Raw genomic sequence first — 72,089 nt, forward strand, 5'->3', positions numbered from 1 at the left:
TCCTGGAAGATCGGGATTTGAAACTTTGTTATCATGAGGGAGAAACAAGCAAGTATAAGAACTTTGGAAATAATAAAAATATGAACAAAAAATAAACATGATAGAAAAAAAAAGCAAAACATCAACAAACAGAAAAAAGCTTAATTTTTTTTTCCAGTATAAGGTCATTTAAAGTCCCTATTAAGTTTATGAATCACAAATGTGCGCATTTAGGAAATATAAAACATTTCAGAGTAAGTTTGTTTTGTTTTTTTTTTCAAAATTATTATATATATAAATTAACACAAAATGAATTTTTAATAAATAGATCCAATTAACAACTTTAGATCGCAACATCTCACAAGAGAACTGTAACACGGCATTCAATGTAAAATCGACAAACAACTTACCTATTTTAATTTGCTATTTTAATACATTAAATAAGCGAACCTATTTTAAAAACAGATAAATTAGTCACCATCAAAAATACATGCAATAAATTTAATAACAAAACTTATCACGGTTTCGGTTTTTAATAATGTCGCAATCGCGATAGAGACGAAACGAATCATTCACGCCAAAACAGTTCCGAAAAGAGACGCGTCATTACTAGACTCCACTTGTGGCGCTAGTAGCTGGTGTAGTCTTAGTCTTTGTGGAATTTCCTATACTTAACATGGGAATCAAAGACTCACACACTTTAATTTCTTATTTTAAGTAATATTCGAGCTGATTATTTTAAGGTGTATTCTACCAAAAGTATGTCTTTTCTTAAAATGCACTATAAAGATTTAATTTTTTCCGACAATGAAAGAAATTGAAGGAATTGTTAATTAAATTCGAGTCTACAAAACTAGATGTCGGGTTTCGATCCCCACCGGAGACTGGGAGCATATATTTCGCTCTTTATCTTTTAAAACATTATAAACTCTTAAATCAACTATTAAACACTTATTTTACATTTAGTTTTTTATTTCAGATTTGCTGAATTATGTATTTAAATACATGGTTTTAGTTTAAATTTTTCCTTAAAAAAAGTATAATTTTTTTTTAAAATTAAATATTTTTATACGCTTATAATTTAGTACCTATGATGCATTTCAGCTTCGCATAAACAACTCTATTGTCTAATTTTTAATTTAATAAGATGAAAAAAAATTTTATTCCAGTTTGCTTTTCGTTATAAAAAATTTAGAAGTAAAGCTTTACTAAAATGTTTTTATTTAAGAAATTTTTAATTTTGGCAAAATCTGTCCTAATAAATTGAAGCAAAATATCAATTTCTAAACTTGTAATGACATGGAATTTATACAATTTTTTAAGTTAAAAACGGAATTGATAAAATTAAAATTGCATTCAATTTTTTATATTTAAAATTACTTAAATTTTCGAAGCAAATTACGCTTACATACATTTATATCAAACTAAAAATAAATTTTACCTATAAGCACACATATATGAAGTAAATCTTTATTTTTACATTGTTTAGCAATGATTTGTTTAACATAGCATTAAAGTTAATATGTAAACTCAAAAATATTTTAGAATTTATAAAAAATTGAAGGTGTGAATTGAAGGAAGATTGAATATTTTAATAAAAACAAANAAACTTAGGAATTTAAATTCAGTTTCAATGAAATGGGCGGCCCAGTACCATTTGATCCACGGACCGGTACCGGTCCGCGGACCGGGGGTTGGGGACCACTGCTCTATACTAATAATACTTCGGGAAGAAATTAGTTACAAGTATCACGGTGATTTAAATTAGCAAACTATTATCTTCAAATTTTAATAGCAACTTCTTTTTGGTTTTAATTAGATCAGCAAATTTTTGATTGGCAAAAAACTAACCCAATTAGAAAAAAATACTTTTCTATCTATACACAAAGAGACTTTTCAAAAAAAGAAATGTTAGAAAAATTGAATAAGATAGTTGCATTAAGGTAAACCTGAAGTAAAATCTAGCCTTAAACTTTGAATTTAGATGGCGTTGAGAATCACACTCCGCCTGAGGCAAAGATCTAGTTCAAAATGAAAAGTAAAAAAAAAAAATATTTCAGATTAATGAGGATTTTTATTTGGTTATTAAATTATGTGTTACCGTAACAGCCCATTAGGTACAGGATTCCTCCTTATTCAGAGGCAGATCAAGACAAATTCGGGCCCAAGGCCCACCTAATTTTCTGGGCCCCTTACAAAATATTTTGAAATTAAATTACTGAAGAGTAGTCCTAATAATGAAAAAGAATCTATTGAACTGAAGAGAAACATTCTAAGAAATTTTGAAAACAGGCAACTGAAGATTATTTTTCTAAGATAAAGTTTACATATCTACAAATTAAAGCAAAATATAAAACAACAAAACAATGTTATGTCAAAATAGAAATAGTTTGGCGACCACAAACAACTGAAATCAGTGATTTTTGCTAAAAGTCACTGGTTAGCTGAATTATTTTTTTATTGCAAGCTGTAATTATTTCTTATTTAGTCCTTAAACCAACACATAGCTAGCCCACCTTTCATTAGACGTTTTACTAATTTTTGAGGCCCCTCAGAAATTGTGGGCCCTAAGCCCACGCCTATTGGTCCTAGGCTATAATTAGGCCCTGTCCTTATTGATGATCCAAAGATAATACTGAAGTATGAACAAAAAACACTTTAGATAAGGGAGCATATAGGTATTAATAACCCTGTACCATACTCCCCACAAAAATATGCAAAAGACAATACTATAAGAAAAATAAAAAAAATAGAAACAAAAAACTTTTTTGTAGGATCACTTTTTTGAAAATCCCATAACGAATAATTACATAGGTGTTTAAAATTTGCTCTTAACAGTTTTCCATGCTTAAAATTTGCTCAGAAACAGTTTTCCATGCCCATTGAAAAAAGTTCACTAGAACTGCCTTAAACAATGTTGAAATACTTTTGATTAATTTATAAAAACAAATAAGACACATGATTTTTATAAAATTTTTGAGTGAATCAAGAATTCATACACTATTTATATGGGTACACAAGTCTTTTACTCAATTTTAAAAATCGGATCTTGATGCCAAAATAAAGAAAGAAAAATTATCACAGTAAAATAAAAATGGCAGACAATATTTAAATTGAATATATCATCTAGCATTATTAAAAAAATAAATAAAAGAAATTACTTGTCACTATAATAGCCAAAGCTATTTTGCAGTCCACCAGATATTTTTTGATAACAAAAGAACTATTTATAGATCTAAGAATACACCATTTATCTACTGAAGTGCATTGCACCTGCAAAATTCTACTGTTACCTCAACGTCTGATGAGATGCGTTAGATTTTTGACAATCTTTAATTGTAGAAATGATTATATTATCCTCAAAACATTGGTGGGCAAAAATAAATGTGGTGGTTACCATCCTCAAAAACCAATATTCAGCTAAATAGGACCACCAAGCCTGCCCAACGTCCCAAGTTAGGAATTGGTATCTTTTCATATGCGACAGCGAGGAGATTCTGACCCATGTTCCGTCAACCACAGAGGATATTTTACTTCAGCAATGTAGTCAGTACGAGTCGCGAACAGTATTCGTATCAACCTTCCACAGTTGAGATTTGAACCTGGGACACGAAGGTTAACTCTCTATCACCTGAGCCACCGCGACTCCTAAATGATGTAATTCAAAATAAAAAAAAATAGCTTTTTCATTTCAAACACTCAGTATCGCCTCACTTTATTGATGCATTTTATTTTTTTTTAACATTGTCGTTGAACTGCCGACCCCATTTTTTGAGTTTATTGCTACCAATGTTCAATTCCATAGCTTTGTAATTTTGAACCCATTCCAGAAGACAGTGGAAGTCCTGGATGAAGAATTGGGAGAAATTAACCTTCAAGGATGGATGTAACCCACATTTATTGCGACCCACATTTATTGCGATTTTATACCACCCGAACCCCCAATGTTTAGCCTGACAACGATAGGACTCGTCTAGGATAGGACTACACCAGGATTCGTCTACCACGGAGGATGTCTTAGGTCAGTACTGTGATCGGTGTGAGTCGGGTGCGGAATTTGTATTGCACAGCTATCGCTGGGATTCACCTCATTGGGTACGTGTTCTATCTCCAGGGAGGCACGTGCTCTATCTCCTGAGAGACCACGGCTCAACTTATTGATGTATGTATTGTATCTAATAAGTATTTTAGTTGGAAATCAGATTTAAATGGTATCTTTCTTGTTTAGCCGCTTTTTAACTAACACCCTCTAACATTGAAATACCAAAATGATTGAGAAGAAAATTCGACTAACGAGAAAGAGTTTTTGTAATTCAGATGAAGCTAATTTTATATTTATATGCTTATACTGTGTTCTTATATTTAAAAAAAAATATTGAATTTATCAGCTGTAGCTTTTTTTTTTCTTCTTTATTTTCATGATTAAATTTTTAATTGTATTCCTTAAGAAAAAAATTTCAAATTCTGTATTATTTTTAAAGATAAAATTTTCATAAGAAATGTTTCGCATGAAATAAAAACCAGTTTAGTATAAGTTATAAAAAAGTTGCTCAAAGTTAGATAGTTTAACAAGCTGATAATTTCTTCATATTCTAAAATTTTTAATTGAATAATTTCCATTTTGAAAATTACATATTTTAAAAATTTTATAGTTTATTAACTTAAGTTACTTTGAAAGTGATGCTCTTTGTATTCCTATATTTTCTTTAAATAAAAAGTATAATAAGCATTTAAAAAAATAGATGTAATATTGAATAGTGGATTATACTATTAAAATGAAAATTAATATCCAACAACGTATTATATTAATGCATTACCGTAATGTATTAAGACATTTCTAACACGTCTTCAAAATCATAATTGAAAAAAAGAAATATATATATATATATATAACTTCTCAAAATAATAGATTATTTATGCACATCAAAGATCCTGAAGACAATAAAAATGCTAGCTAAATGGTTAATTTATTTAAACTATTAATTTAAAAAGTGGTCTGCATCAATGCAATTGGTTGATAACAGTTTTTTTTTTATTATTATTTTTATTTTTTATTTTAACTCATTTAAAAAAATATTTTATTGAAGTGAGGAAAGACAACTTTTTTAATTGGTTATAATTAAATTTTTCGTTTGCTTGTGGTCTTTTTATTAAAGTCATTTTAAAATATTTACGTTTAGACCCTCTCGGTGCTGCGGTTATACCGAGACAAACAACTATCGTTTTTTTCCAGTCAACAAATTATGTAAACAAAATATAAATAAACAAAATTGATAAATTTTGTTCGTTAATCTCCTTCTCTAGCTATTTGTGAATATACAATAAAATTAAAGTTCAATAGAAGCATATTGTGTGTTATACAGTAATCGCTCTATCAGTATATCACTTATATACAAAACTGACTATCTGATGTTTATTTTCACGAAAGAGAAATCAAAATGAAGTAACATGTATTGGTTCAATTATAAAATTAATTTATTATCAATTCAAAACAGTATAGTTAACATATTAAATGTATTTGAATGAATATTTTTGAACATTATAGGAACAATTTTGATTGATTTTAATAAATAAAAGAACACTGTAAAATAAAATTTTAAACGCTATGTTTTTCAAGTCTGTGACAAAAAAAAAACCAAAAAAAAAGAAGAACGAATTCAATTTTGTCACATCTAAAACAAAAAACGTTGATCGCATCACTTTCTAAAGACGGAAATGGGGGGAAAAGTCTGTCTCCAACATTTTCCGTTTTAGGTGTGACAAAAACAGAATTATATTTTCCTTTTTAATTTGCCTAAAAAACGGTAGTTCCTAAAATTTTTATTTCATATTATTTTATTTTTTATAGTTACGGAGTTGTTTATTTTTAGAAGGATCGAAATTGTGATTGCCAGTAGTTTCTACTTCGAAAAGGCGAATTTATAGGCGAAAAGGATACGAATTTCTGTTAATCGAAAAAAATTTCTAGTGCTAAAATGACAATAAACTTTGCTTACAATGATCCGGAAGCAATCGTAGCTTGTTTCGTCTATAGAATATGGTTGAAATTAGAACACTTCGGCTAATTAGAAAGTGATCAAGATATCTATTGGTAATGAACTCTGATAAAATGGTAATAAACTCTGTTGAGGTCAGCAAACGACTTGTATTGTCAATGAATGTGGAGCTCCGGTAGATATTTGAGTACTCTAGCTAGTCGGAAAGTAACAGAAATTTTGATCGCAAGTTACCATCAACACTCTCAGAGAAAAAAAGAAAAGAGTTTGTTATTTTTATTGATTATTTATTCCGTTACTATTCTGTATTGAGCTCTTGTATGCTTTTGTATTCTCTATAAAAATTCTTTAAAAATTCATAATTTTTTTACATGATTATCTACTTGAAAACCACAATAAAAATATTTTTTTCACTTAATTTTTAGCAAAAATTTAAAAAGTATATTAGTATATAGAAAAGTATATTACAGAACAACAGGAAAGTTTGAATATAAAATAATGTTTTATTTTATAGAATTAAAGTGAAAAATATAACTTGTTGGTCAGGAAATTTTTTAAAAAATAAAACATCAGAATTGTCAAAACTATTTTAGTTTGGCTCTAAGATCATAAAACATGTGGTTAGCGTGGAAAACTCTTCTGAGAGTTAAATGAAAAATTTGGATTCCCATTATAGATCTTTTGCAAAAACGCATTTAATTTGTCAGTTTATAAATTTATTTTTGATGATAAATTTATTTATCATACTTTAATTTTGTTTAAGAAAAGCATATAGTGTTTTTTAGTTAAATTTGGATCCCCATTATAGATCTTCTGCAAAAACGCATTTAATTTGTCAGTTTATAAATTTATTTTTAATGATAAATTTATTCATCATACTTTAATTTTGTTTAAGAAAAGCATATAGTGTTTTTTATTTGTTTTGAAATTCTTAATTACATTTAAGAAGTAATTTTTTGAGTGCTTAGGGCCTCTAAGATTTTTAATCCGGTCCTTTCGATAGGAATTATAAAAACATACAAGCAGAATAACCTCACGAAGTTATTCAAAATTTTTATAACGCATGTGTAAAGTTAGATTTTATATTTTGCAAGAATTATTATTATTTATTTATTTTTTTTTAAATTTTTTATTTTATTATTTTTTTTAATTTAATTAATTTACTTATTTATTGTAAAAAAGTTTATTTTGAAAGTGTCTTTGTTTTCTCCTATTTTTAAATAAGAAAGCAAATATAGAAATGTACAAATGATTCTTTATTTCAGTACATCCTGTTTTTAGAATCATTTTCTTATTTATCAAAATTTTATTTTTATCTTATGCTTCATGGTAAAGACATCAGAATCGGATATTTAATAAAGCAACTTTTTTTTTTTAAATAAACTCGTTAAATAAAAGCAACTTTTTTTTAAAAAATAAACTCGTTAAATAAAAGCAACTAGTTTTTTTTTCTGCTCGTTGCATTTCGGAAAAAATTATATTTTGTTCCATTTCTCTTGATATAAAAAAAAAGTAAAAATATTTTAACGAGATGTGAGTCTTTTAAAAAGGAAGTTTTATTTAAGACACTCTTTGAGGGAAAAAAACGAGAAACTCTTATGTCCCATATATCTTACTAGATGGCAGCATCATTAGATATAGTCATTATTTCAAACTTAGATGCGTTTTCAAACCGAAAATGGGTAGTGCCTCTTTCTGCTCTCCTCTTTGAATCAATAATTTCAATTGTTGGATTGATATAATGACTCATCATTAGAGAGCTGTTCTCACTGTATCTGATTCTATCAATGCAAATATCTCAGGTGCGTACTTAATGCATAAACCTCACCATTTAGGGGGGCAAATCTCATCGCGTAACGCATCTGCAGACTCCCAAGATGAGTGTAATTTTTTCATAAATTTTATTAATTTACCTATTTATGATTCACATGCAATGGTGAATTGTGTGCTCAACAGAAAGAATATCTTTTAGTTTATACCAAATATAAGAACAAAGTTAGAGAAGGGCATCACGAACATCCGTATTACGCCGAAATTTGAAACTGCTACCTCAGTATTACAGAGAGCAGAAAGATATTACTTCTCTCCCACATAAGCTCCTTATAAATAAAGGTCGACTATATTCCCCTTAAATTAAAGGGTGTCTCTGTGTTTTAAATTTTTAAATATATTTATTTTTTGAGAATTTGGGATTGAAAATTTAGAGACGGTAATAAATCTGTCCGATCACAGACAGGACAAGAAACTTCACATCTTTGCGCTCCCCAAAGATATGCCAATAGTGAGATAAAGCACTTGGCTAAGGTAAACCTGAAAGAGGGTAATTTCTTGAAATTTTGTTGCCACCGGGAAGATAGGACCTTCACTTCCTTCTACTCTTATGCGAATATCTACGTCACTACCACAAAAGTAAGTTAAACCTAAGAATTGCCTTTTTGTTGCCACCAGAAAGAAAAGATTTTCACTTCTTCTTACGGGCTCCTTATATCTACGACAGTAGTGTAACCAGTGTGAATATTGGAACGCGACCCATATCAACGAAACAACACTTGATTGCACCTATTAGCAATAAAACAATAACAGCACAAGAATTACGCAGTAAAGTGTATTCCTCCGCGCAATTTCTTCAACAGGGTTACTTTTTCGATAATACTTTGGTGAGAAATAAATTCTAGGCAAGCATTTCAAGCGCTTTTGCTCAGCCGGCTGTACGTGGAGATATAAATTTTCAGGAATACAAACACAAACAGTCCGATTCATTGCAAGATTTGATGATATTCTTTGGTTAGCTAATTAAAAAAAAATCGTTTAATTTATAAATAATTGTAAGTATATCTAGTTTTTTTGTATAATTTTAATGATCTGGACGTTGTTTCAGAAATTTTATTTCCCAAAAACCAGTTAGCAGAGCTCCACTATTTTTGTTGACTAAAAATGTTAAAAGCTGTAAATATTTGCTTGGATTATAATCAAGTATAAAATGTGTAGAATCTTAAACGCTTTTAAAGTAGTCGATATTTTATTAAAAGGTAGAAGAAATACATGATTTAAAAACTAGTTTTAAAATTATACTGTTTGTTTTTATTCAAAATTTTCTTGTGGCAAATAATTAAATGATAATGTGTTTAATTTTTATTCAGTCAATCATTCATAATTGGTAGATGCAATATGAAATTATGTTTTTAATTTGAGGTGATATTATTACCCGATTATCGAAATATTTGCCTCAATTATAACCAACTGTAAAATGTGTGGAATATTAAACGCTTTTAAAGTAGTTGATATTTTATTAAAAGGTAAAAGAAATAAATGATTTAAATACTAGTTTTAAAATTCTACTGTTTGTTTTTATTACAATTTTTCTTGTGGCAAATAAATAAATAATTAAATGTTACTGTGTTTCATTTTTATTCAGTCAATCATTCATAATTGGTAGATGTAACCTAAAATTATATTTTTAATTTGAGGGAACATCGATACCTGTTCCGGCCAACTACAATCTTTTTGTGCTTTAAAAATATAGAAGGAAAAATTTATTTTGTTTCTCCTAGTTATACTTTTCCCCTCTCTGTGATATTTATTTAAGTTTCTCAACTGCCATTGCTGGATTGTAATCAAGACTTATCTGGAAGTTTTCCCCAATATGAAGTTATAGTCTAAAATTAATATGTTGAACTGATAATGTTAACAAGGAGTACATTTTAGATCTTAGGTGGCAAATCAAATTAGTCTAAATACAGCAGTAACAAGAGGAAGACAATTGTCATTTGGGTCCGAAATAAGGGGTCATTAGTCATTATTTGCTCAAAAATATTTAAATTTGATACATAAAAAATTTCATAATTGTAGAAAACTACAGCTGTTATTTTTGAAACCTAACTTTTAAAGTACCTTTGCTTCCACAATTTAGCTCCTACCTGAGTTATACAAGGAACTTAAAGTTACGAGTATTATGTCACATGCAATTAGTATTGGTGGTTATTCAGACCGGAAATTGCGATATTTGAACTTTAGCTATCACTTTATTGAAACGTTTAATTCTAGACGATTCCATCATTATTTCATGACATTTGATGCTAGTTTTTCTGAAATTATTTACCTCTCTGTTTTAAAGGAAAGTTATTGTCGCAGTCGCCTCTATTTTAGAAAATTTCCATGCTTCTCACTCTCCTAACGCAAAAACTCTTCAATAATAAAAATTTGAATGTTTACATACATTTACAGAAAGGTTTTAGGACCATTCTAATATGAAACTGTTATTAATGTCAGGGTTGGGTTTTNATGGTTTAAACTGTCAAAAACTGTCACATGTCAAAAACCTGCCAACCCTGATTAATGTATCATTTGACTTTTGAATTATTTAATGTTAAATTTAATTTTCCTTTTTGTACCTAGTAGTAGTTCAGTTTTACAAAAAAAAAAGCCTTATTTAGACTATTTTTTCGGAATCATGTATTCTTTCTGAAGATATCGTGTCCCATTCTATTCAAATTTCGAACTGAATTTGCTAATTAAATTGCAAAATTTGTTGTTTTTTGATTGCCATATAGTCTATTGTTACAGAACAAAAGAATTATTTTAATTTGTTGGCTCAATGTTAATATATAAATAAATATCAAGACAGGGTTCCCAAGGTACTTGAAAGTCATTGAATTTTGATGAAAAATGTAGAGGTCCCGAACAGTCCTTGAATCCGTTAAGGTCCTTGAAAAGTTTTTGATTTTCTCAGAATAATTTTCGCAAAAAAATATTATTATAATATATTTCCTATGAAAAAAGCACAAAATAAACTTCAAGCAGAAATGGTTGGAATCCCGATCACCAACCCTCTTTTTCTCGTTACTGATAGGAATTTTGTTGGAACTGTACAAAGAAAAGCTGAATCACCAAAGTCATACTTTGTTAAAGAAGGCAAACAAAAACTTCAACGGAACAGGAAACATTTGATTCCAGGATCAAAAATCAAAAGATCTACAAATTCCAGAATAACAGAAGGAGCTTACCAGAAGTAATAGATCCACATCCTGCAGTCTTAACTCAGAGGAAGAATTTATCTCCGAAAACTGTTGTGACTCGCTCTGGGAGAACTATGAGAGCTCTGAATAGACTAAATCTTTAAAAGGGGAGATGTGGCATCAGCTATGCGAACTGTAACTTTGTGTTAACTGTTTATGTTAGTTCCGGTTTCTGTATCTCGTCAAGTTGTTATTAAATGTGTTCGTTCGTGATATTAGATCATGCTCATCTATTTAATTATTAGTTAAAATACATAACCACACATAAAGTGCATCTAATGTCATTATTCATATAATTCTTGTGAAGGAATCAATAAATGCTTCATTAAAATGTTTCCAGATAGTGTCATAGCAAGGCAATTTTCATGTGTTGCCACAAAATGTTCCTTCATGTGCTGTTTTGAATTGGGCCCCTATTTCAAAAATTGTGCTCTCAGATGTTTAGATGAATCTGACTACTACACTGTCCTTTTTGTTTTTTTATTACAAATCATTAATTTCCCACCTAAAAAACAAAGCATAATTAATCTTTTCTTTTTTTAAATTTATTTTAACCGGAAGTAACCAAGACAGAGGGTGCCAGTTAAGAGGTCGCACTGAGGTAGGTCCCCAGTGGGCCAGTCCATCCCTGATTAGTGGCAATTATAATTTTTTTGTGGTAGGTTAGATTTCATAGAAAAAAAATTTTTTGATGTGGATACTTTTTTTTTTAAATGAAAATTATTCTTACCAGCCAAGTTCATTATAATTTCAAATAAAAAATTACATAATGAGAAATGCCCATTTATATCCAATGGATTGATCAAACTAAAACATTAGTTTTGATTTATTATTTAAGTGGGAATGATATTTTTTAAAAACTTTTCTGGTGGTGTTATTGTTTGATCATTTTCATTAAATTTTTTTAGTTTATTAAATTAAGTTTTTATGCAGCAAATCATTATTTTTTGTGACTGCAGTGTTAACAACTCTCCTTTCAAAGAAAGTCGAATTGAGCATTTTCAGCGTATCTTCAGTTTGGTAGAACAATTAAATTTTTTGTCATAAGTTTGCAAAGAATTAGAAAAGTTTAATTTATTTAACCACTTCCCTTTATAAACCAATTTTCTTGTTTCTCTAATTTTTTTCTTTTTCATTTAGTCAACTGTTAATTTCATCAACTCTTACAAAATGTTCTGTGGTAGGGATGCTAAAAAAGTTAAAATTATTAAAAACAGTCTCTGTCATGCTAGAGAATTGGAATTCTCACAGGTAAATGGAAAAATAAAACAAAACAAAAAATTATAGGACACATCACAACTCAAAATTTTGCCTGAATTAGGTCATTAAATATTATTTTTAAATTGGGTATGCTAGATTTAGTTTAAAGCTTACAAAAGGGAACTTTTCACTTTTTAATACTTTTATTCCTTACATATGAGCTTTAAAAACTTTCATATACTAATAATGACACTTGATATAATTATATAAAAATAATACTTTTTAAAGTGATTTAAAAAAAGAATTATATTAAAATGAAATATTTCACCATTGTTGTAAGTATTTTTAACTTGTATAAGATTAACAACCTGAAAGTGTACTGCTAATTAATACATAATGCACTATCACAGGAGATAAAAATTAAAAATATGTAAAATTTTAAGGAAATTTCTGATCGCAAGCTTCAATTTATTTGTTGTATATAAATTGTTTATTTTTTTAATATATCCAGTTACATTTGAATAAATGTTTAGTTACCTTTGGGCTCAACGGCCCTTAATAGAAAATTAGATTGATATAATTTTTAAAAAAACACAACACAGTAAGCCAGTTATGCATTGCAATATAAGGACTCTTTTTTTTTTTTTCCACCCTCAGTGTTTTTAGTTATAATTCTTTTTCACAATGTTAATTTTGACTTCTGAAATGTTCATAATATTTTTAACAATGAATCTAATTGAGATAAATCAGATATAGCTAATATGTCTTATATATTATAGCAAGACTAAAAGTTATTTAATAAAACTAAGTAATATATATATAACTAAAAAATTGTTTAAATAAAAATTTTAAAACTATTTTTGTTGTGTTGCGAATTTCAGAAGAGGAGAGATGGGCTACCCTCCCTGCATTTTAGTTCTTTTTCCATATATATTTAATCTAATTTTATTTTATCAATTGGAGAAACAATTTTAATAATGAAAAATGGAAACAGCAGAAAAATTTTGAATGAGCTTGTCACTTTACAGAAAAACACTGATAGGTAAAAACTTTATAAAAAAAGTTTTAATTGCATTATAAAACTACAATAAAAAGCAAAAAGTTCTGTTGATGTGAAATAAAACTAAAGACTTGACTATTCCCTTTTGTTTGTTTATTTTAATGGATTTCAGAAGAGGGGAGTTGGGCGCCCCTTTATTTTAGTTCTTTTTCCATGTATATTTAATCTAATTTTATTTTATAAATTGGAGAAACAATTTTAACAAAGAAAAATATAAACAGGACAAAAAATTATGAATGAGCTTGTCACTACACGGAAAAACGCTGATAAATAACATAACTTTTTCAAAAGTTTTAATTGCATCTCAAAATTACAGTAAAAAGCAAAAAGTTGTGTTGATGTAAAATAAAACCTAGGACTTAACTATTCCCTCTTGCTTGTCCTTTGTATATTTTGATAGCAGCTACAATTCCTCTCAGTATATTTGAAAAAACGTCTCCCCCTTCTCTAGAGGATAATCCTCTTGTTTGGTTATGAATCAAGGTCAGGATTTAACGCTTCTGAGAAATAGCTACTCTAGCAGGCTTAGTCTTTCTACATCTTTTTTTTTTTCCAGAGTGAGAGAAATGAATACAGCGCCCCCGGATAATAAAATCAGCCGCTTTATAAAATCAAATCGGTAAGATCCAAATTGGTACAATATTAATACATGTTAAAAACATCCTTTAATAAAATCAATGCCGCCGCATTTAAAATCAAAATTTTGACTACATAATAAATCAAAGGTGCAATATTTCAGGTTTTTTTGCTCTAATTTATAAAATTTTATTTTTTCGAAGTTTAAAGATTTTTTTAGAAGAAGCAACAGTTACTCACAAACCTGTGAAACAGGTGTGGTTAGCACTTTCCTGCAATATACATAGTGTAAGAGTTAAGGAAAAATGTGGGTGGCAAGCGGCGAGTTCATAGAAATCAATTTATCAATGTTAATTCCTTGACTTTAAGGAAGTTTGGAGAAACCTATCTCACTCAACAGGGGATCGAATTCTTATCTTACTTTTTATTGAATGAACCGTAGAAGGGAGAGAAGTTTCTTTTGTTATCTATCTTAACAGAGAACATGAATAGATTTCAAAAAACTGTCTGTGCGCATGTTCCATATTATTTAAGCCGTTTGAGTAAATTATAGTTAGAGCAAATATCATTTTTAAGTACGTTCGGTGTTAAATTTTATCTGCATGCCGAAAAGGAAGGTATTGAGTCTTAAAGATAAATTCGAAGTGTTGCAAAACTATGATAAGCTTCCTAAATGTAGTCAACGTGAAACTTCAATGGAGATGGGGCTCATAACTGTTTCAAAGAAATGATCAGCAATGAAGAAAATGAAATGGACGAGAATTTTTCACGTTACGTAGCTATTGACGATAACCTGCAAACATCTGGAGAAAAATCTGATTCTAAAATTGTTACAGACATCGAAAATTGCAAAGTTATTTCCCATCAAGAAATGGAGGAATCAGACTCAGAAAATGAAATAAACTCATCAGTGCCATCTTCAATGGAAGTCAGAAAAGCACTTAATGTATTGCGGCAAGCTTTAGAACAAAGAGGAGGAATATCAAAAACTAAAAAAACTTCTATAAAACTCTCAAATGATGTTGAAAAGTTAAGTTTAAATACTGCAACTCAAGCAACCATTGATCGGCTTTTTGCAAAACTTTTGTAAATTTAATCTTATGTAGGGCTTTACTTTATTAAAATAATTAAATTAGTTAAAATAAAGCAATAATGTGGTCATTATTTCAGCTTTTAAAGTGTGTGCATTTAGAATATATCGTAATTGATTATTTTTTTTTCAAATGTTGAATCGCCTCTTAATAAAATCAAAAGAGCATAAAACGAAAGTGATTTTAATAAACGACGGGCACTGTACACATTTTCTTAGGAGAGACTATTATTCTTTTGAAAATGCTGTTTAAATAAACATATAGTTTTTAATTATCATGTTTATCAGTGCAGGCAGAAAATTTTCAACACATTTTTAAAGTTCGATTGCTAGTTACTTGAATATTTGTTCACTGGAAAAAATTACTCAAATTCCAAAAAAGAATATGAAACAAACAATTGTAAAGGCGTGTGACTTTTTTATAAACTACGGAATTGACTGACTGAAGAAGTTTTTGCAAAATGAACTAAGGAAATTTAAAAATATCCATTCTGATATTTTGTTTCAGAATTTTCCTAACTTTAGCAATTCTCCTTGAGTGGCATATATATGTAACATAAAATGCTTCAATTAATCTTTTTATGTTATTCCTTTTCTTAATTTATTATTCAAAACGAAACGCTTTCTCACACTTTTAAATTCACATTTATATATATTTACATTTTAATCTATTTTTGGTTCAAGTATACATTAATAAAAAGTAAGACATTTTTGCTCTTTGTGGGAATCACTCGACCTATTTAATGAACCAATTACAATTACTAAGTTTTCCCTTATTCCCTAAAATGAAACATTTTGCAGGTTTACTTTGCGAGATTTTCCCTAGCTTTTATTGAGGAGCGCAACGATTTTGTTTCCACTTTTTTAAACGTTCTCTGTCTAATAATTGATAAATAAATTTTGTACCCTCCTTCCCTGCTCAAGACCCTTTTTTAACCTTCCATTCAGCAACGCCATTATATATATGTTGTGTGTGTATATCAATATATATATTTATATATACAGTCAAACCTGTTTATCTCTAATCTCACTGGAAAGACAAAAGATTTGAAATAAAGAGGTTTCGAGTTATACGGGTACTTTAAAAAAATTTAATTTATTTGAGAAATTCTATTAAAAGTGCTTTTATTGTTTTTACTAGAAAAATATAGGCATTTCTGTAAATTAAATATACGGCATACATCTATTGACATAACATTTTTTAACATACATTTAACACTGAAAATAATTTTTTGAAGATTTTTGACATATAACCTTATTTGTTTCAATTATTCTTTTAAGGCTATAAAGAGTATAAATTCCTCATAGCCAACATTTTCCTGGGATTCAAGAATAGTTTATAAAAATTCTACAGCTTTTTCTACCTCTTTTGCATTCACTTTTGGTTCATCAATATGATCTTCAGCTTCTTCATCTGATATTCCTTTGACATTATCTATGATTTCCACTTCTGTCAATGTTCCACATGTTGCCCGGCAGTTGTCCACTTTTAAAAATCTTCAAAATTAATGTTAACATTAAATCCAGATTTTATTGCATTCCATTCTGGCAAATCTGGCTCTGCATTTTCAGCGTCAATAGTTTCTTCTTCTTTACTGATGCCTTCACCATCTTGTTCATCATCTTCACAGCTATTCTTAAAACCATTTTGGATAGTTCTTGGAGAAACATTTCTCCAGGCAAACGTTAATTCTGATGTCATTTACAAGTTTTCGTACCAACTGTTTTCTATAGTTCACTTTAAAGCTTTTAATTATCCTTTGGTTGCAATTTTGGGGTGAAAATGAATTTCTATTATTATCTTTCTTATCTATGTTGAAAAGCTAACCCCTGGTGGTCACTACTCATTGACGAATAACGCCTGACTGACTGCCAGAATCATTGTATTCCTTTCTAGTTAAGGAAGTGCAGGGATAGTGATTGAAATTCCAAGAAACACCCCCAACTTGTTCATCCCTACTTCCTGTGGGCTCTCTAAATTCATCTCTGTCAGCAAGTTCTACTGATAAAGTTTCAACATTTGTGCTCTATTATTAGAAATTCAAGAAACGGAGGTTTTGAAAAACAAAAATTTCAACCTAAATATGAAAATACATTGATTTTAGACAGCGTATGTAGGGAATTTTAGATTTTGAGATAAACAGGTTCAACTGTATATGTATTGTATATATATATATCTATTGTGTATATATGTGTTGTATATATATAATAATATAATGAAGACAAAAAAAATAAAAGAAAAGCAATTAACTAAGAATAATAATAATGAGTTTTATTTACTGCGCATAAGCTGCAGATATATGGAACTCATAAAATAACTTAAAAATATTGAAAAAAAACAAGGAAAAATATGTAAAGATTTTTTAAAGGAGAAGAAAAAAATGTTTTTAAAAACTATTCACAAATTAAAAAAAGGAAAAGATATAATCGCTCACATGATTATATCCGTAAAAAAAAATAGTGTATTGATGTAGAAAAAACAAAACGTATCAATGCAATAATGTGAGGGGCACCGTAAAATAAAATAAAAATAGTATTTATTAAACAAAAATGTAAAATAAAAAATGCAAAATAAAACAATCAAGCAAAAAAAAATTTTTTTTTTTTAAAATGCAGAATTAAACTCAAAGCAATATATAAAGCGAATACCAAAATCAAATGTACGTACACTTACAGGCATTTTTCAGAAATGATTGAAAATGATTTTCTGGAAAATGACCCAGAGGGTGTGGCTGCAAGACTAAGTCCCACAGGATACCTCCGTTTACGAAGAGGTCAAAAATATGTCATGTGTACGTTAGCATAGTTTTCGTCTAGAAAAGTTAAGGAATCCATGTTTTATCTATTGATTAAATGTAATGCTGAGGCTCTTTTTCTTAGTCTTACGCATTCAATTGCTCTGGGGGTAAAAAGAGTGTAGGAAATAATAGGCAATTTTAATGAAATGAAAAGAAAAGAAACCATGTAACGGTTTTCGAATTCTATGCTTATGTGTTAGGCAGATGTAGAGGAACATAGATTATTCTGCTCTCAATTCAAGGTTGTGGTATAAAAATATTACAGATTATATTAATGATTTTTATTTATTGAAAAAGGAGTAAATAAGAAAATAATTCTGTTTTTAGATGTTTGAAATATTTTATGCACATTTCAGCATGGCAAATAGAATTAAAAGAATTTGTAGTAATGTTTATTTATCAAGAAACAGATAGACGAACTCTTTCAAAATTTATAAAAAATCGTTCAGCTAATTGTATATAATTTAAAATTTATTTGTTAACTAAATTTTATTTTTACCATATGCAAATTCAATTCGGGCGAATCCATGACTAAAAATCTTCTAATATTTAATAAAGATTTTTAAAAAAAAAAAATTTTTTTTTTCATTAAATGTTAATTTCTTTAAATTCAACCTTATTCATATTCAAATTTTATAATTTAAATTCAACCTTATTAGATTTTATATTTTATAACTGCCGTCGAACAGCTGACCCAATTTTGGATTTACGACTATTAATGTTCAACTCTGTTGCCTTGCAATTTTTAACCCAATCCTGAAAACAAGGAAACTCCTGGATCTAGTATTGGGAGAAATTTGCCTTTGTGTTCTATGATGCAACTAACCCGCATTTGCATTACATTGATAGCAAAGCCTCCCATGGTTAGCCCAATGGGAAGAGGACTTCATCTCATGATTTGTCTACAACTGAAGATATTTTTAAGGCAGCACTGTGATCGGTGTGAGTCTGGCAAGGATTTTGGATCAACCAGCCATCGCTGGGATTTGGATCCGGCTCACCTCATTGAAAGGCGAATGCTCTATCCCCTTGGCCACCACGGCTCTAACCTTATTAATTATAAAATTTGAATTATCCATTTTAATATTATTACCTTGCCCACATCCAGATTCTGGAAAATCCCAGGTAACTAACAAATCAAACACGCTTCCGTATTTCAATAAGAATACACGGCTAGTTGATTCCCTTCAATCTCTATTTACGCTTCTCTTGTCATACTTTGTAATCTGGGAAACTTGTTACAAGAACATTTTCAATCATTTTTGAAAAACGTTTGTAAGTGTCAATGTATTAATACATTTGAATTCACTACTTGCCATATATAATACATTTTGAGTTTTATTCTGTATTTTCTTGAATTTTTATTTTCTATTTTTGCTCGATTGTTTTATTTTGCATTTTTTGCTTCCTAAGCTCTATTTTCGTTACATTTTTCGGTACTCCTTACATTATTGTATTGATACGTTTTGCTTTGGCTATATTAATACAGTATAGTAGAGAACCATTTATCCGGTATCCAGATAACCGGGAAACCAGAAAACCGGGGGAAATTTTGCTCGATTTTCCCGCCATTGTAAACTAGAACGAAAAAAGCGGAAATAGAAGAAGTTGAGAAGAGGAAAATGTAAGGAAGGGAGAAAATTTTTTCCCCGTTTACCCAGAGAAACGTCATTTCCTCTGTGACCTTGAAGGCAGGGAAGGGAGGAATGTTGTATTTTTTTTCTTTAGGCCGTCAATCAAACTCAAGGGTGTGGCATGCTGATTTTGTTTTCTGCTTGATTTACGAGGGGGGTGGGGAAAATGCATTGCATGCATATCAGTGAACAGAAAAAGAAAAGAGAAAAATATATTTATTTGACATCGACTAATAAAAATAAAATCTTTTTCTTTTGAATAAATTCTCATTCTTTGGAAGTGCGGTATCAATTGCAAGTTTTTCTTGGTGTGGAATCACATCTGCTGTAATTAAAAATTTTGTTTTTATCAACAAAAAAAATAAAATAAAAGGAGAATTGTTTATTAATTTAAACATTGGATTATTTTATGAAGCAGATTACAGTTTTGTTTTTCTGATTCCGCTACGTTTGATTTTTTTTCTTTTCGCGATAAATTTCGCACTCAATAAATTAATTCTTTTTATTCATAAATTTTATCATTAGGTTTTTTTTTCTTTTTTTTGAATTCCGTTGATCTTACCTTGTTCCGGGTTTTAATATTTATGCTAGTGCCTTTTTTAACTATCGTTTCGGTTCGATAATTTTCAAGTGTTTTTATTTAGATTAATAAGTTTTCCTTTTATTTCATCGTTTCTCCCCGTATAATTAAGTATGAAATATATTATGTTATTTAATCATTGGTTTTGTTTACATTATTTAATTTAGGAATTGTAATTATTTTTAGAAAATAAATATGAGAATTTTGTATTTTTTAAACTTGATTTTCTTGTCTAAACTTTCAATTTTTTTTATTCTTTTAAATGTTATATTTCTACCATTTTTTTCCTTCTTTTTAAAGTTAGGAGTACCTTTCTTTTTTCTCTTACTTTATGCATTACACTTTTTCCTTGTACTTCGGGTTCGATAAAACATCGATTAACGATACTTTTTGGTCGATCCAGAAAACCAGGAAATTCAGATATCCGGGATAGTGATGGTCCCGAGCATCCCGGATAATTGGTTCTCTACTGTATTAGAAAGTACTATTTTTTCGGATTTATGAAGTTCAAGACTACAGCATGCTTGGTAGCTAAACACGGGGGGTTTCGTGTTCGGCTGACCACCTGACCGGAACATCTGCTCCTGCACCACAGAGCCCAAGGTCAAGAAAACTGAGATGGGCACAGTAGACCTTGGCCCTCTGTGGCTGTTGCGTCACTGAGTTTAGTTTCAAGACTACAGAGTTGAACATTGATATTTGTAAACTCAGAGTTGCTGGTATAAAATAAAAATATTTTCTGAGCAAAATGGTTTTGCCCACTCTCCATAGTATTAGATATCGAAATATGCAATATTAAAAACTATTTTTTAAAATTTCTAGACCCAAAAACTCTCTTATGTTAAAAAAAGATGTGGGAAATAGTGTACAATAGTTTTAAATTCTTTGATAACATTGAATCTTTTATTTAATGGCTGTCAAAAAAGTGAATACGGGGCCCATGGCAGATAAGTAACCAACAAAAGGTATATCCATTTGAAGTATGTGACAATATTGCTGAAAATAACATATTATTTTTTCTTTTGTATGTAGGAAAATAGTTTATCTGATGGTTATCCATAGATATTTGCTTTAATAACTTCATGATTTAAGATTGGAAAAAGAAAATACGGTGAAATGATGTTCTCTTTTTATATTGATATCAGACATAAATAAAAACTTCCAATTTGTCCTTTTTCTGTGAAACTTTTGTTAATTTAGGTAACAGAAAAATACATTTTCCTCGAAATTTTTTGCTGCTATAGTTGAAAGCTAATAATTTTTAACTTGTTACAAACAAAGAAGTTTTGTATCTTAAATATTAGTATTTTAAAGAATCTTAATATCGGACTTATACTTTTTATATTGGACTCTCGTTATATCTAGCTTTTACTGTATTTAAAATTTGTAAAAAGACAAGATCAAATTTTGATTTAAAGAATAAATATTTGGGTCTATGGAGAGTGAAATACTAAACTAATTGTATATGTTTCAAAAATTTCCAGGAGAAATTATGATCTTTAATTCCTTGCTTTTTCTTTATTTTTATTCTAATTGAGTATTTTTAATTTAATATGTTTTAAAATATATTTAGTATAATTATTAATCCTTAGTTCATTAATAAAAAAGAAAGGGGAATAGACATAGCAATGTACACTTACAATTTACCAAAAAATAAGTAAATAACAAAAGTCTGAATAAAATTAAATTTATTGTAAGAATTAAGATACTTTATTTTACTACTGATGATAACTTATACAGATAATTTGTTGCTTTCGATACTAAAACCTGTAGTTTTGCAATTTTTAACTGAACTTGGAATACAAGGATTAATTCGCTTTCAATTAGGACAAATTCACTTTCTTAGACATGGTGCGTAGCTTTTTTAAAAAGTGCTTATTTTTTATTTTCCTTTTTTAAAAGACCTTAAAGGTGTTTTTTTTCATTGAGTGTTTTTAAAAAGTGCTTAATTTTCCCTTTTTGAAAGTGAGATGTTTTTTCTTTGCCATGTGAATTTTCACCACTTATTATTCTAAAGCATGCTTTTCACATTGTTTTACTTAACATTTTCACAATCCATTTCAGTGTACCATTGTTCCGTAGCATATGAAAGCGTCAATCATTTTACAGATTGGGTGAAATACTTGAGAGTCCACGTGTGCGTACAGTGAGCTGGGTTCTGTGAGATTATTGCACTCTCATGTGCAACTAACTCTTCAGCATTTTACATGATATTTATTCTCAATTTCAGGCTTCATTTTCCACCCTCTGGAATCTCTTGATCATTTTTTAATGGCTAATATAATCAAAAAAAGAGTTAATCAAAAACTAGTTATTTTATCATGATCATGTAAAGTCTTTGAAAATTATTTTGCATTTTGTTAATGTGTATAGTGTTTAGAAATATTTTTTGAGTACTTATAAGGTGCTTATTTTTTGTTGCAAGATTTGGCTACACACCCTGCAAGAGAATATTAGAATTGAAACAAGCTCATATTTGCTTTCCCCCCTGAGGGGGTTTACCTTCTTTAGGTAAATACAGGGAGTCACGCCCCGGGGTACCCTAGTGATCTATCCTCCCTTCCGTTTCNACTAGTACTATTTTATCAATTATAATTGTGTTAGAATTAAATTTTGTATGCACTTAGGTTTTTAAATGGATTTACCGTATTGTTTGGCGCAGCATGTCCTCATCTGGACCTTGCGCCACTAAACCCTACATTCAATTCAATTCAATTCATATTTGCTTTCCATTAGTAGAAAAAAAACATGAAAATATTGCTAACGCATTACATGATCCCTCTACCATGGAAAGTGTACGCCGGAACTGTTGTCAGTGTAAATTGAAAGCAGTATACAAATTAACATAGGAATTCAAACCCAAATTTCATTAATGGGAAGTGAAAGTTAAATCGTTTATCGTATAAGGCATATTAGCTCTGGAATATTTATTATTAAAGTTTTAAAAAACAATATAAAAATTTTAATGCAATATTATAACGTACTACATGCTGATCAGAGTAGTTGCTGAGCAGTTCTACCATTCCTTCATCTGACAATTTTAACCCCTTCTCTGTCAGATTTCTTTTTTAATTTCCTACTAAAAAAAGGCATTTTTTTAATTGCTGAAAGTTAATACAGTACAGAACCCGTTATCCGGAAATCGGAAAACCAAAAAACCGGAACAAAATTCAATAAATTTCCCTGCCATTTTTTTAAAAAAAAAAAATTTTTTTTTTCCTCTTAAGATTTTAGGATTTTTCTTTCTTTTTTGAAAGATGTTTACCTTACCATCATTTTATAAATAATTATTAGTGTATTACTTCATTGGTTTTTCTTTTTTAAGATTATTTCCAAATACTTTTATTTTTTGTTGGGTTTAGCAATAAAAAAAAAACAGCTTTTTGTAGCGATTCAGAAAACCGGAAAAATCAGTTATACGGAATAGTGATGGTCCCGATCGTTCCGGATAATCGGTTCCCTACTGTATATAAATATTTTCGTCAGCAAGCAGTTTTTTGCTTGACCTATTGGTAGTGAAATATGATACCAGTTTTCTCAGCAATGCACTAAAGTTTTATCTTAAAAAAATACACTCTGTGATAACATATTAATTAACTCAATTGCTTTAAGGTGTTTCAGATAAATATCTGCATTAACTAATTATTAAAATTAGGTAAAGAAATATTTTGGGAAATAATTTTTCAACCTTATACATCACAACTATTTTGACATGCAACAGTAACACTAATGAAAGCAAAATTACAGAAAGTACAAAATGATTTTGATTTTAATTCAAGGTGGGAAATCTCACTGCATAAATTGTGAAGTAAGTGGGACTAGTTGTATCATTTCTAAGCAATATTCAAAAATAATCACGAGATTTAAAAAGACTTGTAAACAGCAATAAGTTAAATTTCAATGATGCATTTTTTCTCTTTGTCGCATGGCATGCAACGTCTACCATACAGGCACAAAAACGTTGATCATATGAGATGCAATGCCGACAGAGAACTGGTTAAAGAAGCTGAGTTTATGATAATACGAATAAATAAAATTTGGCATATAAAATAAATTCTTATTTTTGCAAGTTTTATTAAAAACATTTTCTCGACTAGAAGATGAACTTTTCCAACAAAAGCAGAAATTACAATTGTGATTTCTATGCACATGAATATTTTTAAGAAAAAGATGTATTTATAATTAAATAAGTGGAAAAACTATTGGCGATCGAAATGGGCTGCAGGTGGCATAGAGCAGAACTCTCTACCTGTGGCAACACTTCACATTATTTTTATTAAATAAAAGGGAACGATATTAAGAAAAGGGAAAATATCGTAGTACCTTCCTATACTACTGAAAAGAGGAGGAGAGGGACTACTGGTGCCGCCCTTGGAATTATTTCAGGGCTGGTTTTAACTGGGCAGTGGTTCACGAGAAACTTTTTAAAAAAACGTTACAAAACAGGGCCAACTTGAAAGGTTATAACTCGCAATCATTCCCAGGCAAACCATTAACATACATTTATTTGTAAAACTTTTTTACAAGTACAAAAACTTTTTTGTCAGTGGTAGTTTGCTCTAACAGGTTTTGCTACAGCAATATCTCTTTATATCATTATTCTTATTAAAATTTTACCTTAGAATTTAAACTAATTTTATAGAAACTAGCTTATTTAATTTTTAGTTGTTAGCTGCTGCCTTAAGAAAACTTTCTAAAATATCTGACAAACTTCAGTTAGCTTATTGTATCAAACAAATATCTTGTGGATATTAATTTGAAAAATATTTTTGTATTTTGCTTAAAAAATAATTAAATTTCAAGTTTTAAAGTCTAAGAAAGGTACATAAGAGTTCATGCATTGGTAATGTATTTGTACAGAGCATATTATGTATAGGTCATTTTCTCAATTTGTTAACTTTTGCATCTTCAAACAATATTTTTTATTGAAATATTTATTTCCTTATTTAATTGTATGTTTTGCTTAAAAAACTCAGAAGAAGTAAAAAAAAAAAAAAAATGCTCCAGGCTCATTTTCTTTTGAAAATATATTTTTAAGCAAGTAAAATATATAGGTAAAATGTTGTTATTTTCTCATGTCCCCAGCACACATTTCTGAATTCTCTAAGTAATTTACTATATTATGAAAGAGTTACAGAGACAAATGCTTACATCTTCTGATATAGTATGCCTGTCTATTGGAATATGTATCATCAATATTCATAGAATAATTTGCATATTTTATTCTACACATCATTTTGTATATGTCCCTAACTTTCCTGTGATTGCCATCCTAAGTTCAAAAAGTGCCAGTAAGACCCTATAGATGGGTCTAGTTGAATAAAGGCTTCACAGAATAGTAAAATTTGATTGCAGTGCCATTTCTTTAAGGGTCAATAAGCTTAATTTCAACTTTAAAAAATCTATGTGTGACTTTTTGAATGTAATTACTGTCCACCTAATTTTCTTCCAAGAAATAGTAAGATAGTAAAAAAAAATTTATTGTACAAAGGGTGCTAACTTTTTGTAAAATATGGATCGTTTAATTAAAGAAATGAAATAGTTTTTTTTATCTATTTATCAAAAACTATTGTTTTGTAATTACTGTCCCTACTTGAAATGCACTTAAAGGAACAGTGATTGCCTAAGACCTATAACTTTTTTTTATCAAAAACTTTTAATGTGTCTGATTTATTTGGTTATGTTATCACAGTATTATTATGTTATTATTGGAGATATCTTATATTTCTTTCTTGTCATTGTATATTTTTAAATAATATTTTAAAAGATATTTTCCATGCAATATGCATCATTCTGTTTAAAATTGTTTATGGAAAAGAAAGAAAAACAATTGTTGTTAACTGCTGTAGCACAATTTATCAGCTTATAAAAATTTTTATGCATTTATAAATTCATTCTCTGATTCGATCATTCAGTAAAATGCCTTTCAATGACTAGCCGACAAATTCACTGTTATTGATTTCTGACCCCAGGTTAATACAACTTTCACTTATCCACTTGTAATAAAACTCACTAATCCACTTGTTTATGACATACATACTATATTTAAAATGACTATTTTAAAAAAAAAAAAGTAGAAATAGCCTCCTATAAAATACATTTACAAAAGAATGGATGATTTTCATAGTAATGGAAAAATATTAAATAATTATTGCTATCAAGTAATTTTTAAGGAAGATTAGATATTCTCTACTAAGACTAATATAGGTTTATAACATATATATAAAAATAAATAAAAGCTTGCGTGCAACGTAAATTACAACAATAATAAACTTTTACATTAATCAGATCCTGCTATGACCACATATTACCTTTGTTGAGAAGAATTAGTCTTACTTTAGTTTCCCAGAAAATCTTTAATAACTATTTTAAATTTATATCAATGAACAAAATATATAACATTTTAGGAATGAATCCATGTTTCTCATTTTTCACATAAAATTTACTAAAACCTTGGTAACTATCTAAGCTTTACTTATTACCTTGGATATTAACCTTACTTCTAAATAGCTCCCTCAAAGAATGCACTGAAATTTGGATAAAAAACCTAAAATTGCATTTTGAATTTTTGAAACGAAATAGGGTATTTTCTACATTAAATATTATAGTTTATATCAACAAATTCACATATTAAAGAAGCATGTGACACACTGGTTCAAACGCACAGCATGCAGAATAAGAAGGGGAAAAAATTAATCACTTTAAATTTTAATTTATTGATTGGATTTTAATGTATACTCAAGATTTTAAGAACTCAATCTTAATTCTTTGAGGGGATTACCTCATATGCTAATTAGTTAGTTCAGACAAAACAAGACACAAAAACATGTGTGTCTAAATAAACATACCTTATGATTCCTGACCCCCAAAATATAGGGAGTAGCTGCAATCTGGGAAATATGGTCCTAATTAAAATTTTGTGCACAATCATAAAATTCTTTAATCCTTGGCTAATTCCAACAAAGAAAATTTAATACTTATTTATTATTTTATTTAATAATAGTAAAAATAGTTTTGAATTGTGAGGTATACAAATTTTTATATAATTTTAAAGAAAATAATTTTATATGGCAAAATACAGAATTTGGACCAAATCGGTTGATAGTTCCTTTCCAAGCAAATTTTAAATTTTTGACTTCTTTTAAAATTCGAACTTATTACCTTGGTTTGAATGTTTCTTAATAATTTTTATTTAAAAGAAAAAATCAGAAAAGGTCAAATTTTGTAAAATAATGCATGCACATCGAGACAGAACATTAAAAAAATCATTCATTTACAATTTTTTTATCTGTGATTAAAATTTAAATTCAAGTACGACAATAAAATGCTCTGATTGATTCCTAAATTCCAAATTGATGTTTCCTTTAAAAAATGTATGCCTATTTACATTAATCTAACATGACATAACACACTAAAATGCAAATATTGTATCTAGGACTAAATGACTGCTCAACTTGCGTACTGCTTAATTAAGTAATATTTTCCTTTAAAATTTAGCTTTAGTAATTTTTGATCATTGAAGTGTCTTATTGGCTTGCATATTGTTTCCAATTCTTGTGCTTCATTTATAACTTACGTTACATTACATCAACTAAATATTGCTTTGACTTGTGTTTATGGGAAACGAAATGTTTGAGAAATTATGATAAAGTTTGTTGTGGAAAAGTGCTTTTGTTTCTAACTCCACTAATTTATGCTAATTTTTTTCTAGATATTATTCATCAATTACTAGATATGATGACATGGCTTCTTCTAAAGAAAATAATGGTACAATTTCTCCTAAGTTATCTCCACGTAAGTAATACATTTCCTTTTCTTCTGATTTTAAATGTGTTTGATTAGAGAAATAGCTTGCAAATAAATACCAAGTTTTAAATTAGAAACACTTCTATTCTTATTTATTTTTTGAAATGTTCTAAAATTTAATTCCCATTTTCTTAACTTTATTAATACCTATGTTAATTAACCATTTCTAATTTTGTAATTAAACAACGAAAAATAGTGTTATTCAAAATGTCCTTTTAATTGGAGTGTTATTAAACTACTTTGAGTTTCGATTATTATTAACTTTACATTAATAACCAAATGGGTTCAATCAACACACATTAGCAGGGTCAATTCACAAATTAAAAAATGCTTTAATAACGCATAAAAATAGTGAACAGTAAGTTATAGAATAGAAAATTTCACTGTTGGTTTGGTTGAAGAACTCTTTTCATTTTTGTTACAGAATATAAAAATACCAGCATATTTGAAAAAATATCATTTTTTATTTTTTGAAAAAATATATTTTCTATTTTATGAAAAAATATATTTTTTATTTTTTGGAGAAAAAAATTGTGAGATTTTCAAGGTTTTTGTGCTATATTTCTTTTATTTCATTCTGACAATTTTATATTTTTGAAAACTTTATGAGATGTAATGTCACATGTGACAAAGAAATAATAATGTGAGTAAAAAATAAGAGTATTCAAAAATTGAAGAAAAAAAAATTCTTTCTAAGAATTTTGCATTCCGTAATTTCGCAGAGAAACGCCGCCCTGGTATATATGCCGCTCCCTCAAAAATCGACTGACGGAAAAAAGCTTTTCACCGGACATGCCGCACCATCGTACATGCCGCGCCGAATTTTTAACAATTACAGAATTATGAACTTAACACAGGTATTGATTAAAGACTTAACACATGCTCTAAATATGCATATGTATATAATTTAAATAGTTAAATAAAAATAAATAAAAGAATATTAAATATTTAAAAAAAATGGAAACAATCCTAGTATATAAAATAGATTTTAATAATTTTCTAAGTAAAATTAAGCATTTTCTAATTTTAAAGTGAAGTAACCTTTAAAATGTAAATAAAATAATTAATATATCATAAACCATTAAAATAAGTATGAAATTTTTTAAAAATAAAACGATTTTACTTTTAAATTAACAATCCAAAATCGTGTTTTAGAAATAAACGATAAATCCAAACAAATTTTGTTCAAAGAAAAGCAAGCTTAAGAATAATTTATTTAGATATCACATATCACTATATATTCATATCACTGCACTTAAAAATTCCTCAAAATCAGAACTCTCTGTATCAGAGCAAATTAGGTTTACTATTTAATTGTTTATTTCGGGTTAATCTCCGTCACTTTCGGTTTTGTTTGTCCCGGGATGATTTCCGCTTTTTTGAAGCCATTTATCACAGTTTCTTTTCATCTTTTAATTGCTGACAGCTTAAACGCAGTGGTATAATTTTTCCTCTTAATGGGAGGCATTTAAAATGGGTAACTTAAATACAAGTTATGTTAAAACAAAAGAAAATAGTCTAAACGAAACAAAAATATTAACGAAACAAAAATATTAATAAAACAAAAACGCATGGGAACTGAAGATAAAGAGATAAAAAAAAAACCGTAATAATAATAATAAGCTGAGGAAGATGATCGGAATCAGACAGAAATATGAGCAATGAAAAAGAAAAACAATAAAAAGCTCCCTCCCAAGCATTTAAAACAAGTTTCTATTTTTAGCAATTCCTCCCCCTATTTTCGCTTCTCAAATCAGGTTTCTTTTTTCAACTGACTCCACCTAGGACGGTCTTTCTTTTATCCCTGTCTAAAATTCTCAAACACTTCGCTTTTTTCCCTCTGCACTGACCCTCAGTGGAAAGTTTGAAATTCTTTTTGAACATTCTAATTGTAAGATTATTGAAGGTCATTCCAAGCTCATCAGCATGCTTTATTTACCAAACATTCACATGTTTTTAACAACCAGCTGAAGAAAAAAGGGGAGTGGAGAGAGGCATCCATGACAAGTGGAAGAGTCATATTTCCTGGAAAGAACGGGGTGGGGGAGCGTTTGTTTTACAGTTACTTTATCACTGGCCCCACCCTGATTTTCTTCATTCATTCCTTTCTGATTTATGCTTCTCCACTCCATGCCCATTTCCTACACTCAACAGCTGTCCATATGGCAGAAGGGAAAGAGAGACTTTGTTCTCTTGAGGATAGTGGTCTCCAGAAAATGATTCCAAGAAAGGATTAGGGAGGGGAAAATTCCAGGTGCACTGACCATTCCTTGGAGTGACATTAAGCATGAAAAAATAAATAAAAAGTACAATAACAGGTGGAAAAATGAAGATGAAATTTCCAGTGCGGTTTCTAAAAAGCAAAATTTTTTGAAAAAAAAAAAAAATACTATATAGGCCGCCCTGTTAGATACGCCTTCCTACTAAATTTTCAAGTTTTAAATCAATAACACCGTGGCCTATCTCTGCGAAATTACAGTAATTTTTCTTTTACTGCCTTGTACAACTATAGCTTTTCTACCTAACCGCAATAAAAAAAAATGCATATCTGTTATTCACTCTATCTGTATGCACAGTATATATTTATATAAATTCATATAGAGTTCAATGAGAAGTTATAATAAGTGATGTGTGTATGAATAATGAGAAGTTATAATTATGAGATTATTAGAACCAGATTTGGTTATCCTTATGACGGGCAAGAACTTATGCATCTTTTTGGATCATTTGTTAAAGAAAATTATATTTGTTATGTCTTTAAGAATGGCACACCAAAAGAAACTGGTTTCTAGATTTAATGATGACACATAATTTCTTATCCTCGAAAAAAGCCTAACAACTTCTGTCATTGCTTCTATCTAATACAATTCCAGAAATTTTCTGCTATTTTTATGAAGAATTGAAAGCAGTGTAGTCTATAAGGAGAAAAAAACTGATAATATTGGATAAAGCATGTGTAATGTTTAATGCAGATGACTCAGAATTCAATCACAACCCCTCCCCTATATTTAATAAGTCATTCCATTCTACAATGTAGAAATTTGTCAAAATCTTCATGTGTTTGATCATTGATTGACTCGAGAAAAAAGTTTCTGCTTGATTGTTTTACATATTTCATTGTTTAACTTTTAGATTTAAAAAAGACTAGAAAAGATTCTCTATGTTCTTTTGAAATATAAAATAATTTGTAGAACTTGTTTTTTATTTTATAAATTGAAATCTTTTAGCTTTTAAAGGCAACTTAAATGGTGATTAATATTTTTTTTTACCAAAAAAAAGTGATTTTCTTTTAATTGCTAAATTTCTCTTGTGGAGCAACTATTTTCCTCCCATTATATGTCAAAACAAATTTTTTGCTAAACCCATTTGTTTTTACTTTTGAGCCCATAAAACTAAAGCTTTTGAATGCTCAACTTATTTAATAGGTAGTATTTATTAAACTCTGCTTCTGCAGGTTTTACTGATATGGAAAAATCTCAATATAATGAGTATGGCGCATTACGAAAAGACTGCTTTTACGACAAACTCTCAAGTCACCATCAAAATGCGAATATTATTGGCAGAAAAATTTTATGTTTATTAACAAGTCAAAAATTACTAGTTTTTCACTATTACTTCCAAACTATCTTTAAAGAAATACATTTTCCTGCTATTTAACTGAGTAATCATATGTGAATAAGGTTTATGTGGAAGACAATTTTATTTCTTTCTCATATCAATCCAAAAAAGCAAAAAATGAACAAAGTTTACTTTTACAAATTGAACTCATTTTTCAAAGTAATGAAAAGGCAACCACCAGCTAAGTTATCTTCTTCCTAACGAAAAAAAAGTTTTCCTATTCTTAGAAATCCTGATACACACTTTAAAAGAGAGTGCCTTTTGTTGACCTCCTTATTTCCCTTTTTGACCATTTTCTATTAGAATCCAACATTTACTGTTATCAATGATGTCAAAAGGTATTGTACTTCATCTCATTTTCTTCTTGCAAAAACTTGTTATGATATGGAAACTTGTTCAAACATTCATGTCAGAGATATTTCTGCCTCTTAGAGCTATGTAATTCAGTCTGCAATTAGGCAAAAGTTGTCTACTGTAAAAATATATGCATAAATCAAAATAGTTGTTCACAATAAAAGAAATAAATAAGCCTATTGCACTTTTATTGCTTGTTTAACCTTAAATACATGTATTTACTGTAACAGCAAATATGCTATAAAAACAATTTAATCTCCTATTATGAATTGTTGTTAAAACAGACTTTTACATGTTTTCTTAAATTTAAAAAAAGAAAAAGAACATGCAACAAATAATAAGTCAAAAACTTTTAAATTCTATTTTCTTTTAATAAAACTAATATAATAATTTCTATTCTAAAATAATAGAAAAATAGTGTATGACACCGTTTGTATTCACAGGAGTAATATGAGTGGTTCATGCCAGATCTATTTAACTTTTGAGTTTGGTTGGTTAAATTTTTATTGTTTTTAACTACTTGGTTTGAAGGATTTCAAAAAATAGCATGACAAAAATTTTGTAAGTGATAAATAGTTTATAATTTTGTTTTTAAATAACTTAATATACAAAACAAATGAAAATTAATTTTCTTTATTCAAGATTGAGTAACTATAATAAATGTCTGATATGGTAAAATCATATTGAAGTGTATATACGCAAAAGTTGCATTAGTGGTGCATCTATTATTTTTCAACTTTTTAGTTTAATGTGTTATAGTTTGAGTATTTCTTCTAGTTGAATTATTTGGTTCAACTAACCAAATAGTTCATATTGTTTCTGAGAATACACCCATTGTATCTTCAGATAATTTGGTAGGAAGTAAGGGATCCCACATCCCTTAAGCTGACTAAGTCTTAATGATTTACTATTTACATAAGTTGAACCTAATTATTGAAGCTATATGATCATCAATAATGGTGTTTTTCTTCAAATCTAAACTAACAGTTTTTGGTTTGTAAGATTTTTTCTTTTATTCATTAGCAATGCCATGGTTTGGAATGGACATTGGTGGATCTTTAGTAAAACTTGTTTACTTTGAGCCTATTGATTTTGCTAGTGAATTAGAATCTGAAAAAGGAGCTTTGAAAAAAATTCACCATTATTTAACCACTAATTCTGCTTATGGCTCAACAGGAAAAAGAGATGTACATCTTCAGGTACTAAAAAGTTATGTATTCTTATTTTTGTAAAACTGTTTTTGTCAATTTTTGTGTTCATGTTAAGACAGATTTATTTTCTTTTTATAACATTAAAAAAGAAGTATATGTGTCAGGAGTGGTACTAGTTTTTTGCCTACCTGAAGAAATCCAGATATTTAAAATTTTAATCCTTTTAATATTTTTTACTGCTAACACTAAATTTGATGATTTTGATTTAATGATGTGAATGTGTTTCAACTCCCAGGAATTTTTCATTTAAGAAATGCGAATGAGTGCTTAAAAGCTTTGACAGTAACTTTTTTCCTTGAAATGCTCATTTTTTGTGCAATCAGTCTTGTCTTCATTCTTGAAATTGAATAAAATAAGTTGAAGATATTTTATGCTTTACTTATTATGAGAATCTTTTGAAATGAAATTATTGACCAATTCTGATGATTTATCTTATCTTTGTTAGATGTTATTGAAAGAAACTTATACATAGTAATAGCTAGAAAGTGGATGATAAATAAGATTATAAAATATCTGCATGGTACAAAGGAATTAACACCTTTGTATTTTATTATTACAAAAAAATTCACTGTTGACCTTCTGACAAATAAATTGGAAACAAATGCTTTATTAACTTGTTTATTGCTGAGTATTCTTTATCATTATCTGTAGCTTTAGATGCTTTCCAGCTTAAGATTCTAGCCAAGTGTGCTGGCTATCTCCTAAAGATTAAATACGACTTGAATAAAATCATCAACGAAGAGCTAACTCTTGTTCTAAAAGTCTCATTTTTTTCATCAAGTAGGGATAAAGCATCAGAAAGTATTTTGTCTATTTTAATGAAGTTTTTTAGTGAGAAAACAATATCTATTATTTTGCTTTAATCACCAGTTAAGTTAGATGTTTGTTCTTTTTGAAATTTCTATACATAGTAGTAATATTTTATGGTTAATATTTTTTTAATACAATGGCATAACATTGAGAAAATGACTTACCATGCAATACTATGAGAAATGTTCTTACTGGAGTAAAATTTGTATTTTTATAAGTAACAATAGATTAAATAATCAATTTTCTAACTTATCCATGTGACCTAATGTCATAGAGATAATGTCATTCACAAGAAACAACCAACCTTTTTTTAAAAAAATTATTAAAAAAAATTTCATTCAAATTAGCTTATATATCATTAAAAATGAATATAAATTTTCGAATTAAAGAAAAAAAAACTACCTTTATTAAAATTATGATTAATGAACATTTTTGGCAAATTTATGTAAATTGTCCACGCTAATATCCTTCCTTCCAACATAGCTAAGAAATAGCTTCCATTTTTTTTATTCTTTAAATAGTTAATATAATTTTATATATTTAAGTCACTGATAGCTATTATAACTCCACAACTCTCACTTTCAATTTCATCTAGTGAATTTTTTAAAAAGGTATATAACTATTTTCTTATTAGCATTTCCTAATTTCTAAAAATGTTTTTATAATTAGTTTCTTTTACAATTTTTCTATACAAATTACTATTTTTACTTTTAGATGGATAATGTTTTGATAGGTGGTAGAGTTGGAACTCTACATTTTGTTCGTTTTCCAACTAGTGAGATGAGTGTATTTTTACAATTAGCTAAATCTAAAGGAATGTCCTATATGGCTAGCACAGTTTGTGCTACTGGTGGTGGTGCATTTAAATTTGAAGGAGACTTTCGAAGAGTAAGTAAGCATTCATACAAGCTATTTTTCAGTGATTTACATGAACTTGCATAAAACTTAAGAATAAGGACAAGCATGTATACAGTAGAGAATCAATTATTAGGAATCCTGGAGACCATCGCTCTTCTAGATGTCTAAACTTCCCGGTTTTCTGGATTACTGAAAACTGATTCAATACAGCTTAACTATATTCCTACTTTAATACTGAATAAAAAAATTTGCCGTATTTTAACTGTTTTTAGTATTCTAATTATAAATTTGTATTTTCACTTCTCTTTTTTCTCCAATCACTCTTTTTACCTTATTATATTTATATAATAATACAAGGCGATGTATTTTTCTTATAATTTCTCTAACACCTAAGGTTAGCTGATATTACCCCCTCGTAAATCAAAAACAAAATTATTCACTTCTGATTTCGTTTTGAAAAATAAAAATAAGTAAATTGAGAAAACTGTCACAATTTTTCCATAATTGATTTCTCGTAATCATTATCTCAATCCTTCTAGTTCAAAATAGTAGTAAAATTTAACAAAATTTTTCTCAGTTTTTGGATACTGGATGAAAGGTTCAGTACTGTATTTTCAAAAAATTATTGTTAAATTAAATAATCCTAATATAACCTGTTACACAATATTGAAAGTATAAAATATTAATAGCATCTGAGATGATAAATTTAATTGTACTTTTATACTAATGTTATTTGTGTTCAAATGTTTTATTTTCAAGTATCTTACTTGTTTTAGTTTTGTGATTATTTGTCTCGTTTTTAACCAATTTTTTATTATTTTTTTAATTAGCTTATAAACAAAAGTGGCATTAGTATGATATTTACGATTTTTGTTTAACTGCTATTTTTAATATGTTTACTAAGTTCTTGTGGAGTTAACATAATTTCAAATAGTTGTATTTTTTTAATTTATATTTACAATAATTCATAGTTTTCTTTTTTAATCTTCGGAACTAAAATATTCTGTTATCTAGATTTAACTTTGATTTTATGCAATCATTTTTATAACTTTTAAGTTGCATTCTTAAGTCTATTGACATTAGGCATATGTTTTTTTAAACATTTGATTGGGTTTTTTTTAAAAAATCTTTTCTTACATTTCTCTATTTTTCTTACATTACAGTGGTCTCTTATTAATGCTAACCTTTGAGGAAGCACGCTGACCAAATTTTCATTTTAATTACATAAATATATCATAAATTTCACACACAAGGGAACCTATAAAGAGTCTTTAGGTTCTTAAACCATTAAGATTAAATCTTAAATACTTATAATTTTTGACACTGCTGTAGTATTTATAATGCTGAGAGCACATATAAATATAGTTTATAGATAAGACCAATAGCTATTTCAACACAGTTAATATATGTCATAATGAGTGTGAAGTAGATGTTTTTTTTTTTAATTACGTCCATCATTTGCTCTCTCGAGCATGAGAAGTCTTGCAGTCCAATATAACAAAGAAATATCTCCAGGGGCGGAGAGCATCTTGAAACTAGGAGGATTACAGGCCTCCTGGAGGGCAGAGCAGTTCCATAGATGCCCGCCATTCATATGGGCCCTATTTGTACATAGAGTACAGTTAGGAGAGTCAGAAAGACCAACACAGTGCAAGTGAATCTGTAAGTAATCGTGCCCCGTCAACAATGGGAAAGATGAAACACCGATAGCTCTAGGGAAATTTTTTGGAAGACAGGATGCCAGAAGGCTCTCCTAAGGTTTTTCAGAAACTTGCTCTCAGTTGGAAGAAACCCGGAGACTTCGAAGCGTTAGTTTCACAATTTGTTTAACATTTCTCAAATTTGTGGGCAACACAGGGGGCTCCAATAGAGTTGCCTCTTTGGTAAGGTTATCAGCTTTTTCATTACCCCATAAGTCACAATGGCTGGGGATCCATTTTAGAGTTATCTCCTTTCCACTAGACAGAGGAGCATTAATAATGTTTTTACAATTGAATTCAATGGCTGTAGGGAGTAGATCATATTTTGAAACAGTGTGAATTGTGGCCTGGAAGTCGATGAGGAGGACAAATCTATTTTCAGGTCTTTCTAATATCTTTTGGAGAGGCAAGTATATTGCGAACATTTCTCCATCGATATTGTCAGAGTTTGAACTCAGTGGCTTTTTGAGTTGGAAAAATCTGGAGAAAACACCTGAGCCTGCTCGTCCAGAAGCTCTCTCAGCAGAGCCATCGTTGTAGATGTGGAAGCCACTCATCGCTGGGGTATCTCTTGTTGATGGTGGCAATGGCAGCAGCTTTAAGTTCTGCTTGAAAGGAAACTCCCTTCCAGACGGGAGTGAAGTAGATGTAAAAATATTGATATTAAATATTTAATTATAAAATTGTTATTGATATTTGTACTGAACCAAATAATTGATTTGTAGTAGATGGTGTATTTCCTCTCTTCAGTTCTATCTTGTGTGATAAAAAATGCTTTTTAAATTAATTCTATTTGTAGCATTTTAAAATTTCACAATTGTTTATTTGTTCATTTGTAAATAACACTAACATGTATAGATTTAAATTTCTCTCTTTAAAAGTGTTTTTATTATTATTAATTTAGGTGGTAAAGATGGAGCTTCATAAGTTTGATGAATTAGAGTCTTTGATAAGAGGAATAAATTATATTAATGCTTATAATAAACCAGAATGCTATTATTTTATTGATCCAACTGATGATAGCAAGTGTAAAAGAGAAGATTTTGATTTACATAATTTATATCCCTTTCTTGTTGTTAATATTGGCTCTGGAGTGAGCATTCTAGTGGTTTATTCCCAAGACAATTTTAAAAGAGTTTCAGGAACAAGGTATGAAAATTTTTTTGATTAATTTTATCCTAATTAGTACGATTGTATGTCTTATATTTTAAAATTAAAAAAATTACCACTTTTTGTTCAAACAAATGCAAAAGAAAACTTAAAAATAAAATCTTACTTCTTTTATAAATATACTAAAGTTGAAGATCTAGGTTTCACATCAGAAATTAATTTGTGTTAGTTGGCTTTGTAGAAATAAAACACTAATTTATTCTTATTAGTAATTATTACTGTTTCCTCTTACAATCAAAACTTGTAATTTATTACTCTTACTTTTCTGATTTGTCAGAGTTCAGAAGTGGTTTAGTTTTTTTTTTTTTTTTTTTTTTTTTTTTTTTTTTGTATTATTAAATAGTAATTTGCACTCCCCAATGTGCATACTTTTTAGTTTTAATTTTTGATAAGAATTCTAGAAATTCAAGGATATTTGGAAAGTGTGTGCAGTGATTTCAGGTACTGCAGTTTCTAGATATTGTGACCATTTTGAAACAATAAAAGTTTAAATATCAAAACCGTCAGTGAATTAAAGCTCATTTATTTCCATAATTTAATGACTAGTGTTAACTTTCATTGAAAATTCTATTTTTAATTTTATAGGTCATGAATGTCATTATTTTTATATAATAATTTCAAAGCTAATTTTCAAGCATTGAAGCTATTATATCATAGCTATGCACATGCCAGTATACTTTTTTGTTAGTTATCTACTTTTAACTACTCAAATCAAATTCAGAGATTTGTGTTGTCAGTTGATGATATTTTAGTTATTTATCTTCTGAATAATTTGGTCATTTTATTTTAAATTGTAGAAGTAATATTTTTTGTGCATACTATTGTATATAATAATATCATACTACTTGATGTTTTTTTAAATTTTTTTTTAATTGTCTTCAATATGGATATTCTGTAACTAAATTAAATTTGTAGTTTAGGTGGAGGCTCTTTTTTAGGACTTTGTTGTTTACTTACTGGTTGTGAATCTTTTGAAGAAGCTATTTCATTAGCAGAAAAGGGGGACAACACAATTGTTGATAAACTTGTGCGAGATATATATGGAGGCAGTTATGACAAATTTAATCTTGATGGTGATGTTGTTGCTTGCAGGTAAGTTTTTATTTTTTCTATTTATTATGACACCTGGGAGTATTCCCTCTATTCCAGTGCCATACATAAGTAACGAAAATTTTTACTACAGTTTCTTAAGTAATTAAAAAATACTTGAATGTATCAGAATGTGTTTTTGTCTTTAAAAAAATACCCAAAATTATTAGCTCTTCGACTGTTAAGCTATCTTGGTAAATTTATACACACATTTTCTCGCTGAGCAGTGTTTCTTTTTGAATAAAAAAAAGTTTATTGTTCATGATAGCAATCTATGACATATCGACCTGAGTTCTGTTCTTGCTGTTAAGTAATTAAAAATTATTATTTTACTTTCAGCTTTTGTATATTTTTATACCGAGTAAAAAGTCCCATGTTCCAAATCGGTGGGATTTTGGCAAGTCTGGATAATAGATTTTTCTGTGTAATAGTCCCCTAACATAAACAAAGGTCAAAATAAGTCTTTAACAGCAAGAGAAAAAAAATTTAACATTTTTTTATTAGTAACATTTTATTACCAGATTATTATCGAATCAGCCAAAATAATGTGTGAAAAGAAAAATAATTACTCAAAATATTGAAAACAAAGAAATTAAAAAAAAAACAATTCCATTATAAGTTCACAAAAACACTTTCATGCATATCAGTAAGCACTAGTTGGAAAGGAAATTATGAGAAAAATATTATGCTTTGCTAAATATAATAAAGTGAAAAAAGTGTAATGAAAATTAAAATTTTTAGTTGGAGCACTAAAACAGCTATTTTTCATTCAATAATAAAGTAGTAATATTGTTATGGTGTATTTATTCATTTAAAAAATAATCTGAAAAACTTAGTAAATTATTATAACTCAAAATATAATTGACTGTGCTAATGGGTAAAAAGTGCTATAAAAACCATTAAGCATTTTATAAAATTGGTACTTCAATTAAATAAAGTGAAATACAAAATAATAAAAAATGACTTAAAAACAAGCAGTCAAAAATCACATTTTTTAAAGGGGGGAACAACACAGAAGAAGCACGTAAAAAAAGGAATTTTTTTAAGTAAATTTAGGATGACTCCCATAAATTTAATACATTTTTCTTTTATCTTATTGTATATATTTTAATTCTCATTTTAGCATGTTGCATTTAAAGAAATCAAGATTATAAAGTACAATGTTTATAAATTATTTTTTAAATTATCCATAACTTTCTGTACGCAACTTATAAACAAAAATAATGGATAATAATAGCAAGTTAATAACAATAAGAAAAAAATCATCCCAATTTGCTTCCATTTTGATTTTTCTTAAAGCAACATGAATGTAGTTTTCATTGCACGTAGGAGTTTTAAAAAAATAAATTCTGCTCAGAAAATGATAATGACTCAAAACTAGTCAACCCAATTAAAAAATTCCTATGTGTAACGAAAACTATTTGTGAACATAGTGTCAAAATTTGAAGTAAATTAATTGAAAATTGTGTTAGAGATTCAGCAAGTACAAGAAATATAGTTTCAAGTAAATAGAGTTTAAAGTTTTAGATCAATAATCCATATAAATATATATAATTTTGCTACTAACTATAATGCATCAATCCTTGGCACATAAGATGCTTCTTCATCCTTTTCAGCTGCATAAAGTGCTAGTCTAGCCTTTTTTCTTGTCTATCTACGTTTATGTGACACCTAATATGTTTTTAGAGTAGCAGCCAAAATTCTACAGCCATCTTTCATTTGAGCATATTCTTTGGCTACTTTGCTTACATTTATTTCTTATTGTTCCAAAACTGTCAATAACCTTTTGCAGCCTCCATTAAAAATTATTACAGCTATATATTGGAAGTAGCATTAATATTTTTTTCTTACACAATTTAAACAAATTATTTCAATAAAGGTTAAAAATGTTTTGTTATGAGATAGTAAATACATTAATTACCTGTGAGCACAAGTTAATTTGTTCATACATGTTAGAGAGTGTCCCACATCTCCCTAGTCCTGTCTTTATTTGCAGGCCTTTATGAGTAATTTGAAGGAAAAAAATTTTACTTTTGAATATTTTTTTTTAATTTTAAGAATGTAAAACTATGATACATTATTATAAAAGCTTTAATACATTATTTGCAGGGATGCTGCGAGCTTATATTTTTGGGAGGGAAAAAATTTCCATTTTGCCGAATGAATTCCTATTTTGACCATATCATAAATTAGCACCAGCAATTATTCTTATATATTATAATAAGGGTACATCAAAAGCGTCTCTAAAAAATCTTCTTGATAATGAAGCTATAAGTTATAAATGACATAGTTGTCAACTTTCCTATTTCTCCCGGAAAATTTCACTTTTATATTTTAAGTGTTAGAAAATTTATAGATTGATATTTTATTCAGTGTTTAATAAATTTGATTTAAAATGTTCTTGCTCGCCATTATAGCTTATCAAATTAAACATCTATCTGACTATCAATGTAGTGCTAAAGAAATTTATGATAGGAGTTTAGAAATTAAGTATCATTAGTGTTGTATAAAATCTATAAATAAGTATATTAATCTAGAGATCTTCAACCTTTTTCAGGAAATCGCGAGGGTCGAGCATGTATTAGATAAAAAAATACAATAGAGGAGCAGATTATGTAGTAGTTCATTTGATAGGTATTGAATATTTTCTGTTTTGGAATTTTGCTCTCGGAACAAACCAATGACTGTTCCAACAATAGCATGTTCACAGTTTGAAAAATACTATGTTCGTAAATTTCCTATATGGATGATACAAAAAGCTATTATAAGCTAATTTGTATCTCTTTATTTCGGATGAAACTAGCTTGCATGTATTCGGAAATAAGACCGCTACAACAAGTGATTGACAATGACAAAATTATCAAATAAACGTGTTATAATTTCATTTGTGTTTCTTAAAAAAAAAGTTTCTGAATATTAAATTTTGTAAGTTTGCCTAATGGCCAGACAATATTTGTCTAATAGTAAAAAGCTTTGGGAGATCCTAGAGACCTTCTCTCATAGTGCCCCTGATTAGTTTAGTAGTTTAAGGTAGTAATACTTTTTACGCTTTTTGAGAGGCGAAGCCATCAATCACATCATTCAAATCAATTTCCCGAGAGACATATTCAATGCTCATGATTGACAAATGACATTCTTTCTTAAGTCATACTATTTCTTAATTTATTTTTTATCAATTTTAGTCTGGAGAATGAACTTAGCCACTACATTTAGTTATCACGAGTGACAAAAAAAAATTCAAAGTGAATTGTCAATGTATGGAAATGTGTCTTTGAGATTGTTGTGCTTTACTATATTATACATCTCATCTATTCCTAATTGATCTAACTTATACCCCTAAGCCAAATAATGCTCGAAATTTTCTAATTATAGAGCTGTTCTTTTTCACTCATATCATTGGCATAAAGTCTTCAAAAATTATAACAGTGAAGCATTAATTCCTTAGACTTTTAAGAAATAAAATTTGAAAAAAAATCCGACCAAATCAATTATTTATTTATACACCATTGTAAGAGATTTTTTATTGACTAATCAATGTGCTCATTACTGGAAGTTAAACTTTAAATATTTCACTAATTTGTAAATTAACATCATCTGCATCTCCATAATAAAATGTCGAATGAGAAATTCTTGGTGAAGTATGCATAGTCTCATCTTCATATTTACAATTGGTAAATTTTCCTGGGAAATGGTTTCATAAGTAGAGAACTTTTCTCTCTGTCCTCTCACAAAAGCAGTCAAGGATTCAATCAATTTCAGACCATCATCAAAAGGTAGACTTTTCTTCTGCCTGCTTATTGAAGTCTGATTTATTTCTTGATAACATATCACCACAAAATTCTGTCAACGCAGTATTTTTCAACTTCTTCAGAAGATCATGACCATCGAGTCTAGTTTTCAGAAGCTCTTCTTTGTTCTTTTCTAAAATTTGAAGAACAGCCATAATTTTTCCATACCTTTTATGCAGTGTCGTTATTGTGTCTTAATGGGTGGACCACCTAGTATCCGGTGGACGCTTAACGACTAGTCCAGATTCTTAGCATTCTATTAAGGTATTCCTTCCATGGGTAGAACTGGAGAAAAAAAGACCAGGTTACTGTCAAAATTGGAAATAATTCTCTAAGATGTAAAAAATAAGGGAATAAATGTGGCAGGACATTTCTCTTTTAACCTTGCTTGTAAACCTGAGTACTTGCCTGCCATAGTTGATGCGTTTTCTTATGTTTGTCTTCCACAATCACTCATATTTCTGTCTTCATGTCTTGGTCATTAGGAAATGATATAATAGTATCAGACTAGTACTCAGATTTATGTCTTTCAATTGGAATAAAATCCAAAAAACGTTTCTCGAGAATTCCGTCCTTCACATTTCAGACAGCAAATGTCAGCTGATCTGTGTGAGAAATGTCTAATTTCATTCAATACTTACTGAAAAATTGCTTTCTTTAGTTGTGCAATTATTTTGTTTCATACTTTATATCCCACAATCTGTTCAACTTCGATTAATTACAAATTGAAGATAATAAATAGGATGTATGTCCATTTCCCTTATTCCCATAATTTTTTATAAGTTCAACAAGAAAAGAGCCAAGTCACAATAATCTTAAAGTTTCCAAATAATTTCCATTATGCTGCAATTCAATTGTTTGATCATCTCCACGGATTGCAAGACTTCTTGATGCTGAAAACTTTATTACTTCTACAATTCTTCTGAATTCTTTTCAATAATTGATTTGGTTGTTCATCTGATTAGTTAAAACTCTATCTATTAAGCATTCTTTTTCTTTACAAGTAAATCACTGTAGCATATTTGCGCCCAAACATATTTTCGTGTTCTAAAATACACACATTAGAATGTTACCAATCGTTTAAGCAACTTTTAGAACTAAATGCGTTGCTAGTAGTTGCTAAAAGGCAGCCTCAAGAACTTTTACAAAACTTTAAGAGTGACAAACTTTTGGACCTTGAAACATGCACTGGTTGTTAAAGTACTATTAGTGTTTTACAATTTTCAGGAAGATTACTAAATTTGTGATTGATAATTGTTATTTTTTAAAATAATTTATAACAAATGTATTAAAATTTATACTAAAAACATTTTTAAGATTTTGCCTGACGTAATAGCTTTCACCAAACTGAAAAAAAATTGAAAAAACATAAAAAAGTCGATGCAAATTTAAGAAAAAAAATCTTATTAAAATTACTACTCTCTAAAGGAAAACGTATTTTAGTAGTTTAACTTTTAAATCAATCGATCATATTTATGCCATTTGAGTTTGTCACTTCAACAATAAATATGTGTAATACATTTATACTGACAATCAGAACTTGTTGGGTGAAATCGAAGTAAAACTGATATAGGTGATACGTTTTGATTCTCACACAAACTAAGCAACATAAAACAGGAAGAAGCATGGTAAAAAAAATTCAAAGAATAACAAGCATAAAACATTGTTCCTTTGATGTTGACTGGCATTCGAAACTCCCCTTTCTCAAAACTGTATAATTCTTTCTATTCTTTTCACCTTTTCTGTTCTTGTTCTACAAGAACGTATTATTCCATCATCTGCAACATGTCATGACTGATGAGACGTATGGCTGAACCAATTTTTTCTTTCAATATCTATTCGCAAACACTCTCACTTGCTAATCTTTTTTTTTTACAAATTAGTTTGGATAATTTTTTTTTAAATGTTATTGAGACTTTTTACTTTTCTTGGGCCATCCATAAAAACGACTCTGGAATTATTGTAAATATATCTTTCTTAATTATTGTATGTGTAAATGTGAAATTATAATTTCTTTATTTATGCATTCCAACCTTTTTATGTTATTTTACAAACTTTTGTTTTTCAAATAAGATTTAGCTTAAACATTCCAGATGTGTTCAGTTTTATTAGATTTTTAGAATTAGAAAATGTTTATTGTAATGTGTTTCTATCATATTTTATTCCTCATTCAAATATTTTAATTTTCTGCTTGTTTAATTATTATTCTTGCTTTAAAAATGATTTTTAGCTTTGGACATATGGCTAGTTATTCCAGAAGATGCAAAGCCTCAAAAGAAGATTTAGCTCGAGCTACATTAGTTACTATAACAAACAACATAGGATCCATAGCAAGAATGTGTGCACTGAATGAGGTCTACTATTTTTTTTATTGATTTGTGAAAAACTTTTCCAATGTATCTTTTTCCTTAAAAATATTTTTCAAATTTTAAAACTATGCAAATGTATAATTTTTTTTTAACTTCGCTTGATATTTCAGCTACAAAATATCAGCTTCTTAAACTTGCCCATTTCCATTTTTCTTTTCATTCTGAACTTGACTTTTAGTGTTTTTACCCTTATATTATTTACTCTGCTTTTGCTGAACTTAATTTATACAAGCATTCTTCCATTTTCTATAAACTTGCTATGCCACCCCCTTTCTTCACATGTGTTATGAAATTACAAAAATCCTTTCTCATTTTGATTTTAAAGTTGTATTTTTAAATGGATCATACTTAAAAATCCTTTGCATTGATAGTCAATCAGTGTTATGTTTTTACATATCTTATCGGCATGAGAATTTTTATGCAATACTAGCTACTAATAGTTACTTTTTTGTTAATAGTTTCCCTATTTTAGTAAAAGTTTTTAGAAAAGACTACAAGAGCTTGTTTCTTAATGTTCTAAAAACTTAATTTTGTACTTTTCAGAATTAAGCATGCATTTCTGTTTCGATTTTTCTTCTTTTTTTTTTTAAAAATTTTTTTGTTGTTGTTGTTAGGATTGATACAAAATATGGGTCAGCAGTAGGAAAAGTAATGGCTACAGTGTATTGGCCAAGTTTGTGCTGGTGGCATTGATTTTCCTCACTGAAATAGAACCTGTAAGGGAATATTGAGCTGCAAAAATCCAGACCAAATTCTGTCCTTTGTCAAAACAAACATGGGAAAGTTTGTTGACTATGAGGACTTATATTTTAAGAGTAAAAAAATTGTTTAAATAAATTATTTTTAAGAACGTGTTTATTTATTTGTTTTTATCTTTAACCATAGTTTGCTTATTAGGTAAAAAAAAAAGTCTCCGGCTTTTTTAATTTTTGAGTTCTGTAGATCTTCTGATGTGTATCCTGCGTATAATTTTTCAGATATTTGTCATGCTATAATGCATTAAGTAACATCTTGGCAGCATGCTGAGTTTCAAAAAATAATTAATTTAAAATTGACTGGATTAAAAAAGGTTTACAGATAAGACATTTTGATAATCAAGGTTTCAGTGTATGCACAACATAATTTCTATTGAAAATTATTTTTCTTTTTCTTATTTTGCTACTTCTATAATTACTTTTTCTCTCTCTTGACAACTTTAAGGTGTGTCTTATATCAATTAATTTTGTATCAACTATTCCTGAACATGCTTTGGTTTTATTAAGCTTGTGTTTTGTTTTATTTCAGGGAATTGACAAAGTTGTCTTTATTGGAAATTTTCTAAGAGTTAATAATTTATCCATGAAACTATTAGCCTATGCAATGGATTTTTGGTCAAAAGGAGCTCTGAAAGCTTTATTTTTAAAACATGAGGTAAATCAGTTACTATATTATTTTTTTAAATTTTATATTTTCTTGGGTTTTTGTCTAGCAATGAAATCTGAATTCTAATATTTTTTATGTCCACAGAAAATATTTTAGGCATTTTAAATATGCTGATCAAACATCACTTTAACTTATGGATCACTTCAATTTTTGACACCATTTTATATCCCTATCAAAGCTATTGAAATTAACAAAAAAATTTAGCAATCACACTTTATATTACAAAGAGGCCACTCTCTCTGGAAACAGAGAAATCTGGAATTCTCAGTAAAATGTACCCTTAACATTGCTAGCAATTCATTGTATTGTTTGTCATAATTATGTCAATGAATATGACATCACTATGCTTACACACAATAAAGTGTTTCAATTTATTATTTTGCACTTTGTGTATCAAATTATATAATTTAAAACTTATCCAGTCCCACTCTAATTTATTTTTCTTGTCATCAATGTTATTTTAAATGATTATTTCATTTCTAAGTTCAAATAATTCTAATAAACAATTTCTGTTTTCTCACATCTTAAACATTAGGACAATAAATAAATATTTTTCAGATCCAGCGTGTCTATCTAACGCCTGTAATAAAATAAGTACTGAAATTTTTTTTTTATACGAATCATAAAAAATTCGATATCATGAAAATGTTAGGTTATAAACAATGAGCAATTTTAATTTTTATGAGTAACAATTTTTAATTTCAATTTTTTCTTCAGTATTTAGGTATAAGCTCTTAATGCCTATGTAAATTTTTAAATTGCTGTTATAATTATATTAGTTTCAGTCATGACATTCTGCAAAATATTATAGTTTTACTTTCTTTGGAGAGCAGCCACCCTGTATTAAAATTCTCCTCAATTCTTTTGCTTGGAATTTCTAATGAACTCATGACTGTGGAGTGCAATATTACTTGTGCAAAGTTTTGCTTCTATAAATCCCTTCTTGTAAATATGGTCACACTCTTTCTTATTTTACAGTGAAACGCGAGACACAGATTAACCTCGAGAATCTGGGTTAGTCCAGAGTTTGGAAATTTTAGAATTTAGATTTTTTACTTTTAAGCCAATAGAGATGTTTAAGTTACGGGCACAAAATTATTACAAAAAATATTTTTTGATCCCTTCGTAAATTCAGATTTTTTTTTTTTTTTTGTTAAGGCAGTTTTTCTACACATTTCCACATGGCTTTTAAAACTTTATTGTTAAAATACAATATTAGGACATGGGAATTTCAATTTATGCTATAAGGAATCATTTTCTTTTTTTAAAAAATCATCTTATTTGCCATAATTAAATCATAAATTCACATAGTCTTTTCTTCAGTTTTTCGGCTGTTATCAGAATGCATTTATTCATGTTTTTAAAATCTTATTTTTAACAGAATATTATTAAAGCACTCTAATTTTGAATCACGCACTAAAATAATAATTTTTTGACACACTCAATTTCATCATAAATTTGCATTGTTTTTCCAGCATAAATTTGCATTGTTTTTTATTGCTATTGATTTCCAGATAATTTTTTAAGTCCTGATAATTTTAATATAGCATTATTACAAAACGTGAATTTTGATTTGCACATTTGACTAATTACTTTTTAACAAAACTTTTGTGACGATTTCATCAGTAATTCATTAATCCCATTTTAACAGTATTACTTCAATCTTTTTAAAATTCCAATGTTTTTAACAGTACAATATTATTAGACTTTCAAACTTTTCTTATATCATATTTTTGTTATATATTTCTGTTATACTGTGTACCTCATCTATTTCTGTATTGTGTCCTTATGCCGTAATATTGTCAATTAAACATTTTCTGTACTCATTGGTTGCTATTCAAACATAGTTTAAAGTATTATTAAGTTTTTAAATATTCTTTCACTGTGTTTTGTTTCTGAATAATTCAGATTTTAAAAGATAAAAAAATAAAGCTTAGATTATAAATTTTTCAGATCTTGGATTTTAAACTCTTTGTTTAGTCTTTCAAAGCATTGTAAAATGTTTTTTTCTTTAAATCTCTTATTTTACTATTCTGATCCATTAATTTGTGTTCCCAGTTAGTACCTAAGAGAAGTATTCTATAAGTGGCAGGTATTTATGAATCATAAATGTTGATTAATCATTCATTATTAATCCATTCATTAGCATATAAAAATAAGTTATTCATTTCTACATATTATCTCTACAAGTTGCTTCATAAAATAGTATATAGTCACTTACTATTCTGTAAGATTTATTTAATAAAAATTCATTTTTTCGAAGAAATATCTAATAAATGTTATGTTTAATAAGTTTTCATTAATTGTGATAGATTATCACATAGCCTGATGTGTGAATTAATTAAAAAATCCAAATTCATGTTTCCATATTTCTACTAATATTAGCTTCATACCTGGATAAAAACTAAGTCTGATTCGAGCTACTTTCGCATTTTTCTGTGCTTACATAAATTTATCTAGAAATTTTTTTTTTTTAATTTTATCTTAGCCAAAAATTATATCTCCTCTTAATCTCTCTTAAACCACATTTTAGGTGTTATATAACTTTCATAAAACATATTCATATTAACAAAACAAAAGTATTTTGATTAAATTTTTTAATTGAAGCTCTATTAAGTGTGCTCTGAAATATAAAGAGTTATGTGACAATAAATATATACATATAAAAACTGACATTTTTGAGTTGCTAAACTGTGTAAATATTTTAATATAAATTTTTAATTTGATATGATAAATATTTTTCAACAGTCTTACCTTCCTGACTTTTTATAGGGTTATTTTGGAGCTATAGGTTGTTTAATGGAACTTATGAAAACTGGCACTTAAGTTTGTAAGTATGATTTTTGTGTGTAAAAATAAAATGCAGTGTACTCTCACTTATGCAACAGCTTAAGAAACCAAAAGAAAGTGCATATGTGAAAGAAATGCATAAGTGAAATGCCTATTCAAAATTCTAAAATGTAACATAAATTGCAATGAGATCATTAAAAATGTTTCTTAAAATTGAATGGTAATATTTATAATAGTTTAGTATTTACTATAACCATATAAAGATAACAAATTGTAAGATACCTAATAAAATAAAATTCTTGCAAAATAATCCATGATAGATGTTTGCTTTTGTTTATGTGAATGAGTTTCAGAAGCAGTTTTCTCAAGTTTCTTCAACATCTCTTAATTCTGTTTTTATAAAATTTTCATTAACAAACTTATTAAAAGAAACAAGACCATCAGATACAATTTACCATTTGTAACATTAACCTAAGATCAACATCCCAATCTTCTTCAGCTTCTTTGTTTGATCACTACATTAATCTTCATCAAAAAATAGAAATCACACTTTTTTTAAGCAATATCTTATACTAGAACCTCCAATATTTCTCCATGCAGCACATACCATATTTATTGCTTAGCTGATTTACCTGTTTCTAGTATGGCAAGATATATCAGTAAATCAAAGTTTTCCTGTAGTGCACTTTTAAGTGACAGATTATTCCTAAATCCAAAAGCTGAACCTTACTCTCGCAGGAAAAAACTCTACTCTTAGTAAAATTCAGCAGATCTTGTGGATGAGCTAGACATTGATCAATGAATAGGACTTTTCTTTTCTTCTCAAAAACATGAAGAAAGGGTGAGACAATTTTGAAGTCACCCATGCTGCTTGATTGTTAAAGTACTTACACAGAAGCCACTTTATGTTTTTGAAACGGCAAGGTTGTTTTCAACTTCCCAGTGATGAAAGGGGGTTGCTTTTAGAGAGAGGTCACTGCAAATGTTAATTTCAAATGATTTTTTATAACTGAAGTTTTTTTATTTCTATTTTTTTTCTTACTTAACAGTTTGTGCGCCTCTGTTTTTTACATCTTATGATTCCGTTTTTTTAAGTTTTGTATTGAAAATCAAAGATGGACAACTTAATTTAAATTAATAGCTTCATCATAAAATTTTCTTCATATTGGAGAATTTTGTTTTCTATACTTAGCTAATATGCACTAAAAACTATATGCTACTAAACAAGAGATTTCACAGAGACTATTAGCCAAAGAGATATATTTTTCAACCTAAATAATCACATTTTAACTCTAAAAATAGTTTCCTCCCTTTTTCAGTTTTATTTCTACCCTCCCTTTTAGCTTTTTCTGGGGGGCTGTGACAAGTTGTCGCATTTGTAGTTTGGCTCCTGTGAGGGGCGTGTGACACTTTCAGCATAAGAATGAAGGAGGAAATCTTCTCCACAGTTTAAAGAGAGGATTAAATTACAGTGGGATGTGTTTTATTGTTTCAGTTATTATGGGAGGTCTCACCTTCATTAAGATAAACGGAGAAAGGTTTCTTTATATTTCCCACCTACTTTTGAGAAAAAAAAATAAAATAATTGCAAAAAAATAATGCACTTTTAATAATTGCAAAAATTGCACTTTTCAAAAAAATAATTGCAAAAATTATAATTTTTATAATCTATTCTACAGTTTCAATAAGGTGCATTCTTTCATGAAATTCAATACAAAAGGAAAATGACATGATCTTTTGCAACTAAATCATACTAATAGACGTATTTCAGTGTTTTGCGTTCGAGGAACCATTTTAAAGTTGAAGAAAATCCTTTGAAAATCAGAACACATATTAGATTCTAACTAAGAGATTAAGGTAAGAAGGTGCTAAGTGACTTGTTATAAGTTTAAAAACTGACTAAAGAATTTTTATGAAGGAATGATTTTATCTACCAAATGTTAATTTAAAATGAAATTAGAAATACTGTATGAATTTTTTAAATGATCAAAAATATTATTGAAGTTTATAATTTTTAATAAATTACACAAAATAGAAAATTTATAAGATTCGGGGAATTTATTAGAGAGTATAATTTTCAAAAGCAATGGCCGTGGCTTACTTGAGAAAACTGGATCATTGAAATTAGTTGGGAGATATGACTGAATTATCCTCATTTTCCCCACTTGTTTTTTATAAAACTATTAATCATTTATTGAAGTTATCAGTATTTTTCTTAAGTTAAAAATATTTATCATTTAAAAGATGAAAAAGAAAATCAAAAAATATATTTAGAGAGTTAATATTTAAAGTTAAATTTCACGTTTTTTCTTGCATCAGTGATGACTTAAATCCCTTCTATTATAGCTCAGGTTTAATGTAAGACAACGGCAAGTCACATTATAGACTTTTGGCAAGAAATTAAATGTGAAATGTTTAACAAATTTACTAAAACTACGAATATTAATTGGAATATATTAAATAGTTATTATTATAAAAACTAATAATTATAATTATTAAAACTTTGAATTATTAAACTACTACAACTTAATAATTTAAATTTGGTTTTGCTGAAATTGGAATAATTGTGCTAAATTGATATAACAAGAGAAAAGAAAAAATCTGTTATTCTTAAATTTTTTTCTATTTATTTATTTTTAGTGTAAATATGTCTATGAACATTTAAAAATTGTTCTGATTGAGACTCTGTATTGACAAACCTGAAATCAACAAAACAATAAGTTAAAAAGTGTCACACATAGTGCTAATGGATGAATTCATGATTGGAATACTATAACACAGAACATCTAGATCATTTGTTATAGGAAATTGGTCGGTGGTATTTTTTATTTATTTGTTTTTTTTCCATTCTTTTTTACACTGAATCTAAAGAAACCAACGAAGATTTCCAGAGTTTGTCAAGTTATGCAAAAGTGCAAGAAACCTTTTCTTATAGCCTTCCTATTATCTCTAACAATGGTGGGCTAAAAGGTAGTGAAAGATGTTAAAAAAAACAGTGGGAGAGTAAGATTATTTCATGTTAATTTAAAATATGCAAAATCATTGAAGAAAATCTGAAACCATTTCACAAAAATATTGTGAATAAATTTTTTACGTTATTTCAAAGGAAAATATTATTTAAACTCAAAATTATCCTTGTTTTGAAGGGGGGAGGGGTTGTAAAAAATTACAAAGCAGTAATATTTTGTTGAATGAAAATTATTGTACATTGAGCTATAGTCAAAACTGTTTTATATGCTAGTATTTGCAGTTATTAAGCTGTCTTTTATATATTTTTTCTTTTTTAATACCTTTCAAATTGATTTTAGATTTCATTTTAAACATACTTTAAAAATTGGTAGAATTAAATTCTTTAAAAAGTATTTTATGTGTATTTAATTATGTTCAACACTGGATGCAAGATTTACTGGTCCAGTGTCAGACCTCCCTGTTTAAATCACAAAGTGCATTTTTTATATTTAAGCATCATTGGCTTATATTATTATTTGAGTTGTTGTAATCATAATTGCGAGGAAAAAATTGCAGAATATTTCTTAATAAGTTTAAAAAAAGCATGTTTCTGCAAAATATTACTTTAAAAAAAAAGAAAATTCAATTGGGGCCTCAGCTTACTGAGTGTCCAAGACAATTATCCCTGTCTCCCCTTCCTTAGGTAGGGCTCTGAATATGTGGCAGTTATTTTTAGATAAAATGTAAAAAATTTACTGATTTTATAAAAAGTTAAGTGTCATGATTTTTTTTGCATATGTTCAATTAAAAGCATTAGGATAAATAACAAAAGAACTTCAAAATCCAAAAACTGCATAATATCTTGATGTTTACAATATTTTGATCTTTTATCTAAAAAATTTATATTCGACCTTTGACATCCAAACTTAAAAGTTATAAATTTTCATTGAAGGGGTACCACTTACTATATGAACTATTTCTTCCCTTGTAAAAAAGAATATCAAAAATATGATAGTTGTTCACCGGAGTTACAGAATGACTTTTATATATAACCTTCATTAGCTCAACTGCAACATTCAATCAGATGATTCTGATTGTACAATATTACAGATAAAGCAGAAAGCTGCTTTAAAGAAATGCGATTACAGCTCTTAAACATGCAGAAAGGGATCATAGGCCCAATGCTTTGAAATTGTTGAAATAAAAAGTCAGCTAAAGCTACATATTAAAATCTTAAATTTTGAACTGTACCAAGAACCCACGGAAAGGAGTTTTGCGCCTGATATTGTATTGACCTTCATATTCAAAAATTCAGGTAATACAGTATTGAAATATATATTATAAACCTCTCAGAACTAGATCATATAATAATGAAATAAATAATCTTTATAGACAGTTTCTCTACAGCATCTTATCACTAACATTGGTATACAAAATAAGGTAAACCACGTATGCTACTTATCCACTGTGACATTCTCAACAATTTAATTTATCTTTTTGTATAGTTTATTTAAAATGATTTTAATTCAATTAACAATTCAGCAATCACTAAATTTTTAAAATGCAGAACTATAGAGCATTTGCCAATTATATTATTTAAACAGTGATTAGTTGAATTTATGATACTCTAAGGTGTATCTTAAATTTTCTGAATAAATTAAAAACATCAGGTTCTGATAAGAAAAAATTAAACCAAATTTTAAGCAATATTAATTAAATTTAGAATTTAACTTTTTTTAAGAATACATATTTCTGAAGTTTAGTGTTACTGTGCACAGTTCAGATTTTTTTAAAAATTATTTTTCCTTTTTTTATTTTCTGGACATTTTTTTTCTAATTGCATGACAGATTAAAAAGTGAGATTTAAGTTTTGTAGTAAAGAAAACAATTTTGATGTATCAAAAATCGGTTCCTTTTAAAATCTGATCTCCGTCTAAAATCTCTAGTATCTTTCTAATCTCACTTCTGTAAAGAGTCACTTTATCTCTTAATTATAATTCAAATAGCTTGAAATATTGATTATTCATATTTAGTAACACTTCAATAAAACCTTTTATTTTTAGACAGTTTTGCTAATTTTTTAAAAATATTTTGTACACTACTAAATTAAACTCAAGAAATTCTGTTTTATTAGTAAATTATTTTATTCTAGGTAACGTCATTTTTAAACATATCTAAGCAACTAAAATGTGTTGAAGGCTTGTGTTGCAAGAGTAGTGCAACATCAAATGAACATGGAAATGTTCTATGGGCATTCGTTATGTATTTTACATTGATAGAAGCTATTTATTTTTATTTGTTGCTATAAACAAAGTTTTCATTTAAAACTTATTTTCATAGAATATTTATGAACTTTATCATTTATTCATTTTATAATGTTTTTTAAATATGTGCATTGTTTTGTTAAAAAATGGATAAATGCTAATTTTGTATAAAATTTGGCTGGTATCTGTCATATGCAAATTTGTAAATGAAATTTTTCTTGTAAATCTGATGAAGCCAAATTTTTTTTATATAGTATTAATATATATTTTATTAATCTGATTTATGATTAATCATATTATTTTAATAAAGAAATTATGTTCTTTCTTTTTTAAAATAATTTTTTTTCCAATATCAATTGCACATTTATATATTAAATATTTACATTATAATTCTATTTTTTTTTAAAATTTAATATCATCAAATCTTTAAGAAATTTGCTTATAAGCAAAAGTGGAGAAATGTTCTCTTTCAAATATATATTATTGTCTTAATATAATTTTATTTACACTTTATTTTTATAATGTATTAAATGAAACATATTTTGAATGACATGTGATATATTTAAAGGAGATAATTCCGAGTTTTTCTTGTTATTTTTTTGATAAAAAATTTTAAAGAGTCCAAATTTCCTGTATTTTATGCTATCAATTTAATATTGTTTTTAACTATACACTATATCATGTGCAGAATATTTTTTAATGAACTTTCTTTTGTTTCCATCCTCTATTCACTATGTAAATGGGGCATAGCCTCTTAATTGTTTATGTTTGTTTCATAAGTAAGGTGATCTCCAAAGATAGGAATAACGTTCAGGCAGTTCTATTATGTAACAAGCTCTGCTTTGTATATGTTTGAGAAAGGAAATACCTCTCTGCACCCTTCAGAACTGGTGTTTGTTAGCGTTATGAAGAAAGTATTTAACCTTTTGGCTTTAAGCTACTTAAGAATTAACTATATCACAAAATGAAAATTTGATTAATTGTCCTTTTTCTTATCAGTTTTAAAAAAAGTTATATGAATTTATCTCATTAGAGTTCAAGCTAATTTTAAATTTTTCTATAACAGGAAAAATACATCTTGACAAAACCCAGTGTTCTTATGTATGTGTGTCTAGTACTATTAAAACCAGTCTACACTTAATATATTATTGTATTAGGTTGGCAATTAAGTTCACACCTTGTTAAACTTTAGCATTCTGATGTTTTTGCCATAAAAGTTTTAATCATTCGAAGAAAAATGTTTTGTTCTACTGGAATCCTTTTTTTTTTATGTCAATTTTCAGATCATTAAAATAGAATGTCAAATGGAGATTTTTTAACTTTCAAAAGCTTCTCGTGACATTTGTACTGTGTATGGAGATGGTATCTTACCTGATTAGTGTGTCAAGTTTAAGAGAGGAAATTTAATCTTAAAGATGCACTTCATTCTAATGTCCATTTAAGTTTGATGAAGGGCGATTAAACCAACTTTTGCTCAAACAGAAAAAATATAATACTCCCCCACTTCTCTTCTCTAACTTTTAAAAAAAAAGGGAGTTTTATTGCCAACCTCTTATGTATAGAAGTACCATTTAAAATAATAAATGAAAAGTGAAAATATGTGAAAATTTTAATATGTTGATTACAAGCATCAGTTTTTACTACATAGGGTACACATCTAAGTAGCTGCACTGTCGTTATAACAAATATAAAAATATATGTAAATATCATGTGCTCTAACTCAAGAATAAGCCATATAAAAGAACAAACATTTAAAATTAAAAGCGAAAAAAAAATTTTTAATAAGAAAAGCTTGATTAATAAATTTATAGTACCGTTTGAAAAGAAATTTGCAGACATAGTCAATCTAGAGGGCATCTAATTGAGGACTCAAAACAGAAAAACTTTAGAAACTATTATAAAATTACATTTTTATGAGATAATATTTGACTCAAGAAATACCATTTTATGATGAATAAAAATATGATTTTCAAGCAATTTTAATAAAGAAGTTTTAGGTTATTAAAACTTAAATATTTCATATATTTAAGAGAAAAGCTAAGTATATTCTGTTCGAAATAATAAATTTTTTATCATAGAAAAATGTCTACTTCCATTTACAATTAAAATGGATTAAAAATATGGATTTTCATAACTATAAAATTTTCAATATTTTTTTTTAAAAAATTATTTTTTGTTCTCTCAAGTGTATTACACTCCTCCTTCCAGGGGGATTTAATCAAAGAATTTGCCTAGCATAAAGCATTTCATTTCTAGAAATGCAAAAAAGTTAAACATTTGTTTTTCTTGGGATTGAAAAAATAATAAATTTAGTCTCAATATTGGAATGATATTTTAAGTTCAATAACATTAAACAGGGATGAGAGTAGTTGGAAAGTAAAAAAGAGGAAATTCAAGAATGAATATATATATATATNATATATGTAATATAGAATTTTGACAAAAAAGTGCAATTTTTAAACTTGTAAACATGTGATTATAAATCCCGATGATTAATTTTAAAATTGCATGAATATATAAATATGAATCACATGCAGGATTTTAAATAAAGGGAATAAGAATCCCGAAATGAGGCTTTTAAATCACGTGAATATGAAACTCTATATCGAATTTTAAAAATGCGAAAATACAAATCATGATGCGTAATTTCTAGATCACGTAAATACGAATCACTATGCGTAATTTTTAAATAGCGCGAATACGAATCCCACTGTCTAATTTTTAAAGCACGTATAAATAGGAAAATCGATGTTTGATATTACAACCGCAAAAACGAATCAAGACATTGGACTTTAAGCTCGCGTGAATACGAATCGCTACATGGGGTTTTAAAAGTGCGTAATTACAAATCGCGATATTGGATTTTTAAATCTTGTAAATAAAAATTGCAATGTACGACATTTGAATCTACTGATTAAGAATCGCATCGTTCAACTTTTAAATCAGGTAAATACGAAAATCAATGTTTGAGGAAGAAATGAGGACTTCAATACTTTCGCTTCGCGGAAAACTTAATTCCTCATAAAATATTTTAACTTGTGCAAAAAAAAATATTTCAGCGGAAATTAGCGGGAAAAATCTGAAAAAAAAAGCGGAAATCCACGGAAGAATCACATCTCTGATTAAAGTAACATTGCCTTTAAGGAATTGCAACTAATTTGTTTAAGCAATCATAATGACATGGTTGCTTGCCTTAAGAATGAAAGAATAAATGAAAATTATTTAGACATATTTTGCATAATTTTATGATAGAGGAAAGTAGAGATGGGTAAATATTTTTTGGAAAAAAAAATTTACAGCTTTATTTCTACAGATGCTGTACTGGAAATTTCAGAATCAGCAGTTTTTCATAATTAATGGGTATTAAAATGTTAGCTTATAAATCAATAAAAATAGTAAAACAATTTTCCCAATCCATTTTTTAAAATGAATGTTTAATTTTCAAAACTATTCTTGAATGAGAGAACAGAGTTTTTGAGATTGTTTATACATTTATTGTTACAAGCTGAATTATATTGATCATCGAATGAAGAAAATATTGAAACACCCAAAGGCATGCCCCACACATTCCTTCATTTAACATTTCAATAAAAACAAACAGAAAAAATTTTAAAGTTTAATTACTTATTGTTGAAGTTTTTTATGTTTAGTCATTATTAACTTTAACTTCATTGAAGGAATTCTGAAAATGTATTTACACATTTTCTTTTAATATTGTAAAATATTTTATTCGTTGCATAGAATTTTGAATAAGATGATTTATAGTTATAAATATAATGACATGATTACACTAATGAGCAACAATGTAAGAAATTATTTATTTTAGAAAAAAGTCCATGTGTCCCATCTTGAGTATATCTTCAAATGTTAACCAAAAGATATTTAATTTCGATTACTTTTTGATAATTTTAAATTTTGAAGTATGATTTAATTTGTATAATACTGCAGGGAAAGAAAGTTTTTTCAATTGCATGTAAAAAACAGTATGCTACTTATGGAAATAAAAAATAAATGAATCATAATAATGGAAGACCTGAGCAAAAAATAAGTCAATGTTTCATTAAATTTGAAAAAAAACTTTAAAAAAAATAAAAGCATAAAGTAAAGCATTTTACAAAACATCTTTCACTGTAAACAATTATTTGAGGACTTAGCACAAAATGCTCTCAGATACAGAAATGTATGTATTTTTAATATTCTACTTTAACATATTCTTCCAGGATGTTAGAGCACAGGTGCAGCTAGTTTAACTGTTATTGTAAATTGTATGGTTAAAATACTGTAATGATACAATATTTGTATATAGTTTTTATAGCTTTATTTAGAAAAAAAAATACCCATACGGGGAACTAACATGTAAAACTACATATTGCTGCTACCTAAATGGATTTATGAGAGAAATAAGTTTGCACAAAGTTTGTAATTTAATAAAAAAAATTTAAAAAAAAGCTTTTTTTTTTTTTTTTTTACAAGAATGGAAAGCATAGATATAATATATTTGACAAATAATGTTCAATGAAATATTTATTGATCTTGTATCTAAAGTGCAATATACTGATATGGAATGAAAATAAATAAAGCATCCTTAATTACTTTTCTTGTTGAAGCTATAAACTTTGAACCAAATCTATACTGAATTAAAATGGTATGCCTAAATCTGAACAATAATAAATATGTATATATAGTTCTGTCCAATGAAGTAATTTGTATGAAAATATGTGTATGTTTATTTTTGCAGTCTTAAACAATTATATTTAATATAAGTGTTTATTTTTCTACTCAGAGCATTCAACTATATATTTATTGTTCCTTCTTTCAGGACGAATTGCTACTTAAGTTTGTTGTGTTTTGTGTTGCTTAAACTGACAAAAATAGTCAAATTACCTTATATATTTTTAAAAATCAATTTGAAAAGATTAATGTTAAAATGCATTCTTGTTCTGTTGTTTCCATAAAATTTTATATATTTTTCTTATTCATTTTTCCAGAATTTAATATAGAATGAGTTTTAATGAAAAAAATTCTCTTTTTCATATATTTGATGTTAAAATAGTCCTAGCTTGACAAATACTCCAAATTATAAACTGGTTTGAAAGACTAATAATGAAATATTTTATTGCTTTTTTACTCCTAAAAGTGTTATTAACTTCTACAATTCAAAATTTATTAAGCTTATTACAGAATAAATTTCTCTGTCTGGCAAATATTTGTATTTTTATCTCAAATCTTATATATTTTTTCTTATGTAATAATGAATTGGAGCCTTAATATTACATTTTTTTCCAGCCCCTACTATTTAGTTTAAGAATTTTTTCAATAAATGTCAAAAGAACAGATTTTTTTTTTTACTGTACATAACTAATGTTTAAATCAATTGACTTTTCCAATCTGATTTACATTGAGTGTTTAGTATCAAAGAAAAATTTTAGAGTGAGGAGTGATTGGGAAGAAACGCAGATAACTAAACACATTAATCGACATATAGGAGTAAAACGGAAATTGCTTGCTGCTTTGGAACAATAAAACTGATTTTTCTGCATAAATTTGATGCCAAATTGGGCCAAAGTCATGATAATTGCTCAATGAATATTATTAGAGTTTTGGAGGGCAATTTTGGGAAAAAATGGCATTTTTGAGCAAGTTGGAGCAGAAATTTTGTTTTGGAGCAATTTCAGCAGCTGTTCCAACCCTGCTATAATGTTAAATTATCCCAGATTTTACATTAACCCTTTTTTAGAAAAATATTGCTCAATGGATTTTTCTAACAGATCAAAAAAAAATTTTCTCTACAAAGCTCAAACTTTCTTTGAGTTTTCTGGAAAGAAAAAAAAAACTTTTCTGACATTTTTTCCATTCTATAATACATTCTTTTTATCATTCTTTTTATCATTCTTCTAATCAATTCCTTCAATTGATGTCTGCTTCTGATGAAAGTAATGAAAAGGATGAAGATGAGCAAAAAATATCACAGGATATATGTACCCACAACTTATCAAAAGTTTGAACTTTGAAACATTAACAAATGTAAGCAATAAAGAAAATAGTAATGAGAGGAATATTATTAAAGTTGTACCTAAAAATAAAAGACATGTAAAGACTGCTCATTTTTTCTAGTACTTCACCTCACAAGCATAAATTTTTGAAAAAATATGCTTTTTTTACCTTGATTTTAAGTTATGCTGCTTTTTAACACTAGTATGACGGAAAATTGGGGTTTCAATGTATTACAATTGATAATAAAAAATAGTAAAAATAATTAGTTTCAATATTGAACATTTTCGCATAAGAATAATGCATCAATTAATAAACATTGTTAAAAAAAATACTTTGTATTCTCAATAAATTAAAAATCAATGTGATTTGAAGAATTAAAGTTAAAGTGGAGGGAAGAAAGGCTGTTTTTATTTAAGGGACGATAAATTGGTCCCTTCACTAAAATCAAATTCATAAAAACGCAAAACCAAATTTATACAGCAGATCTGCTTATGCAAATCAATCCAATAGGAAAGCAAAAATAGTTATGACGCATAATTTTCCATAGTAAGTAGTAGTTCCATAGCAGTTTTGACTGAGAAATGCAAAATTCGAAAAAAAAATTGTCCATAGGAAAAATATTTTTTCAGGTGGCCTCTTTGCAAATTTTAAAAAAAGAAAAAAAATTAGTTGAAACAAATGCCAACTAAAAAAAATCCAACAGGTTTATTTGTTGATAGGCTGACTAGAGTATTCCTCCATAACTCTGAAGAGGCAGACTCTCCCTCCCGCTAGCTACACCTTGGACATTGATTCAAACCAATATTTAGCTGGTCAGGAGATTAACACGTTAACCTTCTCAGCTAAGTGGCTTCATAAAGCATTCTTAATATATAGATCAAGCCATCAACTTTTGTCTTTATAATGGAATAAGTATTAAGATATTACTTATAACCAATTTGAAAAAATCTTGATAATGTCTAATTTTTTAATTAAAATCATTAACAATGACGTCAGAAAAGCACAAAAAATATTACATGTTCATAAAGGAAATATATGGATGTCTCAGCCAATTAGTAGTTCCATTTTTACTGAACAATTGCTAGCTTACCTCACAAAATCCAAGACTATACTTTACTATATTACTGTATTTAAATAAAATTAAAAAAACATTAATTTAGGATAAAATATAAAAATCTTTCCCAAATATTTAGAAATCTCTAATATATAAAAACAAGTAGGCAATAAAACTAATTAATCTTTTTGCTGGTATTTAGATTTTTTCGTTATTTGTAAAAAACTATTGACTGTGCTATTCAATTTTGTCCCCTTATAATTGGGGCCCCAGTTGATACACATATATGTCACTCCGTCCGAGATCCTTAACAAATTAGCTTTGTGTAAAAGAGGAATTTTTCTGGTAATTTTCAAATTAGTTTTATCAATTAAATTGCTGTGCTAAACTATAAATATAGTTCATTGCAAATTGTGCCATTGTAATAAAAGTTAAAATAAAAATCATGTTTAAATTACATTTTGCTTACTCTTTAAGAATATCCATTTAAGTTTGCTTTAATTCCCCCCCACAAGAAAAGAAATTTCCACTGATTAATGATAATATTTGCAAAACTGTAACATATCCTTAACTATTAATGTTTTGCTCAATCTGATAAAAAGAAATTGGCATGAGGATAATTTTTTGTGATGCATCCATAAGCTTGCAGTAAATAAGGAAATCTTCAAAAGTTAAATCTTTATATAGAAATCCTTTGAAAATTAGAGAAATGCAACTTCTAATTTTTTTTTTTATGAAACAAAATTGTTAACAGTTAATTATTTGTCTAGTAATTAAAATTGAAATACTCATTTTAATACTTTAATAAACTCTGATTAAGTTTTGTACAATTAAATACATTGAACTTATTTTATTGATTAGAAAAATGTAACTTGAATATAACATTTTTTAAGATACTTGTTTCATGCTACATAGAAAAAATAGGAAAATCCTTCGGCAAATAGAGAAAATAATGTTAAATGTCAACATCTGTGTTACAGTAAATTATAAACACCAAGTCACTTTTTTTCATAGAAAAGAACTTCACTAATTTATTTGCTTTTTTGCTAGTTATAAGTTTATAATCTAAAGATAAATACTATTTTTACTTTTAAAGATAAATAATATTGTCCTTTGATGCAGCAAGGAATAAATGAATTTTTAACACCCATAATAAAATGTTATTTATTTCTGTTCTAAAAAAAAAAAAAAANTAAAACACCCATAATAAAATGTTATTTATTTCTGTTTTAAAAAAAAAAAAAAAAAAAAAAAAAAAAACTCTTTTAGCATTCCTCTTTTGAGATATCAATTATTTTAAAATATGAGTTATAATGCCAAGATAATTACAATTGAAAAATAAAAAGTAATTTTAAATTAATTCAAAAGAAATTTTTTTCCCCTTTCAAAATAAACATCTTAAGCTCAATAAATTTGTTTTCAAGCTATAGGATTTCTTGCAAGATTTGTTCTCTGTATAATGATTATTTTTAAAAATTGCTTTTTATTATTATTTAAAGATTTTAGATTGACTTTATTTATTGGTGATATATAATTGTCATTTGTGTTTTAAAATTTTTGAGTCATTTTTATTTTCGCTATTGGGAAGAAAACTATTGTTACTATTAAATGTATTCAATTTGATTTGTTAAACATTACAATTCATTTAGATGTATTGATTAGTTTATTGATTTCATATTTTTTTAAATGATTTGTGTTCTATCATGGTCAATTGGTAACTATAAAATGATTTTTTACTCCTGTTTTTTTTTTTTTTTAAATTGTAATAAAAATATTATTTTTATAATAGTTTGTCTTCAATTATAGCAATTTTTCACTTGTTTGTTCTCAGTAAACAAACATTATCATATGTTACCACACTTTATTTACTTTCTTCAGTTTGAGTGAGAAAAAAGTATATAGTAAATTACTGTTTTAAACTGCTCTGAAAATAGTATTTTTCGCATGAGTTCCCAAACACAAACTCTGATTCACACAGTTTCTCAAAAGTACCTAATGTCATTTTTTCACAAAATTGGCTTGATTTGCTAGAAAAAATGTTTTGTTGCAAATGTGAGAAATTGGTATTTAAAATTAAATTTGTAGCATTCAATGCTATTTTTTTGTGCTACATTAAAAACAAAGTTATAAAATTTCTAAAATTAATGCTCTAAATACTTTCAAAATTGTTCCTACAAATGTTGAAAATTGCTGCTCCAAATTAAAATTAGTCATTGAAACTAATAAATATGATATTACTGCTTCACACAAGAGGGGCAATGGGAAGGAACAATTGTAATAGGTTCCTTGACTCCATCAGTAATGAAACTAAGATTACATCTCTATTTTGAAAATTATAATTTTTAATGCCATTAAAATACTTTTTTTTTTACTTTCAAATTTTACTGGAAAGTAGGTTTTTGAAAATCATACAATTCAAATATAAAATATTCTAAATCAAGAAGAAAGGTATTTTAAAACAAAAGTATTTATTAAAGAATAAATATAAAAGAGAAAACAAATATTTACTTTGATTTTTAGACAATTATGAGCAGAAGAATCAAATTTGTCAAAAAAATTATCAAATACTTTAACACACTAAATGTGTGCATTTGAATTATGTAACTATAAACTTTTTTTAAAAAAAATAAAAATAAGTATTACTAGAGAATTAAAAAACTTTGTTTAATCAATTCTTATTTAGATAATTAAATTCAATAATATTTAGGTCTTATGAAATATAATCGATTTTATTTCTTTCGGTGCCCTTGATTCGCGGCCTCAAAGGATTTCTTCAAAATTTGAGGAGAGATTAATCAGTATTTTACAATATCATTGAATATTTACATGCATGAGTACATAAGGGTAAAAAATGTATGTCACACTCATGTAAGTCAGTTTTATCCAGATAAAATTAGTAAGAGTTGCATACCTGTAAAAATGAGTAGTTAAAAAAGTAACCATAAAATTGTAAAATAATATTATATCTTATTGCTAGATATTTATGCAGTTAATACAATTTAAATAAATAATTTTTCTGCTATCTTAAAATAAAATATTTCACTTATCTTAAAAGAAATGCAATTTTTTTAAAAATGTTAAGTATTTAGTTTCAGTTTATGAAAGTAACAGGGTTGCCACAGAAAAAAAAGAACAAAATAGTTGCTTTTAGTAGCCTAAAACATGAAAATAGTAGCCAAAAACTAGGAAAATAGTTACCTAAATAAGAACAAAAATATGACTAAAATTTTGTTAATGACTTAATTGTCATATACCATGATCCATTCAGTCAAGTTGGTGGCAAATATGATAATTTTTATATAAACGTAAATGTTTAGATACATGGAAAGTGATTACTCAAATTCGAAATTCAGGTATCGTAATATTGTATCAAAAAAAAAATTTTTTTTTTAATCATGCGGAATTTCTTTGCAATAATCATAGAAAAGGCTATCGAGAAATGAAATAGACTTACAATGGAATCTGTGCAGATTGAACGAATTAAAGAGTGAAGACTCAAATTTGCAATTCAAAATTTTCAACATCTTTTATTTTCTAAGAAAAATTTTTTTTAATGCGTTCAGAAACTATCTTGCGGGGTGCAGATTTAATGTAATACAATGTGTGTAATATAATGTAATAGTTAAAAAGATGGGATTGGAACATGTCTTATTCAAGAGGGTCACCCAGTGTGTTATGCATCTAGAAGTTTCACCAAGACTGAGCAGAATTATGCTCATATGTTGGCGATTGTTTTCGCAGTACAAAAGTATAATTTCGTGTATGGTAAAAAGTTAGTAGTTCAGAGTGATCATAAATCCTTAACAAGTATTGTTAAAAAGCCAATGTATGCTATATCTTCAAGACAACAAAGGATGCTTCTAAAGTGGATAAAATATTAATTTGAAATTGTATATGTAAGAGGGAGTGAGATTTTTTTGGGTGATACTCTCTTTCGAGCCTATGTAAAAGATAAGGTAAATGATGACCTAGATATGGTACATGATTGGAAGTGACGTACTGGCCGGGAATGTCAAAAGACATAGCTTTTCATTACATAGAGTAAATAAACAGTACTTTATTTCTTTTAACTGTGAACAACTTTTATTTAATTTCAAACTTTAATTATGTATTTGGAAAGCGAGTTGTAACCAGATTTAAATATAGTACTTCTTATCAATACAATTGAGTGAATCTAGTGACATATGTTAGTGAAAAAAAAAAACGAAAGTAGGGCATTTACAGTGGTGCAGCCTATATGATGATAATTGAAATTCTTATCAGTGCTTTTTGCAGGTTCAGCATATCTACCAGAAATTACTGTAATATCTTATAAGAGATTATGAAACACTTTTATCCTAATAAATTTCTTAATCAAAAATATGAATGAAATTTGATGTCCATCCATCCTTCTATCTGTTGCGGATTCTAGCAACCAAAAAGCCTTTTCCAGTAGAAAGTTTCTTAAGTCACCAACATGTCAAGCAACTTGGCATGCTAAGATTCTGTGAAATTTGGCTCAATGCAAAATGGGTCAAAACGAACATTTTGCGTAGGAAATGTGTTCTACTAGAACAAAGATTGCATGTTTGGAGCTTGTGAAATCAAACTCCCTCACTTTTACAGATCAAAATTGTTTAAATTCCCTAACTTTTCCTTGGATTTTTTGGACAATTTCCACACTCCTTGACTTTTTCTGGTTTCTCAACCCTGTCAATATTCTACCAATTGATTGTTTATTTGTCAATTAAATTGAATATATTTTTTTAATATCAAAATGCTTAACCGTTGACAAAAGCGTAAAGTATCTGGTTATTTGCGAGATTCGATAGGTTGAAAAGTTCTTGCGACAATTCCAGGTTTTGGGGTAAAATTATGTCATTCCCTGACTTTTTTGTTGAATCTCATTTTCTCTGACACTTCCCAGTGAGTACCAACCCCGATTTCTGTTTTTCAAGCTAACAATGTTGTGCAATAGATGAATCAAGAAATTTCTGGTTTCTAATATAATTAATATGCTCTTTTAATCAGAATTTAAGTGCATGTTTGGTCTGTCCTATATAAACTTAAGTAATTCATGTTTAAAAGCTTCAATTATTTTTGTTAAATAAAAAATTGTGCCTAAATTCAAGAATCGCTCATAATATAGAATTAACCCTCAGCCATGTTTTTTTCTAGGATTTTACTCTGAAGTACAGTAGAGCACCAATTATCCGGAATGGTGTAGACCATCACTATCTCAAATCAGTGAATTTCTTGATTTCCTGGATCGCTAAAAAATTATTCAATACAGCTTAACTATATTCAATACTTAATATTGAATTAAAAAATTCGACTCACTTAAGCTGTTTTAGTATTCTAATTAAAAATTTGTATTTTAACTTCACTCTTTTACTTTATTATACTACAGTACAGAACCCGTTATCTGGAAACCAGAAAACCGGAACGAAATTCGATAAATTTTCACGCCATTTTAAAAATAAAAAAAAAATTTTTCCTCAGAAGATTTTAGGATATTTCTTTCTTTTTTGAAAGATGTTTACCGTACCATCATTTTGAAAAGAAGAGTGTAATACTTCATCGTTTTTTCTTCTTTTTAAGATTATTTCCAAATACTTTTTTTTTAGTTGGGTTTAACAATAACAAAAACGGTTTTTTGTAGCAATTCAGAAAACCGGAAAAATCAATTATCCGGAATAGCGATGGTCCCGATCATTCCGGATAATCGGTTTCCTACTGTATTTGTATAATAAAGCATAGCATTGTAATTTTTTTTAAATTTTCCTACCACTTTTTATTAGCTGATTTTGCTCATTTTGTTAACGAGATGTTGATTTTGTTTTAAAAAATGAAAAAAAAAAGATAAATAAAAGAAAAATAATAAAAAAGGGTAGGCAATCTGGCAGGCTGATTTGAGGAAAATTCCTTTCCCTGCTTTGTGCAGCCACACTTTCCTTGCGATTATACCATTTCATTAGACTTTCAAGTATTGAGAATTGGATAGACAGCGGTTGGTTTTCTTAGCGGAGGGTTGTTTTTTCGCATTTAGTTGGTAAACTCACTGTTATGGATATCGATTTTAGGTCAAGTCACAGGATTTAATTCATAAGCTTTCGGCACAGCTTATTAAATTGTGGCTTATTTAGAAATTAAAACACTTTTAATAAATTCTGGGTTCACTTCATTTTATCTAAGTCTGCTACTGCTTTAAGTTTGATTGAACAGGGAGAAAAAGAATCCCCCTTTTCCCTCTACTCAGCTTCAAGGATGACTTAGTCGTTCTAGATCAAAATGGTGGGGAAATGGAGCAAAGTTTTTTCCGGTTCTCTGGAAACAGGGTGGAAGGTTTTATACTGTGTTCCAACTTAATTATTGAATGAAAAATAGTTGTATTTTAGACGTTTTGGTATTCCAATTAAAAAAATTTATTTATACTTTATTATATTGACATAAAGTACAGTGAACAGAGACTAATACAGATTAATTTCGCTACTGTTTCTTAGTACCTTCACAAAAATTAACCTAAAATAATCAGCACCAAAATAAAAAATCTATCAGAACATCAACATTTTCAGTAATTCTACCAAAAATCGGCACTTTCACAGTAATTTTTCCACAAAAAGTGAGAAAATCCATAGGAATTTTTTCATTAACTAATCATTAGCATCAGCACATTTAGGTATGCTTGTTTTTAAAACAAGCATGAGTCAAATTAAAAAATGAAAAGCAACTTGCTGATTGGTTCATCTGGTACATATTCCAAATGCGCGTGAGAATGTGCCTTAAACGCACTTATGTTATGCTTTTAGTAAGTAAATTAATAAACAATTCTCCAGCTCATGTATTGTAATACTGTTTTATGTAGAACAGTGAAGCAATTCAGCTTTTTATTATGTATTTTTTTAAAATTTGCACGAACATAAGCGGGGAAAGTCTGCATTTCTCTCATGATTTGATATAGTGAAAAATTGCGTCTTTGGTCTTGTTTTCTTCAATCTTGTTTTCTCAATCTTGTTTTTTCCTAATATTTTTAGATATTTCAGGTCCTTCTGAACCCTGGAATAATTATTAGAATATTTCTACTTTTTTGGGTTTGTAATGAGAAATCATTAATAAAACATAAAAAACAAAATTTAAAAAGCATTTAAAACTAAAACAGCATCAGGAAAAATATAGAATTTATTGACTAAAAAAATCAACTATATGTGATCACAAAAACCTTTACAAATGAAAAAATTGTTGAAAATCTTTTTTTGATGACAAACATTTAAAGAAAACAAAAAAGAGAACAGAGTTGCAAAATGATATATAGAAACCTTTTTAGGTAGGCAGTAATGATAATGAATAAGTCCAACCTTTTATGGCAAATATGTCCAATCAATTTCTCCTCTGCCATGCTCTTGTAAATATTCGTTAGCTTTAAAAAAGTGATTGCAGCCAAAAAATCCACGGTGTGCAGACAGAGGTGATGGATGTGCAGCAGTCAATACTAAATGCTTTTTCTAAAAAACATTAGAAATATATTTTTAATCATACATTTTCTTTATGTCATCATTATATATATATATACATACCTGCCAACTCTCCCGCATTTTGCGGGAGATTTTATTTTCATNTTATGTAATAGTTTTCATGTGAATAGAATTACATGGAATTACATTATGATGCAATTTGTGATTCGAAAGGTGCTTAATATAGAACAGCTATGTGTGATTCGTAAATTATTTTGATGAGAGTGTTAATTCTTAAATCTCTCTTTTGTGGATTGCAATGCGTGATTTGTAAACTACTAGAATCAGAATTGTGAGGCATGATTTTGAAATTACTTAAATACGTATCACTTTTTATGATTCAGAAATAACTTTAATTGAAATAATGATGTGTGATTTATAAAATATCTTAATACGAATCCTGATGAGTAATTTGAAAATCACTTTAAAGCAATATTCGATATGTGATTTATTAATCACTTTCATTGAAATCGCAATTCGTAGAACATTTTATATGAATTTCAATTGGTAAATCCAGTTTAATGTGAATCACGATGTTTATTCATAATCAATGAAACCCGTGGAACTAAATTGTATTTATTAGCAGCAAAAACTAAATGTAAAAATTTGGTTATAAATGATAAAAAATTAATTATCCTTCGTACATAAATTAAAAGAACAAATAGGATAACAATATTAACCAGTCATAATAATGAAGTTAACACATTGAACATATTTCTAAATCAATTAAAAACTATATCGTTCAAAAACTATGACTACAAAACCTAAAATTTGCTAGAAATTTCAGCTTTCAAAATATCAGAGAGATGAACAATAACCTGGTGTGAAAAATCTAGGAGAGAAAAGTTTTGCATCTTCTTTAACCCCTTTTCACTTCAAGCATTAAAAATTGCCTCTATCAGAATTTCTATAATTTTCCTTCGAATTTATTTATTTTTTTACTGCTTTTTTGTAAGAAAGATTACTATTATTTTAAATCCTAAAAAATCAAGTACTTTTTAAGTACCCTATGGCAGAATTCAAGGACTTTTGAGAGCCCTGTTTTCATTCAACTAAATTCAAGGACTTTCAAGGTTTTTTCAAGCACCATGGGGATCTTGTAATATGTGTAGCCCACAACTACTAATGCAAATGGTTGGATAGTTATATTGTGGTTTAAATCAATTTGAAGATAAACAAAAATTTCAAACTGACATTACAATATTTGCCAACTTTTAAATACTGGCACCAGTATAACTTTTCATGAAAAATTTTATGAAGCATATTAAAATTAATTGAAAAACAATATTTAGCATATCTGTTTCAATTTTTAAAACAAAATCGTTTTATTTCCTCAAAATATCGATAATGTATTTTGGACATAATAAAATCTTTTGTAGTACAATATTTTGACAGATAGCAAATTAAGATTTACCAAACTATTTTTTAATTGATCGTAGATTGCAAAACACGATTTTTTGTAAACTTTGTGAATGCAATTCACTATGCCTAGTTTTTAAATTGTATGTATACAAATCGTGATATGTTACACATAAATCACATTACATGAAGATCGCGTAAATTACATATCACAAGGTTATGACTCGCAATCCGAAATGCAACGTATGTTTCATAAACTGGTTTGAAATTGAGACCTAAATTTCATGGACTTTATAAAAATGTGACTGTGAAAGCCAATGATGGATATGAAGTGCAGAAACTTGGACAACATAAAAATTCCAGTGTGACTACATCTACAGTTGGTCATCTACAGCACTTTATAAAACCATTAACTGCTTAATATTTTTCATGTTTTGTGATTGTTTTATTACAATTTTGCAAGCTCTATTGTTTATTTTTTGTATATTTTCATATTTCTTTTTTGTGTTGTTTGATGACGAGGGCCTCCTCATTGAATGACAGCATGAAACACCAGTTGCTACAACTGAGATTAGCATAGATTATATTATCCGTTGGAAAGCACTTAAAGAGACTTTCTATAGGGTGCATAGCCAAATCTCAGCAAAAAATAAGCACCTTTAAAGTACTTTTCAAGCACTCAAAAAACATTTTTAAACACTATATACATTAACAAAATGCAAAATAATTTTCAAAGACTTTACATGATTATAAAATAACTAGTTTCTGACAAAGAACTCTTTTCTTGATTGTATTAGCCACCCTAGAGAGATTTTTGGGTTCGATTTCAGAGGGTGGAAAATGAGGCCTAAAATTGAGAATATCTTGCAAAAGACAGCAGAGTTGCACATGAGAGTGCAAGAATCTCACCGAATCCAGCTCAGTAGACACACATGTGGACTCCCAAGTATTTCATCAAACATGTACCATGATTGGTGCTATCATACGTTACGGACCAATGTTAAGCCGAAATGGATTGTGGTTGAATGAATTGAGAAAATGTTTAATAGAACAATGTGAAAAACACACTTTTGCATAATCCACGGCGAAAATTGACATGGTAAATTTTTTCAATTATAGTTATACTTTTCCACATTATTTTGACGATTCCGGTGTTTAACTAAGATGTTATTACTACACATGAACTTTTATTGACACATATGGCAATGAATGTGATTTGGTTGAATGTAGTAATGAATTGTGATTTGGTCAAATACCGAATATTCGAGAAAAAATAATAATAGACTGAATACTGTATATTCGGGGCCAAAGATCAACAATTTTTAGCAGAGCATAGCAACACTGAAACCAAAACTACAATGCTAAGAATAATATTTTCTGGAAAAAAAGTATTCATAAAACAACGCTTAAAATTAAGGCCTATCAGAAACGCTTTTGAAAATGCCGTGCTATCATAAAAACTAAAGATACAGAGAAACAAAACAGTGAAAATAAAAATCAATCTTAATTTTTGAAAAAAATTTTAAAGCTGAACATCTCAGCTTTCCAATTATCAGAAAAAGTCAAGAAAATAGTCTAAGAGAAATGCTCTAAAAAATTGATGTGTTTTAATAAAAACATCTATAAAAAGAGAAGGTGAAAAAAAAGCTAAACAAAAACGTTCTTAATTTTTTAAATGAAAATCTTATACTGAAAATCTCAATTTAAGCAAAAATAAAAATCTTTCTTAATTCATAGAATTAAAAGTATCGAAAAAATGACAGAATTGACTAGTTTGAATTGAATTTTTTTTTTTAAATAAAAAGCAGAAGTGCAAAGAAGTGCTTGTGGTTCAGTATAAAGTAATCTAGTTTCAATTCTTCAAATTTTCCATTTGTCCTCTAGAAGATAAATTTGCAAGCCATGTGCTGAAACATGGATTCTAAAATTTAACAAATTTGAGTAAAAATTATTTCTTATTAGAAACAATAATATTGTTAAAAATACGATTTTATATTATTCTTTATCATATCTATACAAATTCAAAAAAAAATAATACTTTTCTAATAAGTACTCTGCTGGATATT

At 27.8% G+C, this 72,089-nt stretch overlaps 3 protein-coding genes across 7 annotated transcripts in view; 1 reads left to right on the plus strand and 2 right to left on the minus strand.

Moving 5' to 3' along the window:
• LOC107447772 (putative inhibitor of apoptosis) overlaps positions 1-569 on the minus strand; it is a 13,699-nt gene extending 13,130 nt beyond the window's left edge. The window contains exon 1 of one of the 3 annotated variants that reach the window (XM_071188016.1): positions 390-569. Coding sequence is in view for 1 of the 3 variants with exons in the window: in XM_016062778.3 (XP_015918264.1) it covers positions 322-336 (15 nt within the window). In the remaining 2 variants the exon portion in view is untranslated. The other 2 variants (XM_016062778.3, XM_071188017.1) reach the window with 2 other exon arrangements.
• A 7,922-nt stretch (positions 570-8,491) lies between these two features.
• LOC107447773 (pantothenate kinase 3 fbl) lies at positions 8,492-54,185 on the plus strand. Of its 2 annotated transcripts, none has more exons than XM_071188365.1 (10): positions 8,492-8,800; positions 27,640-27,722; positions 32,730-32,905; positions 34,442-34,615; positions 37,190-37,434; positions 38,371-38,547; positions 44,563-44,686; positions 45,986-46,111; positions 48,896-48,953; positions 51,554-52,503. In XM_071188365.1, exons 2-9 carry the CDS (start codon positions 27,671-27,673, stop codon positions 48,947-48,949), a joined length of 1,128 nt encoding a protein of 375 aa, XP_071044466.1. In that variant the 5' UTR covers positions 8,492-8,800; positions 27,640-27,670; the 3' UTR covers positions 48,950-48,953; positions 51,554-52,503. The 2 variants fall into 2 exon arrangements, with proteins under 2 accessions (XP_071044466.1, XP_015918268.1); XM_016062782.3 differs by lacking the exon at positions 51,554-52,503 and adding an exon at positions 54,015-54,185 and having other exon boundaries at positions 8,543-8,800.
• A 14,129-nt stretch (positions 54,186-68,314) lies between these two features.
• The window catches only part of LOC107447775 (uracil-DNA glycosylase), a 19,426-nt gene continuing 15,651 nt past the window's right edge, over positions 68,315-72,089 (minus strand). For both annotated transcript variants that reach the window (XM_043047505.2, XM_016062788.3), the window contains one exon: positions 68,315-68,655. In XM_043047505.2, coding sequence (XP_042903439.1) covers positions 68,512-68,655 — 144 coding nt within the window. In that variant the 3' untranslated portion in view covers positions 68,315-68,511. The remainder of the gene's footprint in view (positions 68,656-72,089) is intronic.

This window comes from Parasteatoda tepidariorum, chromosome X2, assembly GCF_043381705.1.
Source record: "Parasteatoda tepidariorum isolate YZ-2023 chromosome X2, CAS_Ptep_4.0, whole genome shotgun sequence".
Lineage (NCBI taxonomy): Eukaryota > Metazoa > Arthropoda > Arachnida > Araneae > Theridiidae > Parasteatoda > Parasteatoda tepidariorum.

What these genes read in the sequence shown, in the direction of transcription:
- LOC107447773 (XM_071188365.1), top strand. Translation starts at nt 27,671, where the DNA reads ATGGCTTCTTCTAAAGAAAATAATGGTACAATTTCTCCTAAGTTATCT. An exon ending in AAAGAGATGTACATCTTCAG is followed by an intron (nt 32,906 to 34,441) that starts GTACTAAAAAGT and finishes TTTTACTTTTAG; the next exon opens with ATGGATAATGTTTTGATAGG. An exon ending in AAAAGAGTTTCAGGAACAAG is followed by an intron (nt 37,435 to 38,370) that starts GTATGAAAATTT and finishes TTAAATTTGTAG; the next exon opens with TTTAGGTGGAGGCTCTTTTT.